The sequence below is a fragment of the Temnothorax nylanderi genome, unplaced genomic scaffold (assembly GCF_030848795.1).
Source record: "Temnothorax nylanderi isolate EJ_2023f unplaced genomic scaffold, tnyl_v1.0 TNYL_tig0751_pilon, whole genome shotgun sequence".
In the NCBI taxonomy this organism is placed as follows: Eukaryota; Metazoa; Arthropoda; class Insecta; order Hymenoptera; family Formicidae; genus Temnothorax; species Temnothorax nylanderi.
Window position 1 is genome coordinate 142 of NW_027249813.1, and position 72,089 is coordinate 72,230.

Below are 72,089 nucleotides of genomic sequence, written 5' to 3' on the forward strand. Positions count from 1 at the left end.
CGCATCCGACGGATAGAGAAATAGCGGAACGGAACAGTAACGGAATCACCTTGATGGGTAGCTCTCCAAATTATGGAGTCAGATCCTCAGTACGATCTACTTTTTTGGGCCTGTGTAATATATTGCATTTACGTCCGCCATATTGATCCGCCATTTTGAAATTTAAAAATTCGAGAACGGATTTTCATCATCGCCCCCCAAAAAACCCCGGATGCAAATTTCATAAAATTGGTTAAAGAAGAATAATTCGTTATTCAAGGGTTAATTTAAAAAATATTAATTAAAGTTTAAAAAACTGGAGTGTGATTGGCTTGAGCAATTCTGACTTCAATTCGTTTTCAGCGGCTCAAAATACGTAGGAATAGCATAGTCAGATCCCCAGCACAACCTACTTTTTTTTGTGGGCCTGTGTAATTAACGGTAGGCGGCAGAAAGATGACTATCCCTGATGTCCCGATAGCCGAAAGCAGTGTATGTAAAGCAGTGTCATAACCGGTATTGACTTTAATTTCATGAGCCTATATTGTTCAATCTAACTTTTACTATGTCTCACATGTGAAAAATATAGTAAAAAATTTTATAATTTCTTCATGGTCCGCGGCTAACTGCCGTACATAGTAATTTTTTAATATAAAATTTTATCCGTTACTGATATGGTATGATGTTTCTTTTGATCCAACAGATCAAACAGGTGATATTTTTTACGGTAGTGATACTTTGAATAGCAATTGGGATGAATATAAAGACAGTAGTAATGACGAGCAATAACAACAATTTTGAACGGTACAATTCAAGTGATGCGTGCCCGAATACTGAATTATTTTTATTATAAACTAACGTGTGCGTTGAAAACTAATGACTCACGTTCAGATAAATGTTATATTATCTGTTCTTAGACAACATGAGTGTTCCAGCAAATATTAAAAGATGCTCGATCTTTGTAAAGACTCTTCGCAAAATATAAAAGTTATTGATCCAGCCAATACCTTCATATCGTATTGAAACAAATATTACAACAAAAATTAAAAAACATCCATACAGAAATACCTCATGTATTAATCATGTATACTTATAGATTTTTCTACCGATAACGCGCTAACATTTATCTAACAATGTTCGATGTGATGTATGGCCTATTCAATTTCGAATTAGAAATATATCTGATAAACGCCCGATGATAGCATGGGTGGCGATCGTGGCGCAGAGAGATGTGCCAGGGTCTAGCAAACCGGCGGATTAGAGTTCAAATCCGACCAAAGAATTGCTAGAAAGTTTTATTCGAGCCACCTCTCGGAAGGTAGAGGCTACTGAATTTCGGCAGTTCTTATTGTATACTTCAACCACAACACTCTTAGATTTATTCGGAAATGACAACAAAATTACATTTTTTTTAATTACACTGCGCTATTCGCTATCCTCTTAACTAAGCCAAAAGTGAACGACGTTAAGATTAACAAAGCACAAAAATTGTTAGAATCATTTTTTCCTACTGCATAAATATATACAGAAGAAATTCTTTGTCATATAACATTCATTGTTTAATTCATCTCCCAGAAAATGTTTGAAAATTTGGATCTTGGATCATTTTTTTGTTTTTTCTTTTGAAAACAACATGACATTTTTCCGTAAGATAATAAAATTTAAGTCACACACGAAAGAACTGATTATCTTTTGTATGCATTTTTTAATAATATAAAATATTTATAAATCTTTCACTGTTATTGTAAAAAAGTAACGTGCAACGCAGTGAGGCACAATCTACATTAATGTATAAGTATTATGTGTGTCAAATAGAACAAAGAAATGGAAAAAAGGATACAACGTAAGGAAGTTCTTCCACCTACTTTGAGTGGAAGAGACTGGTCTATAGCGGATGAATTTAATGAAAAATGGAATCTTCCTCACTGCATAGGTGCTATTGATGGAAAACACGTAGTAATACAAGTAAAATCAGTAAAGCAATATTTTTATTTACGTTGACGGACCAAAATGACCATCAAATTGAGTGGTAACCTTCATGAAGCACCTACATTTGAACGTTACACTCAAATAATAGTATAATAGTATTTTTTCGTGAGGGTTATTCGTCTCTGAATTTTCTTGGTTATACACACTTAAAATGTAAACATAGAAAAAATTCTTTCCCAATTCCGGCCGAGCATGAAAACATGGTGTTTCGAAAAAATATACTAATAAAAATTCTATTTGGCATTATTTGCGGCCGACAAATGCCAAGTCTGGCCGGAAAAACCGAAGTTCTTCATTCAAGCGTGCCAAGGCAATGAATCCAATCCCGGTTTTAATGTCAATGAGTGTACAGAAATAGATGGATTAGACTCAATTCCGCACCTCAAAAATTCCGTATACCAATTCATGCGGATTTTCTTATTGCTTTCTCAGCAGTCCAGGGAAAGTTTAAGTTAGAATATATAGAACAAAACAAAATTCTTTTTACAGGAGCAGAACAGTTTCCAATGGACCAACACAAGCACGTACTCAGAGTTCATGTATTATAATTTAATCATCCTAAGCGTGGTATAGCATTAATTTTCAATCACGAACACTTCATTATCCCGGATGTTGGTCGTCGCCCGGTACAAAAGTGGTTGTGATAGATAACCAACACTTTAAAAAGTCTTGGCTTTCAATGGAGAAGTTCCAAGATTTGACCCACGAACAAATAAAAGAAAAAATGAAATAGGTAAGATGCACTTTATCATGGAATAACTGAAATATGTGTCACCGTCACTCGATGTATTACAAAATGAACCATCGTAAGCGAGATATGGCACTTATTTTAATCACAAAAATTTCATTTCGGGTGCTGGGCCTCCCCGGTACAGATGTTGATAGTGATAAATTGACCCGGCCGTACGCGAAGGGATTCGACAGCATATCAATACCATTCCTAAGATTGAAAGCTACTACACCCGAGGCAAATAATCACGAACATTCATAAACGGCAGTCGCTCATTGGCAGACATCCACGGAGATTATGTGGCGAACTGCAAACAGAAAAACAAACTCTATGGAAGCTACGCAATATTCTACGGCTTTCAACGAAAATTTAATATTTCTTTCTTTGTACCTATAAGAAGGATTGTGTGAAACTTGTGAGGCATATGAAAATGCCGCTATGAAGAAAAAAAAGAATTTAAAAGAGAAATACGATCAATATCTGTTTGAGAAGAATTTGTCAAAACAAGAAAAGAAACGCGATAAGGAAAATAATAACTTTAACGGCATTGTGGCAACGTACGACCTCCAAGCAGTCTGCAAATACGAAAGGATATGTTTCGGTGTTTTATTATAAATCAAAACTAAACGTATTCAATTTTACCATTTATGACTTGCAAACAAAAAACTGTGAATGCTACGTTTGAGACGAGTCCAACGGCCATCGAGGTGTAAATGAATTAGGTACTTGCGTGTTGAAATATTACAGAAGAAAGCTACCTGACTGATGCTGAAGTATTTTTATACCGATAATTGCGTAAGCCAACAAAAAAATAAGTTTATGTTTGCCCTTATTTATACGCCGTACGCCGTCTCGGTATAAATCAATCACCCATAAATACCTGATTAAGGGACACACAGAAGAGGGTGACTCGGCCATTCATCATTGAAAGACAGGTTAAACTCAATTAAGAGTGTGGGCCAATTTACACACCTGAGGTTCATTGCTGCCATTCAAACTGCAAAAAAGCAGGAAGAAACTTTTTAGTGTAAATGAGCTGTGCTACAAAGATTTTTACGACCTCAAGGAGCTCGCTTCCAACTTTGGACCCATGAAAATAAAGAATTTCAAGCTTCATGATGTAAAAGTAATTAAAATTGTGCGAGAATCTCCAACCTCGGTGTATTACAAATATTCTTACAATGACGAATTTCAGGAGGCCAAGATTACAAATAGAAAAAAAACAAGTAAATGACTCAAACATAATTTTGAAGCCTGCATTTCTATCTCAGCGAGTTAGAGGAGAGGACGAAAGTATACCCGTGTGTACCTGGGTGACGTTTCCGAACGCAGCCATTATGTGTGATATGACTCGTGTGATATGACTCACACATTACTGTTTCTCTTTTATATGTGATTTTAAGCTTAACGTTACATATGCCATATATATTTGGCTCATAATCTTAACATTAGATCTAGAATTATCTAACCTTCCGACCGCGCACGCTTTTGTACGTTTTACCCCATAAAAACGTAGTAGCCACCATGAAAAAAATTGCATAGCTATTTGGCAAATTTTTTTTTTTAATGCAAGGTACTTAAAGGTACAAAAAAAACGTAAAGAATATGTTGTTGTTCTGCACAATTGTTTTCTAGGTCAAAATAAAGAAAGGAAAACTTGCTAATTTTTACATTATTTTTATCCTTGTATCATGTCTACACATTATTTTTAAAAAAATTGGCAATTATACCATTCGATAGAGCAAAGTTTCAGCTTTAAGAATGTTTTTTGAATTGCGATGATTTTAACGGAGTTATGAGCAATCAAAGTCAAAATGCGGGATCCACTCGGAAAAAAGGAAAGCTGGACCGGTGTACGCAGAAGCTCAAACATGTCACTATAGATGTAAGTATACATTAATCTCGAGTACTCGCAACTCGTCGCGTCGCGTAAAAATATTGGAACGCATTTATTTTATAGGGAGATGGAGCACTATCTAAAAAAGATGTTGAAATGGCGAATAGAGATTTTAAAATGGCGCGACTGGAAGGCGGAAAACGCGGGATTACGACGGAAACTCGCCGTAATTCAACTACCGCCACTATCACCATCACTATCATGTCCGTGGTGTCCGCACAGCCGGCACCGGCACCACCAGCAACGCCGGCAACAACAACTCCGCAACAGATAAAGTAAGTACAATTAATCTTTAAAAATACAGTTAACTTTCGATAACATCGTATTCAATCTTTTAGCGTTTTTGACTGAGCCGGGTTTGCTCGCTCCGAGAGCGATTATTGACGTCACTTCGGCAAATCAACCAATATATGCTCGATTTCTAAACTAAATTCTGTTTGTTTTAGCAAAAAGATGGCAGAGAGCCGGGCGAAATCAGGAAGAGGTCGAGGTTTCGTGGGAGAAAAGAAGGAAACAGAAGAGGAATATTGGATAATAAAATATCCATATTATAATGGATATTATATAATATATATATATATATATATACTAGGTGCGCAACTAAGTTTCCGGGTTTCACACATAGATGGCACCAATAACACATGTACTCGACTTACATGTCTGAAGTTGTCTGAAGTTATAGCTTGGACATCTGTTACCATAACAGTCGTTATATAAACACATATCGCAACGCAAAAATATTTTTTCTAACAACGGAGATGTCGAGTTTTTGGCCAAATAAACAGCATTTGCGGGAAGCTTTGCTTTTCTGCTTTAACTTGAAAAAAAATGCAGCTGAAGCACGTCGTTTGCTTGAGGAGGCCTACGGCGAACATGCACCATCGAAAACTACCTGTGAAGATTGGTTTAAACGCTTCAGAAGTGGCGATTTCGACACTGAGGACAAGGAGCGCTCCGGAAGACCAAAAACAATTGAGGACGCCGATCTGCAAGCGTTATTGGATGAAGATGATACGCAAACACAAGATCAACTGCGGAGGCATTAAACATGACTCACCAAGGTATTCCAAACGTTTACATGCCATGGGAAAATTCAAAAGGAAGGAAAATGGGTGCCGCATGAGTTGACTGAGAGACAGATGGAAAATCGAAGAGCCACTCCGAAATTTTGCTTTTGCGGCATGAAAGAAAGAGTTTTCTTCATCGAATTGTTACTGGCAATGAGAAGTGGATATATTTAGAGAATCCCAAACGCAAAAAATCGGGCTTTCACCTGGTGAAGAATCAACATCGACGGCACGGCCAAATGCTCTGCGTTTGGTGGGACCAGAAAGGAATCGTGTACTATGAGCTGCTGAAACCGGGCGAAACTGTCAAGGGCATCGCTACCGACAACAACTGATCAATTTAAACCATACATTGCTCGAAAAACGGCCAGAATGGGACACGAGACACGAACGAGTGATATTGCAGCACGACAACGCTCCGTGCCATCGCAGTTCCATCGTCCAGGACACCATCAAAACGCTGAAATAGGATCTGCTACCGCACCCGCCGTATTCGCCAGACCTGACGCCTTCCGATTATCACTTTCCGGTCGATGGCGCATGGCTTGGCTGGGCTACACTTGACCCATTTCGAAGAAGTGCAAAATTGGTTGGATGAATGGTTTCGGTCCAAAGACGCGTCGTTTTATTGTCGCGGTATTCATGTATTGCCAGAGAGATGGCGAAAATGTATAGCTAGCGAGGGAGGGACGCTTTGAAATAAACCAATTTTGTATTTCTCTTGAAATTTTCCATTTTTTATTGATCAAAAAACCCGGAAACTTAGTTGCGCACCTAGTATATTATATATATATATAAAGAAAAAAGAAAAGGACATAGCACTCCGAGCTTTTGAAACGTTCATTACGTCGAAAACTTATCCCCCAATAGCCATGATAAAGAAGTAAGAAACGCTAATCTAGAAGTTTTGAATAGGAGAACTGAAGGAGCAATTAATGCATGGCTCTGGGCGTAAAATTCAAAAAAACGAATAGGAATAGAGAAAATATGACAAGGGCCAAATTACTGTGATTATGAACAAAGTGGGGGCCGCCGAAGATCGCCGAAAGGCATACACAGTGCATTATAGCGCTACGATCTCGTGCGGGTGACAAAATATTGGCGAAATATATTGAATTTGTGACAAAATAAAGAGACAACCTACCCACAATTCTTTCTGCGTTAATGCGATTTATATGATGTGTTATGTTATATCTCGTTTAATCACCTTCTTTCAGGCTTTGTGTAAAATTATTATTTGAGTTGCTTGTATTCGGGTGGGTTAATCGGAAAATTCGCGAAAGTATTCGGGACCGCGTAAGGCAGCGGAATTCGGTGAAAGCGCGATCGCGATAACATCGGATTCGATGTTTACCTCGCGCGGCCGATCACGTCGGAAAAAACTGTTTGCTTATTTCGAGTTGACTTCACCTTCCTTCCGCGTGTATTATTGTTCGCGTGTTATTCTCTATTTGGATCCCCGATTAAGAACGGAAAGTTTTGGTGAATAAATTTCCTGATTTAGCAAGTGATTCGGTCTAACGGTTTAGCGACATCTTCTCTTCCTTCGGAAACACGGTAGGATTTTACGCGTCTGGCGCCCAATAATCACTTTCGCGTTAACTTATCGGACCGTGTGAGAGAATCGTCAGAGAGATCTAATACCATCCCTCTCTCCCTACCCCTTTTGATCCGTCCTGCGCCTCGGGCGTAAAAGACGTGACAAAAATTGGCCTTATATTAACCAAATGATTTCTCTCGTGATGATAAATCCACATATAAAAAATTACACAAGGATCCGAACAAAAAGTTAATGTTAAACTCACCAATTAGTTAAGACTTGGCACGAAAGTGAGATCATCGATGATCCCACTTTCCACCGCTTAAGGTGCACTAATGGCATCTCCCACATTGTTATGGATTGCCAAAAGTTCCAAAAAATAGTTCCCTTTACGCATTATCGTGTCGACACTGAGCAGCCCGTTGTATAACGTACACTGAGAAAAAAAAATGGTAGAAACGGATTAAATTTGTATGGTTAGTCGATCCATGGGTAATTCAACAATTATAATGTTGCACTAAAAGAGATATAATTCATTCATGTCAACCATAATCAAGAATTAACTAAACCAATTCAATCAATTATTTTGTTCAAAATACTATTAGCATTTATTGGTTTTTGCATGACATTTAGTTACCTAGGTAATATATGTGTTTAATGCCAGTATCGAACTGACTAAACGATACCGTGAGGATTGATAAATATTGTGTATTTCAACGGAACGGTTGAGTTTGACACGACAAAATTTTTGTGTTAATTTTAATTTGTCAAAGTAACAAAAAGTTTTGTACATTTTCAATTTTTAAAATATTTTAGTCGGATGGAAAACACATTTTGCGTTTTTTTAACCATTTTTTTTTCTCAGATGTTTTCTCCTTTGTATAAAATATTTATACGTATGTCAAAAAATATGTATGAAAAAATACGTTTAAATACATAGTATGACGTATAGTGCAAGCACCACTTTCTTGTCAGATCGAGATATCAAATATATCGATAAAGTACATAAACTGATGCCGGTACGAACGTGCGTATATAAGTCTCGCGATGGTTTATAGCGACTTTAAGTTTGTGTTTTAAGTCGTAGAAAGAATCGAACCTTATTACCTTTACTATTTAATTAGAAAAATATGAATAAATACTTTTATCTTCCATTGTTGTAGTAAACGTCGCGCGAGCATTGCAGTAAAATATATTTTCGACATTATGATTCTCTCTGTGCGTATCCTCAGACAATTTGTTGAAGTGAAAAGTTGAAGATTAAAATATTTGTCAACAATAAAAAAACTTACTTATCTTAACGAAACTATCTTGCAATCAAATAAACATTTGATTCTGTCAACTAAATTTTTATTTCGTTTATTGTACCATTAAAAAAATTGTTTCATCCAACTAAATATTTAGTCCGATACGTTCAACTAAATATATTACTTATTATTTCCAAACCGCATTTGCTTACAATAATAACAAATTATGAGGTTTGGAAACAATATTATGTTTGATCGTAGTAATATGTTTAGTTGAACGTTCGGACTAAATATTTAGTTGGATGAAACAATTTTTTTTTCTCAGTGTAGTATTCTTTAAATCTTTGAGGCGATGGAATTACATACGTTTCAAATTTTTAGAAAATGCAATTACTGACGCTTTACCTGAACTTACCCCAGAACTTATCAAAGAAATGATACCTCAAATTGGATTAAGAATGGAATTCTTGAAGAAATGGACGACGGAATTTAAGACAGAGAAAATGCCTCATGTTAATGCGCATATTATACATATACATTGTGTGCCAAAAAGAAAAACAATTTTTATCTTGGTATTCTTGGAAAAGACAAATAATTTTTTTTGCTTTTACCACATATGGAAAGTCTTTTAAAAATTTCATCTCTCTATCTCAATTTCTTAAGTATTACATTAGCGGGATGGGAGTGGGTCCTGTTCTCTACTTTAATTTCATCAAATTTAACTATGACAGGCGTTCTTTAAGGTGTTTTTCTTAAAAAAAAAGAACTTTGATTTTTGCTTGTGCAAATTTTGCAATTGTTAAATTTATTGATATGACTTGTAGAAATACCAGGATCGCCCTATGTACCGGCGATCCTGGCAGAAGTGAGCGGCCTGTGGGCCGTAACGGTTGCTGTTCGTTTCCGGAGTCGATATTGGGCAGACGTTCTTAGTTTGTGTGCGTGGAATCTCCACCAAAGTGCGCGGTGTCATACATGAAAATTGTTTTTCTCGTGTTAATTAAATAAAAGATGGGACTCCTAAATGTGCTATTTGAAAAATCGAGATAGAAGGATACAATTTTAGGAGGATTTTTTGATGCCTAAAACTAACTTCTTCCATGATAAGAATAAGAAAAAATAACTTTTTTTTGACACATCCTAATATACATAGGTATCGAGAATCAAATCCTTCCGATTTTGAGGAATTACTTTTATTCTTGAGCAATATTTATCTTGTACTATATTGACCAGGTTTCGGATTCGAGTGCAGAAGTATCTGAAGCAAGATCTGAAATGTCAGAAAATCTATCACAAAGTTCATCTGAGGATGCTTATAACTTTAAAGAGACAGAACACTTTTGCGGGAAGTTTGGCATATGCCTTAAGAACAAAAACTATCGATGTCAAAGAAATTCTATGTACGAACATCCAAGAAAAGGCGATTGTAAAATCTTATCAAAAACACAAGTCTTTGTCGCGACAATCTAGAATGCTAATTGTCGACATCATTCTGACAGAATTACTAAATGAAACCATTCAGTAATTTTATTTTACATTTTTTTATAACATGTATTTCCGTAATATATCAACATATGTTCATATATAATGTATGCACGGAGAAAATTGCTACGGTTGTTACAACAACATTCTCTATGATTGAAAAAGAAATGTATGTGAATTCAAGTTAATTGATATTACATTGAATGTAGCTGTTAAGATATGCTCATTTATACAGTTTTCATAACCGTAGTTCTTACGATACGTGACTTCGGTTACAATATCCTCGTATATGGTTGCCTCAACCAAAGAATTATTGCTATCTCTCTTATGTGGTCTGCAGCACAAATATTAGGGTTGAGAGATCCATAAGATATAGCTGCACGATACAGCACTGAATCACTGCATGATTGAGAGGTTAGTTCCATTGCGCGCGCAAAAGAATTTTTGCATAGAATAAAGTGGATTTGATAAGGATGTTTTAACTTTATAAATATACTTTTTTTCATAAATTATTTACGAAAACAAAATTTCGTAATGAGCCGACACTGGTTTCTGACATTTCACCCGACATTAAGAAATATTATATTATATATCCAATTCAAAATTTTATTACTCTTTTTAACTGAATTTGTTTCTTAAGATGATTTTTGAAAATTATATATTTGCGCTGGTTATGCCATATGTAGACTATATATAACACTTACATTAAATTAAGAAATAGTCTACCACGTAAGGCAGTTGGCTCACGATCCAGAGGTCCCGAGTTCGAATCCCACCAAGGTAAGTGTTTTTTTCAAATACGAGAAAATATTTATAATCATAGACTGCATCTTAAGAAACAAATTTAGTTAAAAAATAGTAATAAAATTTCGAAATAAATAATTTTTTTGTCGGGTGAATATTTGTTCATTATGGTTGTAACATCCATATATTATGGTTGCAACATCCATATAGTAGCTACCCTCACTAAGGTTAGGGCAACCATATAGGTCACTTCCAGAGTACTATGGTTTCCATAACCTTTGTATGGATGGGCGAAATTAACATTCCCATGTGCGAATTTCATAAAGGCTCAGTGCTGGCTTGGTACTGGTGCCAGAGTTACCAGTACTGGCTGACGATTCTGGGCCAGTACAAGCTAAGATCGGGGTCATTACCCGGGGCAATGTCGGAATGATAACACGGGTCCCAGTCTTGGCGCCAACTTTGGCCCGACACAGAGTACTAATACGGGGACAACACTGATTGCCAGTATGGGCCAACTCTTGGCGCCAACTTTGGCCCGACACAGAGTACTAGTACGGGGATAACACTGATTGCCATATCATACTCGCGGCGTGTTGCTTTCGTGCCGCGGTCGTTACTTCCGGCGCCGCTCGAGCAAAAAGCTTTCTAAATCCCCTCGCGGCGTGTTGCTTTCGTGCGGTTGTTATCTCCGGGCGCCGCTCGAGCGAGAATTTCTCCAAGTCCAATTCGGTCTTTCGATACTCGTGGCAATGCTGTGTTCGTATAAGTTACACGACGGTGCGATTGACTACGAGCGCGAGCGAACGGGAAACGATGCTCCCCGCATCGACTTCGTCGTATGTGCCCCTTTCGTGTACGTATTCCATAGAATGCGTTGTGCACAAACGTTTTTACACATTTGTACGGACCAAGCGAAACGCGTTTGCACGTCCGTACGTATCGCTCGTGTCGCTCGGCTCGCCGAGCGCACCGCACCTCTTATAGTACCCAACCGGCCGGCCGAGCGATCGGCGACGCACGGTCTTACGCACGGTCGCTTACGGGCGCTGGAGGCGAAATATCGAGACCATCGGGACTTGACCGCTGAGAGCGACGACGACGGCATGAACGCGGTCGTTACCCTCCGGCGTGGGCTCTAGCGAAAACTCCCATCGCGGCGTGTTGCTTTCGCGCGGTTGTTACCTCCGGCGCCACCCGAGCGAAAATTTTCTAAGTCGACCCAATACATGCCCAGTACTGAGCCGACTCTCGGCCGTAGATCAATATTATTTCTGGCCTTATACACGGTCAGTACTGAGACGAGACTCGGCTCAGAACAGAATATGGTTGCATGGGGGTACTGGCACAATACTGATCTAGCGGTTTATCCGTACTGGGGACAGCACCACCCATCAAGTCTTGGCAGCCAATATTGTGCCACTTCTGGGCCATGCGGACAACTCTGGCAGAAGTCCGACATTCGCACATGGGTTATTATTCTGTTGTAGCAACCGTAACTTTTCTCCGTGTGCATAATATATAGGTATTTTCATTTTGTTATTTTATATTTTTAGTTTGAAAATGATGATTTCCTATACAATAGCAGAGGAAATAGTAAAACTTTTTCCTACCGAAGATACAAGCACATACTACATTCCACCAGTTTCGAAAAAATTATCGCGAATTGGAAAATCTCTAATTTCACGATGTCTGTTAAGTTGGCCCCCCTTTTTCAAAATTCCGAAATTTTTATTAGAGTTCTGGATTCCCCAGCAAGAGTTCTAGAGTTCTCTATAGTTTTTTAAAAGAGTTCCGTCATTTAAAGTGATGAAAACACCATTTTAAAAATGGGGGGGCTACTTCACGGCGCCCCCCATTTTAAAAAAATGAATGTTTTATGGTAGTTCCGGATAGATTTCGATGAGTTCTAGAGTTCCCTATAGGTTTTAGAAAGAGTTCCGTTTAAATAAGCCTAAAAATCGATGTCAAAGTTGAACAAAAAATTTCCACATTTTTTTAAAAAATCAATTTTTTATGGTAGATCAGAAAGATTTCGATGAGTTCTAGAGTTCCCTATAGGTTTTATAGCGATCCGACCAATATTTCAAAAGTTACAGCCCTTCGAAGTGCCACACCTCGAAAATTTTTTCAGTCCCGACGGTAATTTTTTTCCGGAAAACGGCAGTTCTCGCGGGAGTTCTGGTCGCCCCCCCGAACAGTTCTATCGAAAACTATTAAGGTCCGAAGCGATCAGACCAATATTTCAAAAGTTACAGCCCTTCAAAGTGCCACCCCCTAAAATTAAAAAATGATTTTACCGGAGTTCTGACAGGAGTTCTGGTCGCCCCCCGAAGAGTTCTATCGAAAACTATCAAGGTCCGAAACGATCCGACCAATATTTCAAAATAATTCTTATGATGAAAAGCGCTACGATCAATATTTAAAGAGATACATCTACTCTAAGTACGCACTTTAAAAAATTTCTGCTTATCTTTATATAGAGGAGCAAAAACGGTAATTAAATCGAGCTTGATATTGCTCCGCTAGTGAAGATACAAGCACATGTATGATAAATCCAATCTAAGTAGTAGCTTTATTTCTTCTTCACAAAATTATATTACCTAACTTAACTCAAGTGACATGTATTTCAAAAAAAGATGTGAAATTATTAATTTCTTCTTCACAAAATTATATTACCTAACATAACTCAAGTGACATGTATTTCAAAAAAATATATAAAATCTTTAAATTGAATTGCGCGAATTGCAAAGAGAATATGTATATTGCTTTGAAAGGTAATTGTTGTGCAACTATTTAAAAAAAGTAAAACCCAAGTGGTACTTTTGTGTTCCTATTCAAGGGTCTTTTTATTCCAACCTAAGTGGTAATAGCTTCTTATTTCTCTTTAACAAATTTTTAATATTACAAAGAATCATTTTAATTATAAAGAATTAAGAAAGTAACAGTACAAAATAATAATATTTAATTAAAACAAAATAAATAAATTTTTCTTGTAAAACTTGGCGCTGCTACACTTTGAAATTTAAACATTAAAATTTAAACATTAGTACTAAGATTTTTGATTGAATAAAGAAACAATGAACATAATTTAGGGAAGAATGGGAGTAAAAAGCAGCGCCATGTATTTTTACAAGAAAAATTTATTTATTTGTTTTAATTAAATATTTTTATTTGGTATTGTTACTTTTTTAATTCTTTATAATTAAACTGATTCTTGTAATATTAAAAATTTGTTAAAGAGAATTAAGAAGCTATTACCACTTGGGTTGGAATAGGAAGACCCTTGAATAGGAACACAAAGCTACCACTTGAGTTTTATTTTTTAAAAGTATTTGCACAACAATTGTCTTTTAAAGCAATATACATATTCTCTTTGCAATTGGCGCAATTTATGTAATTTAAAGATTTCATCTTTTTTTAAAATACATGTTACTTGAGTTAAGGACGTTCTCCGGCAAAATCGTTTTCTTAGAAATTTTCTTAAACTTTCAGTATATGTTTAATTAAACGCGTTTTATACGTAGGCGTTTTATTCAATGCCCCTTGCGGTACTAAAATTTGAGATATTCAGCTTCAAAGTTCCGATTTTTAACACGGGATCCCTATGTCGAGCTCTCTCGACACGGACATTTTAATGTATAATAAGTACAGTTTTCTTAGAATTTTTTTGAAAAAATAGTATAAGATGCCTCATATTATTAGTAACGTGTGACATTAAAGTTCGATATAGCAAGCGGTATTTATTTTTGAGAAATAGTCGTCTAAAGAACACTATCGGACATAATTTTCGTCTGCTCGGAGGCAGGGAGAGGGAGAGATCACTGCGAGACTTGGCAACGTTGCTACCGCTGCGACATATAGGTTAAGTAGAGAACGTCAAGATCTTATGGGCAACGTTATTTAAATCAAGCGTAATCTTTTTTCTTTATGATTCATTATTATTTACTTTTAGAATGCTCAATAAACAAGTAGGACGTACTCATTTATGATTGGTATTGGAGAAAGAAGTAGTTGTAAAAGTAGTTGTAACCATATCATTTCTCCGTGCGTATGCGAACACACTTGGGGGGAGTAACTCTGAGTTGAGCACAACTGCCACCGGAGAACGTCCTTAAGTTAGGTAATATAATTTTGTGAAGAAGAAATATAGCTACCACTTAGGTTGGATTTTTGAATTTACAAAATACATTGCGTGTACTTGGCGCCTTTTTTTTACCTTTTTTGAAAAAGGTAATTTTATACTGATATCACCCATTTTGTAGTGTTAAGCAAGGATCTGTAAAAAATTATTTTTTATTTTTTAATTATTCACGAAATTAGCAATAACAACAAATTGAATTTTTATTGAATTAGCAAATTAGTAATTAGTTACAAAAAATTACTATTTACATAAAAATTAATAATATTTAAGTAAAAGTATTATACACTTCTTACAAAAATTAAAGGAACACTAAATTTATCTTTAAAAATAGGCTAAATTCAAGCAGCTGTAACTTTGTTAACCCTTAAATGCCACCCGGGGTCCAGCGGACCCCAGACCCTTTAGAATGATATATTTTCAAATGTTCCCGCCAAATATGGAGCTCATATTTATTTATTTATTTTTTTTTTATTTTTTTGATTTTGGAGCCAACATTTTAACTGTTGGCGATCTTAATTTTTTATACTATGTTGAAATTGAAATTTTAACAATATAAGCATTTTATTCTCTTTTCTAAGCCTTGAACAACATTGAAAATAATTTTCATAACTAAATATCAAAAAATCAATAAGTAAGGAGACATTTTCATGCTGGGGTCTTTTAGACCCCATGTGTCATTTACGAGATTCTTGAGGTGTGGCATTTAAGGGTAAAAATGAACAAAATTTAAATTTAAAACTTAAAACCTCTACTTTCGAAAGGTTACTATTATTTTTTAGTTTCTGTAAGTTTGGTAACTTTTGCATATAGAAAACTGCAAGCTGTACACAAAATAGAAAATTTTTCTTTTACTTTGTGGGCCTGTCATGTGCACAAAAAGAAATCTGCGAAAATTTTTAACTTCCTAATGTAAAAGCTTGAAGTTTTCCTTGCAAAATCTTCTTTAAAAAATGTTTCTACGTTTCTGCGTTGTTCTGTACAACTGTTTTCTGGGTCAAAATGAAAATTAGAAAAATCGCTAATGTTTACATTATATTCATCAATTTGTATCATATCTACATGTCATCATATCTTATTTAAAAAATTTGGCAATTATACCGTTTAATAGAGCAAAGTTTCAGCTTTAAGAATCTGTTTTTTCAATTGCGATACGATGATTTCTAAGGGAGTTATGAGCAATCAAAGTCAAAATGCTCATTTCTTATTCAATCCGCAATAAATTAGTATCAATAAATCGTAGAAACATTGTTAAAAAAGATTTTGCAAGGAAAACTTCAAGCTTTTACGTTAAAAAGTTGAAAATTTTTACAGATTTTTTTTGTGAACGTGACAGGCTCACAAAGTGAGAGGAAAATTTTCTATTTTGTCCAGTTTGTAGTTTTCTATATGTAAAATTTACCAAACTCACAGAAACTAAAAAATAATAGTAACCTTTTGAAAGTAGAAATTTCAAGCTTTAAAATCCTTTTTTAAAATTTAAATTTCGTTCATTTTTAACAAAGTTACAGCTGCTTGAATTTTGCCTATTTTTAAAGATAAATTTAGTGTTCCTTTATATGATAAATGTATAGAAGTAAAATATTGAAAATAAAATGCAATTATTATATAATTGTATGCGATAAGTATATAAAGAAATAAAAAAGTTAAAAAGAAACTATTCTTTATATAATTTTAAAGAGGAAAAGGAGTTTGAGGAAATATATTGCACTGATTATTTTTTAATTCTATTTTTATTAGTATGAATTATTAGTTAAAAAATTGATATATGGGACCTCCGTAGCCACCCCCGTAGCCACCCCCGTAGCCACCCCCGTAGCCACCCCCGTAGCCACCCCTGTGACCACCCCTGTGGCCACCCCTGTAGCCACGTCCTCGACGTCCTCGCCATGCTCCTCCTCTTCTCCCTCTCCAGCCTCCTCTCTGCCCTCCTCTGCCCCTCGCCCGAGACGCTCTTGAAAGATGATAACTATACGAAAATGTAACAATCAAAGCAATAGATTAATTAACTAAATAGCAATGACTTTAAAAGAAAAGGGTGTAAAAATCGCCATTTTGTGCCCTTAACGGGAACCTGTAAAACACGCTTTGCTACAGGTGAAGTTGAAAAAGTAGGAAATAATAATCTTTTCACCAGGAAACTGCGGGAATTATTTTAGAAGCGATAATGAGAGAGAGAGAGAGAGAGAGAGAGAGAGAGAGAGAGAGAGAGAGAGAGAATGTCTTTAAAATATATGGTCAAACCATAGCTGTGTTTGAGCGGTTTAACAAGCATTACATTTCCATTTAATGAATTCTACACCATTCAAAAAGTACTAGGCAAATAAAAAAATATAGACAAAAGTTGTTCAAATTATTTAGTAGAGAAAGATGATACACTACAAAATAGGAATTTCCATTTAAAAAATTTACTTGAGCTCTACTGGGCCCAACATGGTCCCCGAATCTATAATTTAATAAGATCCTTTAAATCCTCCAAGTTTTTCTTATTTTTCCCAAACATTTTTCCCATAAAAGAAATACTTTCTGAGATAATTGGCCGTTTCCGAATTTTTATACACACGGTATGACAAGTGTATATGAGCAATGGGGTGCATGCGCTCGTGTTTTATGTACAGACATTTCTATACAATTTCGTGGTGTAGAATTCATTAAATGGAAATGTAGTTAAACCGCTCAAACACAGCTATTTTGACACACATTTTAAAGACATTTATTGTCGCTTCTAAAATATTTCCTTAAATTTCCTGGTGAAAAATTATTATTTCCTTCTTCTTTCAACCTCAAAAAAGATAGTAAAGCGTGTTGTACAGGTTCCTATTAAAGGTACAAAATGGTGACTTTTACATCCCTTTCTTTAAGTAATTGTAATGTGACAAATGTAATTTACATCTCGTTTCTTTCCTGCAGTCTCTGTCCTCCTCTTTCTCCTCTTTTTTTTCTTTCTTTCCTTTATTCTCTTTATTTTCCTCTCCTTCTGTCTCATCCTCATCCTCATCCTCATCCTCTTCAACCTCGCCTACATTCATTTCTTCGTGTCTCTTTCTTTCTCGTTCCTCTCTCCGTTTCCTAAATCATTTATATTTATTACTAAAGTAAACCAATAATAAACAAAATACATAAATTGTGTTGCCACAACTATACAGATTGATTCAGGACCTGTGCAACAAACTCTGAGAAACAATAGATCTCGCAGAAAGGATCATTTTTTGTCAAACAACCCCTATACGCGTCGTTTAGGAGTTACAACTGCGCAGACAAGACTTAGGTGACATTTATTACAATTGTGAGATGTATTATTTATTTATTGTTTCAAGTACATTTGAGACAGTTTACAAGTTTTCAAAGTGTCCACCCTAAACCTGATTGTATACTGCGCTACAGTTGGTCGCAACATGATCTCAAATGTTCGATAGAGTCCGACAATCAATGTTACGATGGTGTCATGAATGCAATCAGGATAGATACTTTAAACGTAAACTTCTGTAAATTGTCTGCAAGTGTACTTGAAACAATAAATAAATAATTACTCATAATTTAATAAATGTTACTTAAGACCTGTCTGCGCGGAGTTCCTAAACGACGCGTCAGAGAACATGGGTTTCTTGACAAAAAAAATTATCCTTTCTGCGCGACTTATCGTTCCTCAGAGTTGGTTGCAGAGGTCACCCTGCATATGTAATTTAATAATCTAAAAATAAAGCAATATACTAACTTTTCTTTTTCTTTCGCTTCCTTTTCTTCCTGCTTCTTTCTCTCTCTTTTCCTATCTAATTGTTTCCTCATGTCGTCTCCGTCTCGCGAGAGACTCAGCTGACTTAGCTTGTCTCTCGACCTTGATAGGGATCGAGCCCTTCTATCATCCATTTCTATCTCATTCATTTCTCTTCTCTATCTTCGTTTTCTTCTTCGCTCTGTTTAATACACAATATATACATTAATAAAGAAACGGTGAAAGATTTTATAAATGTTTTATAGTATTAAAAAAAATACAAAGGATAGTAAAGGCTTAAAGTCGATTCAGACATAACTGTGTCGTGCCCGTACCGTGACTGTACCGTGCACGGACAGAAAGATTAGTTAATAAAGACGATAAGATTTACATAGAAATGTTTATATGTAACCGTGACCGTACCAATGCCGGCTCGTCCGTATTCATGGCTCACGGTCACCATAATCAGCGACGTTATTTTTACAAATACGGCTCGCACGGTACGACGGTGTTTGAACACGTTTCTGATGAAAACACTGAACGATTGGTAAAATAGTATTGATATTATCAATAGTATTTTACCAATCGTTCAGTGTTTTCATCGGAAACGTGTTCAAACGTCGTACTGTGCGAGCCGTATTTGTAAAAATAACGTCGCTGATCATGGTGACCGTGAGCCATGAATACGGACGAGCCGGCATTGGTACGGTCACGGTTACATATAAACATTTCTATGTAAATCTTATCGTCTTTATTAACTAATCTTTCTGTCCGTGCACGGTACCCGTACGGGCACGACACAGGTTATGTCTGAATCGACCATTATACTCACATGTCTCACGCAGCGCAACAATGGATCATCTCGATTGTGACATATAGTGTATCGCGCTCTGGCGGCGTTTTCTAGACACACATGACGGACACACATGTCGGACACACAGGTGGCGCGCCTCAACCAATCACGTTCTTTTGTCTCTGCGCGACGGCCATTTTCTTCGTCTGTGCGATACGGCCATTTTCTTCGTCTCTGCGGTACGGCCATTTTCTCTAGGACTGTCATTGGCGGTTATCACCGACCAATCAGAAAGGTCGCGAGTGCGAGGAATCTATTATGCGTTTATGGATTGATTGATCGCCATCTTCGAGTGAAGCGAAAGTGTTTCAGTGAATATTCTTAGATTGTGATTAATTTCAAGGATAGGCGAGAAGAGGAAAAGTTCAGAGAAAGTATTCAAGGAGTAAGTTGTATTATTTTTTACTTAAAATACTGAAATAAATATTATTTTATTGTACATTTATAATGAATGTGGCATACATTTTTAGGTTAACTTTCTTTGTCTGTTATACGAGTACCCAAAATTACCGATTGTCCTTTCAGATTGTGTAGAATGGATAAAAACGTTTGTACGAAAACGTCGAGTAATGCTTATTAAAGGAAAAGCATTCAAAGTCGACCAAACAATTTCAGATTCGCACGCTCAGGCATGGTATATCGCACAGCAGTGAACGTATCATTACGTACTACACACATTTTTAAGTGGTCAGATTAGTTGCACATTCGAGACGATTTTGGAGAGATACGCCTACTTCTCTCCCCTCTGCTCGGCCGGCCGGCCCCTACAAGTGGCCGAGCGGAGAGGCAAGGGGAGAGAAGTAGGCGTAGCTCTCGAAAATCGCCTTGAATGTGCAACTAATTGCGACCACTTTAAAGTTTCAAGGTTTTTATCCGTTATTTATCTGTAATGTACTATACATACAGATTAATGTCAGCATAATTACGGATTATTACTTGCATATTGACGAACTTCTTAGATATTTCTGCATACAAGATGATAAGAAAATTACTTTGAAGCTTTATCTTATTTATCTGAGATTGTTTGCTATACATAAAGATTAATGTCAGTATAGTTATGATATATACGTATTGATTGATATTCCATAAATATGCTGACATTAACCTTTATGTATAGCAAACAATTACAGATAAATAAGATACAGCTTCAAATTAATTTTTTCATTATTGTATGAGAAATTATGTGAATGTCCAAAAACTGTGTCAATATACAAGTATTGATTAATATTACGTCATTGTGCTGATATTAATCCTTATGTATAGTAAATTATGGATAAATAACACAAAACTTCAAAATATTTTTCTTATTATTGTATGCAGAATTATGTAAATATCTAAAAAGTGTCAATATACACCTCCACTACTGTGCGATGTACCATGCCTGAGCGTGTCGCTGATTAATCAACTTTAAGGGTTCATTCTACCTTGATGGGTCAAAAGGAGGCACTTTTCTGCGAATTTTTCTTAGGCAAGGTAAAACAGATATCAAAATCATCTTGTTTGCATAATATTTATCTATCTTTTGTCAACATTTTTCAAAGATTTTCATAAAAAATTGGTTAGTTGAAATAAAATATTAACGCCGTAGAAATGAAACGTGTAGTGATTGATTGATACGGCCTAGCTGCGGAAGTTCTCCCGGGCCTTACAATAGTCTGAAACAGATAAAATTAGTGTTTTTACGTTTAAAATTGTTGTCCGCGGGAAGTAAACTACAATCAAGTCGACATCAACAATATTTTTTTTTAATTGCCAAAAGAATTTGAAAATTTTAGGTCAAAAATAGATCTTGTTTAGAAGGCTGCCATTTCGTCAATTTTTTTACAATTTTTTTCATTGTAGTCTATTTCCTGCGAACAACAATTTTCGAATGTAAAAACACTACTTTTATCTGTTTCCGACTATCGTAAGGCACGGGGAGCACTTTTGCAGCTAGGCCATATTAATCGCTGCATGCTTCACTTCTATGGCGTGAATATTTTACAAGTAACCAATTTTAATAGAAAAAACCTTTATCCGCCAGCGATTAAAAAAACGAATAGGATCATTTATTGCTCGACTACCTGGCTACAGGAATCTATTCCTATTTGCAGGAATCTATTCCTAAACCTCGATCTCACATTAAGGATAGTTGGTCCTTCGTGAGGAGAATCGCGAATTCGAATATTGATACCGACGAAATCCTTATATCTCTTGATGTCACGGCTTTATTCACGAACATACCGAAAGATCTAGTATGCGAAGGCGTGAGAAAGCGGTGGCACCACATCTCTCAATATACTAAACTTAATTTGGCACAGTTTCTCCACGCTATCGAGTTAATTTTGCAATCCACCAGTTTCGGTTTTGATGGTGAATTTTATGAACAAATATTTGGTAGCCCCATGGGATCTCCTCTCTCGCCGATTTTGGCGGACATAGTTATGGATGATTTGGAGACGCATTGCATCAGCCGTCTGAATTTTGAAATCCGGGTTTTCCTTCGTTATGTTGATGACATTTTTGCCATAGTGCCGAGGAATGCAGTCAAGACATTGCTTGACGTCTTTAATAATTACCACCCCCGTTTACGGTTCACCTTCGAAGCTGAAGTTGATGGCTCGATACCGTTTCTAGATACATTAGTCATAAGAGATGGCGATAGATTAATTACTAACTGGTACAGAAAACCGACCTTTTCGGGAAGGTACATCAACTACTTCTCCAACCATCCACATAAATACAAAATTAACACCATAACTAGCTTGGTTGATCGTGCAGTTTTATTATCGGACGATCGGTTCCATCATGCAAATATCAAAATTGTCAAAGATATTCTTACAAATAATTGCTTCCCGACTAAGTTAATGAACAAATTTATATACAATAGATTATTGCAACTGAAAAATAGAAAAGACAGTGGAGATGGTAGTCTGGATGTTTCCTTTGACACGCGTAAGCATATAGTTATTCCGTATATCAAGGACTTAAGCGAGGGTTTATGTCGTGCCTTAAAAAATGTCGGATTGAAAGCATTATATACGATACCGAAGAAGCTTAACTCGGTTATCAAAAGAGGCAAGGATAGATTGACAACGAGCAAAGAAACTAACATTGTTTATCAAATTGACTGTGGAAATTGTGAGGCTTCGTATATAGGGCAAACCAAGAGGCATCTTGAGACTCGAATCAAGGAGCATTTTAATGATATTAAGAGGCATTGCAGCAATCACTCTGTTGTAAGCAAACATAGGTTACAAAACAACCATGACTTTAAGTGGTCAGAGCCTAAAATTTTACACAAGGAGTGTATCACGAGAAAAAGAGAGATTGCTGAAATGTTTTTTATAAAGAGGCATAATAACGTTATTAATCTTCAGAGAGACACAGAGAATTTAAACTCTGTATACGATGGCATCATTTCGTCGGTTTAATGTTTATATTATTGGTTCTTGTGTCAACCTTTGACTCCTTGATTCTTTTTCTTTGTTAACGTTCAGTCTCCTGAGTGCTTCCACTCATGTAACATCACGCACTGGGGAGTTTAACCGGAGATGCTTAATTGTGGAATCTCAATGTTCAAGACATGTAAGAATCTTTTGTTCGCATTTCTCTCTCAGTGGTATTGGTTTTATATGAGTGTTCTCTCACAGTTGTGTTTCGTGATAATGCGGGGACATTCCCATGAATGCAAGGAGGTCTTATATTGATTATGACGAGTCATCTTGACGATTAGGTAATGCTCTTTATTTAATGACTAATTTTTAATTTATTAAGTTGATACATCGTGACGTTTCATGCATTTCAGACGGCACTTGATAAGGGCTCTAACCGTGAGCCGAAACGTTGTGCACCGAATTATATTTGTAGCCAGGTAGTCGAGCAATAAATGATCCTATTCGTAACCAATTTTATCTAAAAATATTTGAAAAATGTTGACAAAAGCTAGATAAATATGCAAAAAGAATGGTTTTGACCACTGTTTAACTTTGCCTAACAAAAATTCGCAAAAAAGTGCCTCTTTTTTTGAGTCAACAAGATAGAATGGACCCTTAAGAAGGAAAAGCAAGCTGGAAGGTTAAAACAGTATTTTTCGGGGAATAATCACAAAGGAATTAATAAAGATACTAAAACAAGTTTTTAATCTTATTCTATGTATTTTCTAGTATTTAAAAATAAATGTTAACGCAGATGTGATTATAAGTTTAAGTGCAGCAGCTGCCAACACGGTCTTTGCTTTTTTTAGCGGTGGTCAACAGAACGTCTCATAGGCCGGTATTCATAATCGGACCTTATATTTAAGACCGCTTAAGTACAATCTTAAGATGGGGGGACTGCGAAGCCGGTCGCACTCCCGTAACAATTGGAGAAGTTATGTATGCTATTAAGGCTAAGAAAAACACAAGCACGGCGCCTGGTCCGGATGGATTCAAGTCGATGACCATTAAACGGTTTCCTCCCTCGATGCAGTACAGACTAGTGCGGGTTTTTGATCTTCTTTTAAAAAATGGTATCTTCCCGACCGCGTGGAAGACTGCCGATCTTGTTTTAATCCCCAAGGGGAATACCGTTCCTGGGGAACCTCCTAAGGCACGTCCCATCTGCCTTCTAAATGAGATCGGCAAGACTTTCGAGCGGGTTATTGCCGAGCGTCTCTTGCGATACATGGAGGAGAACCCGGCTTCGGATCTGTCGCCTAATCAATTTGGTTTTAGGAAGAGGAGGTCAACAATCGACGCCCTTTCGTTATTTAAAAGGACTGTACTGGGGGCTCGCGCCGATGGTAGGGTGGTCCTTGCCATTTCTCTGGACATCAAGAACGCATTTAATTCCATTAAGCTTAAGGTAATCAGACGTGCCCTTCGTGTAAAAGGTTTTCCTCCGTATCTGTGCCGTATCATTGAGGCTTACCTTACAGATCGAAAAATCAGGTACGTTGCGCCTGATGGCACGCGTCGTACCAGGAGGGTCAACAGGGGTGTCCCACAGGGCTCTGTGTTGGGCCCCCTGTTGTGGAATTTGGCATTTGACTATGTTTTAAGAACCCGGCTTTTTGATGGATGTAGTCTGATTTGTTATGCGGACGACACCCTCCTTATCGTGGAAGATGACGACTACGACTCTGCGTGCGCTCTTGCCATCGAGTGTCTCGAGCGACTAATCATAAACATCGAATATCTGGGCCTGGAAATCTCTTGGGGGAAGACGGAGGCCGTTTTCTTCGGTGGACGCCCGAGGAATGCCAACTTTGAATTTGATGGAAACACCATCAACATCAGCAATCAGATGAAATATCTGGGTGTCATAATCGACAGCAGATTTAATTTCTGCGCGCATTTTAGATACGTGGCAGCTAAAGCCACGAAGATTTGTAGAGCGCTATGTGGCATCCTTCCCAATCTGCGCGGACCGATTGAGAGTAAGCGTCGTCTATATTATACCGTCGTGCTTTCCGTGATGCTGTACGCGGCTCCGGTTTGGAGCGAGGAACTTCAGGCTTCTCATACACAACAGAGATTACTGCACCGCGTTCTGCGCGTCGTCGCCTCCAGAACGGTTATGTCGTACCGTACAGTGTCCTACGAGGCGGCGACGCTTTTAGCCAGGATTCCGCCCTTACACTTATATGCAGCTTTTCTTCGACGGGTCTATCTACGCCTTTGCGAGATGAAGGAGTTGGGCACCTATACCGATGATTCCCCGAAGGAGGAGCGTGCTACCGAGCGTCTGGAGATGCATAGACAGTGGGCCGAGCATATTCAGGATCCTCGTTTACCGGGAAGGCGAACGAGGGACGCCATTGCACCTAATTTTGGCAGATGGCTCAATAGACGTACCGGATTCTTAACTTACAGAATGACTCAACTGCTAACAGGCCATGGGTGTTTCTCCACCTTTCTTTATCGTATCGAGAAGGAGGATAGCCCGGCTTGTAGGTACTGCTGCTGTGCGGAGGATTCTGCTGAACACACGCTCGCGGTATGCCCCTTTTGGGGTGTTGAGAGGGGCGAGCTGGTGGCGGCTCTTGGACCGGATTTGACCCTATCTGCGGTCATAGCCAAGATTTGCGATGCGAAGGAGGCCTGGAAGGCATTCGCTGTTTTCGCGGAGCGCGTGATGACGAAGAAGGAGGAGGACGGACGGAGGAGGCAGATGGACGTCCCTGACCGCGGTGCGGACGCGGGTGGGGCGTGAGGATGATTTGCGTATTTTCCGATTAGGTTTAATTTGCGGTTTGCGTCACCGTTATGGTGGATTTACGTTTAAGGCTTCTCTCTGTTAGACATCTTCTTCTGCGACTTTTAGTAGAGTTTAAGTTGCGGTGTGCGTCACCATATGGTGAATCTGCGATTTTGGTTGGTTGTTCTGGATGTCCCTCTTCTTGGGGAGGGCGGGCGCTGGTCGGTCGCGGGCTTTCCTCCCCTGGGGTCCGGTGCGTCGCTGTGTGCGTGACTGGAGTCGGAGTCTACCATGCATCGTGGGAGAAGCGGAAGTGCGTCCCGCCACCGCTTCGCGCCGGCTCTGGGATACGTTGGCGACGTTCCCGGATCCCTGGGGGGTGGTGGCTTGGGGGCGGTCGGTGCCTGTCCCTCTTCCTCCTTGGGGGCCGTCGGGGACTTATTCGCTATCTTGTTGGCAATGTGCTTGCTTTCCTGCCCTTTTGTTTATTGGGGAGGCGGTCGTCTTTCTGCCGCGGGGTCCTCCGGGGGTTGGCCGGCCGTGGCTCGCTACTTTTTCGGGCTCTTGCCCCACTGGAAACAGTGGGTGCTGGAAGCCTTTTGTGGCGGCGGACCTCGGTGAGTCGTCCCCTGGCGGATCTCCGTGGTTTGGCGGCTCTTCTCCCTATTTATGTTTTCCGCGCTCTCCCCCCTGGACTCTCTCCTTCGGGGGGGAGTCTGGGGGAAGGGCGCGGTTGTACTCCTGCCGTGTGCCTTCTGCCTCGGCTAGAGTCTGTTGGATCCGTTGTGCCGGGTCCTTTTTTGCTTTGGTGATGGGATGTGTGTTTTTTTTCCCCGAATGTTAACGGGCTCGCTATTGACTTAGCGAGTCCGTGTCTTGTTTTCGCGTGAGACCTCTCTACCCGGGTAGGAGGTCTCTGTTTGTCAAATCCGTGCAAGTCCTGGGACCATGTACGACTCCTGGGGGTGTGAATTCCCTGGGGAAGCGGTCCCCGCGGTCAATGAAGAACTCCTCAAATGATGTGTCTGACAGATACTATCATGGGGATTTCCAAGACGGCTGCGTAGCTTGGCTTGCCAAATACTAAGCTGGGGGACTGTCTCTTTCCCCTTGGAATGAGCACCCCATTTCGACCTCCGTGTGTCTTTGTATGAGGCTTACGGTGCTTTCTGTCGCTTCGTGCGAGGGGCTCTATTGCGGCATGTGATGAAATACCTCGTGTGTCCCGTGTGTCGTAATCCTAGTCCTTTGTCCTGGGTTTTGGGAGAGGTTTTTTAGTGGGTGCAAGCCCCACATACCCTGACAGCCGGGGTCAGGGATGCGCCGAGGCATTTTTCCTTCTCCCACCGAAACAAAAAAAAAAAAAAAAAATCTTAAGATGGTCATAAACCAAATCACAGAGCCGTATTAGCATCTGAAGGAGGTTGGTTGCCGTCACGTTGCAAGACAGGTGGCGCATAGTGAGGCCAAATGAGACTTTGTGTTTCTGAAACTTAAACCGATTTTGATGCTTTTTTTAAATGAAAGGTAATGAAATTTATAACTTTGTCGAATTAGATTTTTTATTTTTTACTTCCCTTTATTAAATCAAACATAAAGAAGTTAGATTTAGAAAATTTTCAATCAAACTGTAATCTCATTTAACATCAGAGACAGATATTGATATTGAATTTAAATGTTTAAACCCTGATTAGGCTTGAAAATACCTTAGACTAACAAAGTGTCACTAAATCTTACCTTATCTTAACAAACGAAATTAATTAAAATTAATTGAAATTAATTAATTAAAATAGCACTTGATTTTAGTTAATAAAAACTGCTGAATAAAGTAAGCCTGAAGTATTTCTATTACGTAATCAATTTTTTTAATAATTAATGAATTTTAAGTTATTAACCAGTTTTGAGCGTCCGCATCTATTGGAATTGGACAGAATGCAGTACGAAGACTACTTATATAAGGATCTGAAGATCAATAGCTTATTTATAATGTCTTCGTTTGTTACCAATCTGTTATGTTTTCGTGTATTACATTCTGTAAAATGTTTAAAATCTATACTGCTACAGTTAAACGGCTGATCACGTGTAATGACTCAAACGTATTAACATATGGTTGGACGTAGTATTTGAAAACAAGAATTAGCTTTATCAACTCTTGAATGAGAATAGCGTTATCGACTCTTGATCAGCTACATCCTATATAAATAGATCTTTATATAAGTAGTCTTCATATTGAGTGGAAGCATTCTGCCCATCTCCGATAGATGCGAAGGCTCAAAACTTATTGATAACTTAAAGTTTATTAATAATTAATAAAAAAATTGATTACATAATAGAAATACTTCAATCTTACTTTATTCAGCAGTTTTTATTAACTAACATCAGGTGCTATTTCAATGAATTTCGTTTGTTAAGGTAAGATTTAGTGAGACTTTGTTAGTCTAAGATTTTTTCAAGCCTAATCAGGGTTTAATCATTTAAGTTCAATATCAATATCTGCCCTCAACGTTAAATTAAATGAAATATCTAGTTTTTGATTAAAAATTTTCTAAATCTAACTTCTTTATGTTTGATTTAACAAACAAGGGAAGTAAAAAATCAAAAATCTAACTCGACAAAGTTGTAAATTTTATTAGGTTATTTCATTAGGTAAATTTCATTATACACGTTGAAATGTGGCAATATGCTATTTTATTTTTATAATTTTTTTATAACTATGTACATTAATCATTTCAGTCTTCGTAAAAGACTTTTCTAAATATTTAAAGAATTATTTGTACCTATTTTCATCAAATTCTTATCATTTTTAACAGAGCTCGGCAAGAAGCAGTTGGCTCCGCCTATAGAAACCCTATAAGAGACTGGTCATAAGACAGCCAGTTTTGATTGGTCCGCCAGTTTTGTCAAAGGCAAGAGAAATAGAAAAAGAAAGGTAGAAAAGAGATAGAGAGAAAGAGAAAGCGATAGTGAATATATATCTTTCTCTCACAGGATTTTGACAAAATCGCCTTATGGTCTTTTATTATAGGGTCTCTAGCTCCGCCTATTCTCCTTACTTCGTCGTCCCGCGCGCAGAGATCCCACTTCAAAAAAGACGCGTCAACAATAGTATCTCATGGGTGACATGGAAAACTATTGTTTACAAATGATACGCACCTGAGCCTCGAGCTCGTAGACTGTGCGCTGGTCGACGATATAAGGGGGATAGCGCTAGGCGGAGCCAACTGAAATCGGCCGAGAAGTGCATTTCTTGCTGAGTTCTGATTTTTAATATGCTTTCGAGAGTTACTCGTACATTACAGGTGTCGTAACGTTTTTTCTATGTTGCCCCTGTATAAGAAAGAGATAAGAGTAATTTCAATAATTAATTACTCGACAACCATGCAGACAATTTGTCTTCAACTTTGGCATAATTGACAGATTCACATAGACGAATATTTTTCATAAATTTCAACTAATTCTTATTGTATTGATTTGAGAAACCAACCTCTTTAAGACATTACTTAGGACGGTCTTGAAATAAGAACCGGCTATGAATACCGGCCATATGATCTGAAAGCAAAAATGATGTGATCATCTTAAAGAAAAAACTTAAATCTTCTGTAGCGGATTTTCGATTTGTGCTATTTTAAGAAAATAGCGGCTCACTGTGGGCTAAAACGGCAATCTAGCTAGACAAATATAGTAATTTTGGTTTTATCTTTAATCAAATGTTCTCAAGTGTTTTAAAATAGAAAGTAAACTTGTACAATGTATATCAACTTAATTTGATCTTTAAACAAATGTTCTCAAGTATTCTAAAATAGAAAGTTCAACTTGTACAATGTATATCAGCCTAATTTTATAACATTTAATATACAGTGTTTCTAAAAGACCGTTTATTAACTACATAGCGCTATTCCTTATAAAAAAATTGAGTTTTGAGCTATTTTTTTAATGCTTAATAAAGCAGTAGTAATTACTGAAAAGTGCACAGAGCCATAACAAGATGTTAGTATCGTAAACTTTAATTAAATAAAAACTTAAACATTTTGGTCTATTATTAGACTATTTTCAGTGTGATAAATTCATGATAAATTCGATAAAAATCAAGAAACTATGAAAAACCAAGATAGATGTCAATATCTGAAAAACGCTATATGTAAGAAATAGGCACTTGGCGGTAGCTAATTTTAAAGGATAAAAATCAGAAATGTGTAAGGAATAATGCTAGTAGTAAAATAACGGCGGCATCCCGCAGCACATTTGTAGACCTTAAGTTTCATACTTAATAAATTTCATAATTAAAAATTGGCAATGTTTGACTTAAAATACCGCTGTTATTAACAAACTATTCTAAGATTTGTTAATGGAATTAAAAAATATTTACTTTTTTCCATATTTATCTAATTTAAAGTTTCACTGTTCTTGTTTCGAGCGCTACAAAAGTAATGATTTAATGTTTTGCGGGATGACATTTATATGACTTATTTAAATGATATAACATAACTGCAAGTATATATAGTAGAAAATATATTGTAGAAAATAAACTATCAGATATCTTTCTTAAAAATTAATCATTTATTTTAAAAAAATATTAATCTTTAAAAATGACTTTTTTTGACCAGCTAGATTTAGCCCGAGAGCTGGCGTTAAAAAACTGCAAGAGTTTTGTAATGGCTGATTTTTTCACATAACATTATATTGCGGGTGTACATGAGTCAGCACCCACTCGCAAGGTCAGGTACTGGGACACCTGGCGCCGGCGCGCTTTGAAATAGGTCAAATTATTAAGTGCGATAAAAGTGTTTTGTAATGGCTCAAATTTTGTGAGAAACTAATAAATAATATAAAAAACCGTTAGAAAGTGGTCAGACCGCACAGTTATGGGACGCAGCGAGTCAGCACCTCGCATAAGTGGTCGCAATAATTAGGTCAGTAAAACTGTTTCGAAATAGCTGAAAATTTAGAAACTATTAAATTATTGCGTATAATGAAGGAAGAAAACGGTCAGACTTCAGTTTAATGGGACTGACGCAGTCAGCAGTCGTTTGAAGTGCGAAGATCAAGCGCGCGCGGCTGCTCCAAGCGCGTAGTGATTTGCTTATAATTAAATTCCATTTGTATTTAATAAAATGATTGAAAGATTTTTAACTAAATCACGATTAAAATTGTTATTTTTTACGTTATTTAATTAATTAATTAAAAATTTTATTATAATATAAATAAACTTAAGATCAAATTGTAAATTACAAAACTACAAATGAAGAAACAAAAAATTAAAAAAAAATTTTTATAAAAAGTATAATTAAAGTATGACATAATACACTTTTTTCAAATAAACAATTAATAATCAATGTCGCTGTTATTTTCTTCATCTGATTGCTCATCACTCTCGAAATCAGCTTCTTCAGTGTCGTCTACCTGCTCAGACTCAGTATCTGTAAATAAATAATTATGCCTCATCTATAGTATTTTATACATAATAATTTATTGTTAAAAACTAGATTCGCGAATTAACGCGCCGTGAGAACAATCAAGGTTTGAAATAAGACAAATTGACGAGCTTGTGCGAGCTGCGCGAGGCTCGCCGAGTCACGCGTCGTTTATTTTCGCCTTAAGACGGACGCCGAATACCGACGCTCTGTTCAAACCATCTAACCGTCCTTTTCAAAGCAGAAAAGGAAAACAACGTAAAAAATAACAATTTCAATCATGATTTAGTTGAAAATCTTTCAATCATTTTATTAAATACAAATGGAATTTAATTATAAGCAAATCACTACGCGCTTGGAGCAGCCGCGCGCGCTTGATCTTCGCACTTCAAACGACTGCTGACTGCGTCAGTCCCATTAAACTGAAGTCTGACCGTTTTCTTCCTTCATTATACGCAATAATTTAATAGTTTCTAAATTTTCAGCTATTTCGAAACAGTTTTACTGACCTAATTATTGCGACCACTTATGCGAGGTGCTGACTCGCTGCGTCCCATAACTGTGCGGTCTGACCACTTTCTAACGGTTTTTTATATTATTTATTAGTTTCTCACAAAATTTGAGCCATTACAAAACACTTTTATCGCACTTAATAATTTGACCTATTTCAAAGCGCGCCGGCGCCAGGTGTCCCAGTACCTGACCTTGCGAGTGGATGCTGACTCATGTACACCCGCAATATAACGTTATGTGAAAAAATCAGCCATTACAAAACTCTTGCAGTTTTTTAACGCCAGCTCTCGGGCTAATTGTTATTTTGGCCCACTGTGTGGCTGTTTGAAAATAATTTCTCTCTTATTAACGAAAATATTAGATATGCATTTGATGCACATCTTTGATTATATGTAATAATGAGTAATAAAAATATTAATCCTCAGTTGTCACACGGAGTCAAAGTGATTCCAGACTTTTTTTTTTATTAAAATAACATCTTAAGAGTATTATGCAAAATTTTGAACAAAAAACATAGAAAAATAAAAGTTATGTTTTTTTCAAGAATTTACATTTTTGTAACATAATGCTCAAAAATTTATTTTTTATAACAAAAACATTCTACAATGTTTAAACTTAATTCTGGAATTTTTTACGATCCACTTAAACTGTTAGTTTTTTAACAGCAGCTGCTTAAAAATTGGCTGGGGTCAAATTGACCCCGTGTGACAAACGTATTCGAAAAAAGAGGTGTGATAACCGAAGGTTCAATGTAATGAATCGAAATCCAATATAATACTTTTCTGCTTTTTTATAGAAATTTTAAAAATTACTTAAAATGTTTGCAATTTTTATATGTTATGTTGTATTATAACGGATTTTGCATCGTTACATTAAATTATTCTTTAAATTATATTTATTATTTTTTTCAGGTTTTCCTCTCCTTATTTCAGGATATATATATATCCTTATATATATATCCTTACATATTCTTATTTCAAGATATATATTGAAATTGTGGTAATACATATAATATATAATATAATTGTGGTAATATTATTGATATTGGTGGTAATACATATCTATTGGTATTGGTGGCATAATATATATCATATATATAAATATATAAAAATTCGTGTGTAAATAAATAATCAGAAATATAATAAAAGTATAATAAAATATAATAAAATCAACATGTACGATAAGGAACAGTTGCTTAATATTTTAAGTGATAAAAAATACAGAACTATAGACAATGATGGTAAAGTTTTTCCACCATCTCATGCCGTTTATCGCTCTATATCTGAGACGATTATAAATAGTGGGTCCCACATGACGCCAAAACACATTTATACAATTTTGAAAAATGACAGAAGTGGCATGTACAGTGCTGTATTGAAAGTATTTGGAATTGATAAAAGAGATACATACGATGACACGAAAGACAGTTCTTATAATATAACTGAATTGAATAACAGTTCTGCTTGCGAGAAAAGCGCAGTGAAAAAGTTTCAGTTATTGATTTCAGAAGAAAAGCCCACAAATAAAGCCTACTAGTACAAAAAGCAAATCTCGTGTTAAACGGAATTATATATCATTGCAAGCAGGAAAATGGACCCACATTATTGCAGATAAAATATGGCAACAGAGTAAAATACCATGCGCATTCACATTTAAGCGTGGAAAAATATATAAAAATAGCGATGCTAAATGCTATGCAACATTTAGAGGTAGTTGCAACGAATGTGGTGCAAAACTTGTGGGCACTTTATTTAGTAAGCCCGTGAAAGGAAATGATGTAATTTTTGAGTGCACGCTTAGAGGTTTTTCTGCACAAGTTATTCATAAAAAGAAAAGACAATTGAGAGGTGAATTGCGAGAAAGAATTGCAACTGAGTTGGTAAGTGGCAATAAAAATGCCAACGTATGGCGTAATGAACAAGCCAATAAAATAATGACATTTGGCGATGATATCCCACCAACTTTATATAATACGACAGTTTTGCTCAAAGCTAAACAAAAGGAAATGGATAAACGTTTACAGCTGGAAAATACAGATCCATTAAAAAATTTACAAATCGCAAAACACATTAGATGTGCTGGTATTATCCATAGTATAGGAATGGATCCTTTTTATTGTATGTACTGGACTCAAAAGCAACAGCTTATGTACAAAACAGCCCATAAAGATAAGAACAGTCTTATGGCAATAGATGCTACAGGAAGTATAGGAAAGAAATTACGTCTTCCTAATGACAAGAAATCTCAACATTTATTCCTATATGAATGCGTTTGCGCTTCTAAACTTGGCAACTTTCCAGTTTTCCAAATGGTATCCGCAAAGCATGATGCAGCCATAATAAGCAATTTCTTTTCGGAAATTATAAGAAATGGTGCTCCGAAACCTCGAATTGTCGCAACGGATTTTGGAAAGGCAATTTTAGTTGCTGTTGCTCGCATATTTGCAAATTGTAATGATTTAAGTCATTATTTGCAAGTATGTTATAACATTGTTAAAGATAATAATACAGATATTCCATCATGTTACATGAGACTAGATGTGAGCCATTTTATAGCTCAGATTGCTAAATGGAATTGTCTAAGAGGCAGGGCGATTAAAATACGCCAATTTTTCCTAAGATGCTTAGGAAAATTATATCAGATGAATGACTTTAACCTTTAGACCGCCGGAAAATCTAAATATAGACGCTCTGGAGCAACCTATCTAAACACTCACAAACTTTCATAGGAAGTTAAATACAATAATAATAAGAAAAAGAGTTCAAGTTTTCAGTTTCTCTCACTAGGTGGCTACCCGCCAAATCTTACTCGTAATCAGATAGTGCGCAGGCACTTATATATAGAGGATGCCAAAGCTCGCCCGAGTAATCCTGTGACAGATATACGTGTCAATTCCCATTGCTCCTTATTTTCGCAGCTCTTGATATTTTTCTCTTCTTTTGAATTTTTCTCTTTTGATTTTCTCAACTAGCCTGCGTGCCGAAGTTTTTGCTCTAGAGTATCTCGATTGCTCATTTATACCGTAAACCGCCCGTAATAATAATGGATGCTGAATCTGTAGCCTGGAGTAGTGGCGAATCAGAACCAGATGATTCCGATGGTGTACGAGATGTGACTGATGCATCTAAAGCTGTAAATGACATAGACATTGATATTGAAAATAATTCTGATATTCGCTACGACAGCTCATTTTATCCTTCCGTAAAAGATTTTACAGGTCTATCCGGTATTCGCGATACTATTGTTGTTCCAAATGATACTCCATTGGACTATTTCGAAATTTTTTTCAATTCGAATCTTTTAGAAATGATAATTACGCAAACAAATCTTTATCAAGAACAAAATCCTGAACCTTTGCGAATAAATATGAAGCCTTGGAAACTACTTACAGTAGATGAATTACGAATTTTTCTTGGACTCACAATCAATATGGGACATGTTCGAAAAGGTAGTCTTGAGAGCTACTGGAGCACAGATCCTTTGCTGGCCACTCCGCTTTTTGGAAATATCATGCCTCGAAATAGATATTTACAAATCTTGCGATTTTTGCATTTCGCAAACAACGAAGAAATAGAGAATCATTCTCTGAAAAAAAGTGAAACCTGTAATTGACGATCTGAGAAAAAAGTTTTCAAGTACTATATTACCAGGACAGAATCTTTGCATTGATGAAAGTTTAGTTTTATGGAAAGGGAGGCTGAAATTCAAACAGTATCTACCATTGAAACGAAATCGTTTTGGTATCAAACTGTTCGAACTAGTTGATTGAGACTGGATTTTTGATAGATTTCATTGTATATACAGGCTCAGATACCGATTATGAAAAGTTTGGTTTGGGTATTTCTGGCGATATTGTAGCTCATTTTCTAAAGCCTTATTTCAACAAAGGTCATGTCATTTATGTGGATAATTGGTATTCATCTCCACAGCTGGCTGAATTTCTACACGACCACAATACAGGAATGTGTGGAACTGTGAGAAAAAATAGGAAATGTATGCCAAATCTAGGAAATAAATTGAATAGAGGTGAGATTCAGGTTGCACACAATGACGTCTGGTTAGTCATGAAATGGATGGATAAAAAAGAAGTGTACATGATTACAACAGTCCATAAAGTCGGATTTTGTCTTACTGGAAAAAAACATTGGAGAACTGGAGAAAATATCATGAAACCAGTTTGTGTCCATGAGTATAATCAAAATATGGGAGGAATCGATAATATAGATAGGCAGTTATCTCTGACAGAGACCATAAGAAAGTCAATGAAATGGTATAAAAAAATTTTTTTTCACTTAGTGGATTTGTCATTGACAAATGCCCATGTACTGTACAATCAAAGTACAGAAAGAAAACTTTCCTTTCCTGAATTTCGTTTAGCAGTGGTCAGAGAATTGCTCAAACTTGGAGTTGATGAACATTCATATTCAGTTGAGTCAAGTAATTTACGACTAACAGGACGTCATTTTCCTATTCAAATCCAGATCGAAGATTCGTCTAAATTTCTTCAGCGTCAGTGTAAACTCTGCGCAATGAGCAAAATAAAACGACGCTCTACATATAAATGCAATGTCTGTTGTGAAGCTCTATGTATTACACCATGTTTTGAGACTTATCATACAAAACCCAAACTACCATAGAACTCAGAAAAAATTCCTCAAAAGTGAATCCAAAGACGAATAGGAAGAAGTAAAAAAAATATATTAGAAAAAAAATAAAATTTTATAAATTATAAAAATTTTAAAAATAACAAAAAAATAAAAATAACAAAAATAACAAAAAAAATAACAAAAAAAGAACAAATGGAGCCACACTGTCTCTCTACGTCCCCGCCGTTGGCTCTGGGTAATGCTGAAGGAGAGTCATATGATGACATGCTTGTAAGCCTCATCTCGGCGCATGGGTATGAGAATTGAATATTCTCAAAAACCGACCTAAGTATCGTATTCAGCGACCATGAAAACCTATAGAAACAGACTTTTGGGCGAAACTACGACTTTTGAATTTTTTCCTACCGTTAACTGCCGGAAAGACTAAATATAGTCTCTACGTGTGATCGGAACTTTGTATCGGTTATATGTAAGATATAAGCACAACAATTTGAGGACTTTCTAAGAGAATTAAAGCTCATCAAATGCCGGCGGTCTAAAGGTTAAAGAAACATACAAATTTCTAAAATCTATATTAATCGTAGCGTTAAGCGAAGAAACAGGCTGTGACAATGATACGTCATTAACATTACCTTCCGAGAAACATCTGCAAAAAATTAATAATATGATTAAAGGATATACGATTGCAGATCCGGAAGAAGATAAAAATACAGAACGCGAGGATAAAAAACGCGTAGAAGATGATGAAATTGATGCAGAAAGTAGCTGGATTACGTGGGCAGAAAATATATTCCGTAAAGCTGAAAGATCTGCCACACTTTCAAGGAACGGAACTGTCGTAAACGCATTTTATAATATCAAAGCCGCAAAAAAAATAAAATACCTTATACGTTACCTTCCTTTGTGGACGGGCATAATGAGATCGCATTTCAAGCGTGGTTCACAAATCGCTACGTCAGCTTTTGTTGAGGCTGAATTTGCCGAATTAAAGACCAGAGTCTTTAAAAATCAATTACCCATGCGAATAGATAAATTTATTTTACGGCATATCGAATACTTAGACGGTAGACTGAAAATAACGTGTGGATCATCTAAAAAAACCGATATAAATGAGACAGAATCGAGTCCAGCAGAAACGTCTCAAAAAGACGACATAATAGAGTCACCTTCAAAAGATAATACTAATTTGAGTGAACAAGATTTTTACTGGAGTCCAGTAAAAATGCCTGATGAAGACAATCCCATAAAATCACCTTCGAAAAATGATAATGCTGATTTGATTACGAATGACGAAGAACCGAGCTTAATTAAATCAGACCAAAGCAATGTAATAGAATCACCTGTTAAACAAAATGACGAAGAATCGATTTTAATCAAATCAGACCAAAGCAATGTAACAGAATCACCTGTTAAACAAAATTACGAAGAATCGATTTTAATTAAATCAGACCAAAGCAATGTAACAGAATCACCTGTTAAACAAAATGACGAAGAATCGATTTTAATCAAATCAGACCAAAGCAATCAAAATGATAATGCGAATGAGTCGGTTTCATATACGGATAAAGATGATCCGGAGGAAGACTCATTAAACGAAATGGAAAATTGGCGAGGTAAAATAAAGAGGAAGACATCCGAAAATTCTGAACCACGCGGTTCAAAACGATTGAAACCAAATTATTTAACGCCATGCCCCGAGTGGGATTTCAGCAATACAAACAAAGCTATAGGTCTGCCAGTTTTAAAAAATGGCTGCATGTGCAAAGCGACCAGAATTGATAAACGACCAATACTGCTGATTGAAACTTGTGCATTTGACTCTACATTTCAAGTAGTTGCAAATGGTATGGGTATACATAATACCTACAAGACAAATATGGCTGCATTAATTCCATTGAATAGGTTTGTAAAATTTACAACAGACATTTTAGAACGCGGAAAAATTATTGCGAACGATTACAGCACAAGAGCATCAATTTTATGGAACCTTCCACTTTTCGCAGACAGAAGAAAACGCACGCGTGCTAATCTATCACTTAATGCAAATTGTAATGTTGCGCATTTGATAGACTATTTATTTAAAAGCATCCCAAGTTATACAACTGAGTACAATTGTAACAATTGTGGTTACAGACATAAAAGAACATCACCAACGTACAACATAAATGTTGACGAAATTTTAAAGAACGGCTTTAATAATATGCAAAGAGCGATCGACGACACAATTATTACTGCAAAAGAAACAAGATGTTATGAATGTAAAAAGACTACTACTCGTACCATAACATGTGGACCTCATATATTTATTGACACAAGTGTCACAACTGATACAAACTATATAGAAAATAACAAAATACAACAACGGAAACATACGTTAAATGATGTAGCCAAAACTATTAAAATTAACAATAATAACTATTCTTTGGCAGGCCTTTCATCATACATACAATGTGGCCGCGAAGACCATGAGGGACATTATGTAGCATTTACATATACAGGTTTTCATTGGTACAAGTTCGACGATATGCCTGCAAAGCGATATACTGCAGATGAAAGTGAAGAAATATATCCACACATAGTACTTTATGTTAAAACATAAAGATGTAAATAAGATGAACATAATTAATCAATTTATGAGTTTTACATTATATATAACAAAAGACGAAAAACGATAAAAGAAGAAAAGACGAATGAATAAATATATATGGAGATAAAAGACAAGCATTAAGTAAGATTAAAATAATAGAAAACAAATTAAAATTAAAACACGAAAAAAGTAATTTATTGGTTTGAGTCATATTAAAATGCACAGTAATTACTGTGAAAACCTATTCTGCGTTGTGCGCAGTGATTACCACGAAAATTTGTTCTGCGCTATGCGCAGTGATTACCACGAAAATTTATTCTGCGCCGTGCGCAGTGATTACCACGAAAATTTGTTCTGCGCCGTGCGCAGTGATTATCACAAAATTTGTTCTGCGCTATGCGCAGTAATTACCACGAAAATTTGTTCTGCGCCGTGCGCAGTGATTACCACGAAAATTCATTCTGCGCCGTGCGCAGTGATTACCACGAAAATTTATTCTGCGCCGTGCGCAGTGATTATCATAAAATTTATTCTGCGCCGTGCGCAGTGATTATCATAAAATTGATTCTGCGCCGTGCGCAGTGATTACCACGAAAATTTGTTCTGCGCCGTGCGCAGTGATTATCATAAAATTGATTCTGCGCCGTGCGCAGTGATTACCACGAAAATTTGTTCTGTGCCATGCGCAGTGATTATCATAAAATTGATTCTGCGCGGTGCGCAGTGATTACCACGAAAATTTGTTCTGCGCCGTGCGCAGTGATTTCATAAAATTTATTCTGCGCCGTGCGCAGTAATTACCACGAAAATTCATTCTGCGCCGTGCGCAGTAAGTCTTATTATAATAAAAAAAATACGTTTTTTAAATATTAAGTTAATGAGATTGAAATTGCCCAACTGGAGTAATTATCAACACATACGTACGCATGGGTGGCATTTATATCTTACCTGTTAGAGTAGAAATCGATATTTTCTAATAGGGAGACATGATTGCAACCCGTGTGTAATACAACAGCATATCTATTATATAGGTAAATGAATTTTCATTCTTCAACATTCTAAAATATTTTTTTAACCTGACGTTTTAGGGAGCTGTAATTTAGATGGCTGACTTTTTAGTGGATACACCCTGTTTCGCATTACTCCGTGGAGGAGTCCCACACTACCCTACTAGTAAGGTGTAATGCATTTCCTCCAGCCTTCTAATAAAAATAAAAAATAAGAAAACACTTTGTGATTTAAAAATTTTTTAGACCTGACATTTAAGGTAACTTTGTCATTTTTTATTTCAGCGCTTCGGATCCTAATTCATCGATAGAACTCTGGGAGAAGCTATCAGAAGCGTAAACTATAGATTTTCAGTACTGAATGATTATAGGAACGCAGCTAAAGTTTACAACAGTTTGTATAATTTTTTTATTATGGGTGTTCTTTAATAATAATGATTGTGTATGAATTAGGATAGTCTTTTCGGAAAACGACATGAGACAATAAAGAAGAGAGGAGAACAAAAGAAGAAAAAGCGAGACTGCCATTGAGGCCATTAAGAGTTTTACTACGAACAGAAATGAAAAGAGAGCAACAAAAAAAGGAGGAAGAGAATAGAAAAGTTGAAAGCGAAAAAATGAAGAACGAATGGCATAGAGAAGGATAGCATAGATGAAGCCTGCCCACTTCCGAATGAAGAAAAAGACGAGGAAGAACTTCAAAAGAAACAACAGGTATGTTACTTTGTCAATGCAAAGTTGTAAAATTAATTTTATTTTATAAATGATTGCATTAATTGCTTTAATTAAATGCTGCGTTATCTGTGTTTACAGGTACTATTCCTTAAGAGCGCGACGAGCAAGGATCAGAGGACGAGAATGGAGTAACAGAACGGAGAGAAGAACGGACAGAATGGAGAGAGAACGGAGGATAAAAAAAAAGGAAGAGGAAGAGGCAGAGAAAAAGGATGGAGAGAATAGAAATAGCCCGGATTGTCACAACGCGGGTGTACGCTTAAACTTTTATATATATATATATATATATATATATATAGATTTTTCTTTCTACAAATTTTACATACAATGTGCAAATTTATTCTTTCATCATTTTCTTCTAGTATATATTATATTACTCATGTATTACTTATACATTTTATATATTTCTTTGTATTTTGTTCTTAACATATAACATTAAAACAGAATTTATGTTTTGCTAAAATTTGTCTTATTATTTCTTTTGCCAATAAATTCCTTTTCCCAATTGAATGATTCCTGATTCTTATACTTCCATATTAAAATTCGTGATAATAACGCTTCTTTTTCATCATCAATTTCATTCCACTAAACAAATTGATGATAAAAACAATTATTTTTGTAATATAAAGTTTGAAATAATAAATAATCGGGAATTAATGATGTAGAATTAATTTCTGATAAATCAAACGCCTTCATTTTGATAACAAAAGAATTAATACTAAGTTATGACAGTAATAACGTAAACGTCAGTACGTAAATTATAAATCATAAATTAAATTTTAAAGGTATTCTGGAGAATTAGTCAAAATATAACAAAGTTCATGAAAATTTATTATCATATTCTGTATTCTGTTTCAAAGATCAGGGCCAAATTTCAAATCGATTAACAATTTAGATAAAAAGTTACAAATCCTTGAATATCCGTCTTAAAAGGGTTTTACAGAAAAATGTGAACATTAAAAAATGTTACCAATATAATAATATTTTACACACAAGCAGATCATCAACAAACAAAAATATAGCAACAAAATTTGAAACAATTTACAATTAAAAAAAAATTTTTTTTAAATAATAACAGTTATTTACAGTCACTACATCTACGTTTTTCACACTCTATTAGATGTGCCGTAACTATTTATATATATATTTTTGTCTTTGGATCCTTGGAGAATCCATTAATATTAATGTTTTTAATATTTTCTGCATAATTTTGGTTGGGACGGTATCTCCAGAACATCCTTAATTACCAAACATTAGTATTATATTATTTAAAAATATATAGATTAATCAATCCATAGTTGTCTTCTAATAGAAAGTTGGTTTAAAATTGACTACATGTTTATAATCATATAATCAAGAAAACAGAAAGATGCACATTAAAGACGTAAAAAAATTACGAAGAATGGTAAGTTTTTAATAACAGATGGTGCAACATTACATTGTCGACTTGTAATAGTCGTAAATAAAGTTGATGTCAGTTATTCGTATTATACAGTCTTTTTAATTTTGTGACAAATCGACAATGAAATTATAGATATGTTCGAAGTGCACATTTTGGGTGGCTGTAACTTTTGAAATATTAATCGTAGCGCTTTGGACCATAATAGTCTTCGATAGAACGCGACCAGAACTCCTCCGAGAACTGCCGATTTCCAAAAAAAAATTTACCCCTCGAGACTTAAAAAATGTTCGAGGTGTGGCACTTCGAAGGGCTGTAACTTTTGAAATATTGATGTCTGTGAAGTTGGCCCCCCTTTTTCAAAATTCGGAAAATTTTATTAGAGTTCTGGATTCCCCAGAAAGAGTTCTAGAGTTCTCTGTAGTTTTTAGAAAGAGTTCCGTCATTTAAAGTGGTGAAAACACCATTTTAAAAATGGGGGGGCTAACTTCACGGCGCCCCCCATTTTTGAAAAAATGAATTTTTTATGGTAGTTCCGGATAGATTTCGATGAGTTCTAGAGTTCCCTATAGGTTTTAAAAAGAGTTCCGTTCAAATAAGCCCAAAAATCGATGTGAAAGTTGAACAAAAAATTTCCACTTTTTTTTTTAAATTAATTTTTTATGGTAGATTCAGAAAGATTTCGACGAGTTCTAGAGTTCTCTATAGGTTTTATAACGCTACGACCAATATTTCAAAAGTTACAGCCCCTCAAAGTACCGCACATCGAAAAAATTCTAAGTCCCGAGGGGTAATTTTTTTTTTTCGGAAATCGGCCGTTCTCGCGGGAGTTCTGGTGGCCCCCCGAGGAGTTCTATCGAAAACTATCAGGTTCCTAAGCGCTCCGACAGATATTTCAAAAGTTACAGCCCCTCAAAGTACCGCACCTAAAATTAAAAAATTATTTTACCGGAATTCTGGCGGGAGTTCTGGTGGCCCCCCGAGGAGTTCTATCGAAAACTATCAGGGTCCCAAGCGCTCCGACAGATATTTCAAAAGTTACAGTCCCTCAAAGTACCGCACCTCGAAAAAATTCTAAGTCCCGAGGGGTAATTTTTTTTTTCGGAAATCGGCAGTTCTCGCGGGAGTTCTGGTGGCCCCCCGAGGAGTTCTATCGAAAACTATCAGGGTCCTAAGCGCTCCGACAGATATTTCAAAAGTTACAGCCCCTCAAAGTACCGCACCTAAAATTAAAAAATTATTTTAACGAAGTTCTGGCGGGAGTTCTGGTGGCCCCCCGAGGAGTTCTATCGAAAACTATCAGGGTCCGAAGCGCTCCGACAGATATTTCAAAAGTTACAGCCCCTCAAAGTACCGCACCTAAAATTAAAAAATTATTTTACCGGAGTTCTGGCGGGAGTTCTGGTGGCCCTCCGAGGAGTTCTATCGAAAACTATCAGCTTAGGACCCTGATAGTTTTCGATAGAACTCCTCGGGGGCCACCAGAACTCCCGCCAGAACTCCGGTAAAATAATTTTTTAATTTTAGGTGCGGTACTTTGAGGGGCTGTAACTTTTAAAATATTGGTCGGAGCGCTTGGGACCCTGATAGTTTTCGATAGAACTCCTCGGGGGGCCACCAGAACTCCCGCCAGAACTCCGGTAAAATAATTTTTTAATTTTAGGTGCGGTACTTTGAGGGGCTGTAACTTTTGAAATATTGGTCGGAGCGCTTGGGACCCTGATAGTTTTCGATAGAACTCCTCGGGGGGCCACCAGAACTCCCGCCAGAACTCCGGTAAAATAATTTTTTAATTTTAGGTGCGGTACTTTGAGGGGCTGTAACTTTTAAAATATTGGTCGGAGCGCTTGGGACCCTGATAGTTTTCGATAGAACTCCTCGGGGGGCCACCAGAACTCCCGCCAGAACTCCGGTAAAATAATTTTTTAATTTTAGGTGCGGTACTTTGAGGGGCTGTAACTTTTGAAATATCTGTCGGAGCGCTTAGGACCCTGATAGTTTTCGATAGAACTCCTCGGGGGGCCACCAGAACTCCCGCGAGAACTGCCGAATTCCGAAAAAAAAAATGAACCCTCGGGACTTAGAATTTTTTCGAGGTGCGGTACTTTGAGGGGCTGTAACTTTTGAAATATTGGTCGGAGCGCTTGGGACCCTGATAGTTTTCGATAGAACTCCTCGGGGGGCCACCAGAACTCCCGCCAGAACTCCGGTAAAATAATTTTTTAATTTTAGGTGCGGTACTTTGAGGGGCTGTAACTTTTGAAATATCTGTCGGAGCGCTTAGGACCCTGATAGTTTTCGATAGAACTCCTCGGGGGGCCACCAGAACTCCCGCGAGAACTGCCGATTTCCGAAAAAAAAAAATTACCCCTCGGGACTTAGAATTTTTTCGAGGTGCGGTACTTTGAGGGGCTGTAACTTTTGAAATATCTGTCGGAGCGCTTCGGACCCTGATAGTTTTCGATAGAACTCCTCGGGGGGCCACCAGAACTCCCGCCAGAACTCCGGTAAAATAATTTTTTAATTTTAGGTGCGGTACTTTGAGGGGCTGTAACTTTTGAAATATCTGTCGGAGCGCTTAGGAACCTGATAGTTTTCGATAGAACTCCTCGGGGGGCCACCAGAACTCCCGCGAGAACTGCCGATTTCCGAAAAAAAAAATTACCCCTCGGGACTTAGAATTTTTTCGAGGTGCGGTACTTTGAGGGGCTGTAACTTTTGAAATATCTGTCGGAGCGCTTCGGACCCTGATAGTTTTCGATAGAACTCCTCGGGGGGCCACCAGAACTCCCGCCAGAACTCCGGTAAAATAATTTTTTAATTTTAGGTGCGGTACTTTGAGGGGCTGTAACTTTTAAAATATTGGTCGGAGCGCTTGGGACCCTGATAGTTTTCGATAGACCTCCTCGGGGGGCCACCAGAACTCCCGCCAGAACTCCGGTAAAATAATTTTTTAATTTTAGGTGCGGTACTTTGAGGGGCTGTAACTTTTAAAATATTGGTCGGAGCGCTTGGGACCCTGATAGTTTTCGATAGAACTCCTCGGGGGGCCACCAGAACTCCCGCCAGAACTCCGGTAAAATAATTTTTTAATTTTAGGTGCGGTACTTTGAGGGGCTGTAACTTTTGAAATATCTGTCGGAGCGCTTCGGACCCTGATAGTTTTCGATAGAACTCCTCGGGGGGCCACCAGAACTCCCGCGAGAACTGCCGATTTCCGAAAAAAAAAATTACCCTCGGGACTTAGAATTTTTCGAGGTGCGGTACTTTGAGGGGCTGTAACTTTTGAAATATTGGTCGTAGCGTTATAAAACCTATAGAGAACTCTAGAACTCGTCGAAATCTTTCTGAATCTACCATAAAAAATTAATTTAAAAAAAAAGTGGAAATTTTTTGTTCAACTTTGACATCGATTTTTGGGCTTATTTGAACGGAACTCTTTTTAAAACCTATAGGGAACTCTAGAACTCATCGAAATCTATCCGGAACTACCATAAAACATTCTTTTTTTTTTAAATGGGGGGCGCCGTAAAGTTAGCCCCCCCATTTTTAAAATGGTGTTTTCATCACTTTAAATGACGGAACTCTTTTTAAAAACTATAGAGAACTCTAGAACTCTTGCTGGGGAATCCAGAACTCTAATAAAAATTTCGGAATTTTGAAAAAGGGGGGCCAACTTCACAGACATAATTTCACGTGGAAAATTAGTGGACAAATATCGGAACAAAACACGTGCCTTGAATCTCATTCATGAGTGGAAATCACCAGACGACCGTAGAACCGATAGTCCGGACTCATCCTCCGATGAAGGTAGCCTGTAGTTATATATTTTTTAAATATACATATGTATAAACTCAAAATTACATTCTACTTATTAAATTAATCGAATGTTTACACTGAAAAAAAAATAGTTAGATCCAAGAAAATATTTTTTCACATAGTACCAATGGCCTTATTTACTTAATATAATCACATATTTATTTAGAATTAGATATCTTTACTTAATTTAAGTAAAAATTAAGTAGAATTAGATATCTTTACTTAATTTAAGTAAAAATTAAGTAAAGATATCTAATTCTAAATAAATATGTGATTATATTAAGTAAATAAGACCATTGGTACTATGTGAAAAAATATTTTCTTGGATCTAACTTTTTTTTTCAGTGTACATCCTATTTTCTTTATCATCTTACAGACGCTATTCTAGAAGCTAAAGCATGGCTGCAAAGTCATTCAATGCCATGGGAAATTGTTGTTACAAATTGGAAGTTGACGGCTGAATATCGACGAAAAAGTATAAAGTCAAACAATTGGAAATTGTCTCAAATTTATGAAAGCTGGCCTATTCTTAAACATCCAAATGCATATACATTAATTGATGAGGATTACTCTTGTCTAAAATTATCAACGCGAGAATTAACATTGGAAAGTTGGATAACTTTTTTTACAAAAAGTTTTAGCTGTTCGGCCACCAAAAAAAGACGATGATGCTGCGAAAGCTTTTGTAGAGTTGATTCAATACGACGAGAAATTGACCGACAGTAAGTATATTTGCCTCTAAATAAATATACAACGTATTCACCTTGTGTAATTAATGTCATTTCATCAAACAGATGCAAAAGTTGTTGCGCAACTGAGACTTCTCCCACATCTACTTCCACCTAAAAACCGATTCCGTGTGAGAAAAAATCAGTGAAAACCATCGATACCTGAATGTAAAGATAACCTAATTATTTCAACTACTGTAAGTATCATGATAATTAATATTCATCACATTCAAGTATACAATTACTGGCCTCTATATAGTACAATTTTTTGCAGTTAATAGCAGACATCACGAAAATACAAGAAGAAAAGAGAAAAGCAGCCGCAAATCTAGGGATTACATTGCAGCCTTTCATCATCGCTGTCGGCCCATCTAACACGGATATTTCTGATATTTTTATATCAGTTGATGACATCTTGTACAAGGTATCGTCAGTCCTAAAAGCTATAGATTTGTGTTTTAAAATTTTTCAAGTCTTTGACATTGAATACCCGATAGAAAGCGCTCACATATGGTTATTATTTCAAAGAATTTTATATGGCTATGAAAATAATTTGGATAAAATGACTCCGAATATAATGGAATCAATAAGCGATATAATGTCATTTAAAGATAAGAACACGTAATCACAAATGCAAACAATTTTTCCATTGTTTTATTCATTTTTTAATCAAAACAAATTGTTTATTGTTTCGTTCTAATTTTTAGTTTTTAAAGAGAATAATATTTTAATAAAAGAGAGAAACCTCCGTGTGATAAAATATTTTTTTTCTTATTGTTTCGTTACAATTTTGAGTTTATTAGAATAATGCTAGAAAGATCTTGCGGAAAAAAATTTGGTTTCTTATTGTTTGGATTTATCATAGTTGGTAAAATAATTCTCGAAAGAGTCTGCGACAAAAAATTTTGATTTTGTGTGGTTTTGTTTCAATGTTTAGTTTTTTTTAAAGATACTGTAAAAGAAGCCTCCGTGCAAAAAAATGTGTCTTTCTTATTGTTCCGTTACAACCTTTTCGTTCAAAAAGATAGTACCAAAAATGATTCCGTGCCCATTTTGCGAAACGAAACTCTTTTTCAAAACTTGTCTTACTAAACACGTCAAACTGCGCCATAAAACTTTAATATTATCAGCCTGCTACTGTCGCCATGAAAAATGTACAAGAAGTTTTAACAGTTTTTATTCGTATTATAAAAGACACTTTTTTTCAAAGCATTTTAGGTCGTTTGGCAATAAAGCACGAATCGGTCTAAATAGAAATCCTGAAAATGAATTTTCAGACCTTGCAGAATTGGAAAGTTTGAGTTGTCCTAACCTTGTGTCCTCGAATACAATTATTCAATCTCAACAACCGGAATGTTCATTTCACGAGCCTGCAATTTTCAATATCGAAGCTTTTGAATATATAGTACTAACAGAAATCTTATCATTCGTTTCACAACTTTACTCGGAGTTAAGTCTCACACGATCGTTTGTTTCTACTTTGATTGATAAATTGAAGAATTTGTATGATTTAACTCTTATACCGATTTTGAAGCAAAAGTGTAATTCTGAAGATTATAGACAGGCCCTTTCAGATCTCACCAAGATGTTAACAATATTGCAACACGGTTTTGATAATTTTAAATCCGAACATCACAGTTTAAAATATTTTGAAAACGCAAATACTCTGATAAAACCACAGTCGCTCAAAATTCATGCATCGATAAGTTCCCGCTTTATCGGGGGAAAACGCAAAGCTGTTGTTTCAAACATAGAAATCCAAGTGATATCGAAGGTCCTAACAAAATTTTTAGAAATACCAAACGTTTTATCTTCAATTTTACAACATATTGAAGAATGCAAATCTAGTGAATCATTAATTTCAAATGTTCAAGGTGAATTATGGCAGAACATTGAATCTCAATTTGAGGAAAAAACCGTACTTCCATTGATATTTTATTTTGACGATGTTGAGATCAATAATCCTCTCGGTTCACATGCTAATATACGAAAACTCGATGCCGTTTATTTTTCATTAGGATGTATCCCATATGAATTTAGTAGTATGTTGGAAAATATATTTCTTGCTCAACTTCACTATACGAAAGATCACAAGACCGCCGGTAACATGAAAATATTTCGTAATATTATCGATCAAATAACAGATCTCGAGAAACATGGGTTAATTGTAAATGTGGATGGTCAGCAACGAACGATTTATTTTTCTCTGTTAGCGATTATTGGTGACAACAAGCTTTAACGCACAAAATGTGTGTAGAATATGTACAGCGAACAAAATTGAGAGCCGAAAACAAGTGAAAGAAAATACTCAAATGCTACGGACCGAACAAAATTATCTGAAAGACTGTGAAAACTGCTCCACGGGAGTGAAAAGTAAATGCGTTTTTAATGAAATCCCGAAATTTCATGTCATACTAAATGCAAGTCTTGATCCTATGCATGATTTTTTCGAAGGAATATGTAGATATGAAATGGGTAAAACCTTGAATATTTTTATAAATAGAGAACATTTTTTTCCCTTGAAATGTTTAATGCCCGCTTGCAGCATTTTGATTGTGGTCGAAACTTTGGAAAAAACATACCAATCTCAATATCTAGCAACGCTCTTACTGCAGAAAATCTAATCATTTCAGCGTCAGAAATGGTTTTTTTAGTTGAACATCTTGGTATTCTGATCGGCGATCTGGTGCCCGTAAATAATAGCGTTTGGGAAATTTTCCTCGTATTGCGACAAATTATAAATATCATAATGAGTTCATCATTTACCTCTGCAACAATTCAACTCCTTGAAACTTTAATATCGGAACATTATTCGCTATATATGGAAGTTTTTGCGGAGCCACTAAAACCTAAACATCATTTCATCGTACATTATCCCCGATTATTGAGAAGATTAGGACCACTCAAACATTTATCTTGCTTTCGTTTCGAAGCAAAGCACAAGCAATTCAAGGAGAATGCGAAGGCCATAAGATCCCGCAGAAATTGCCCGTACACTTTGGCACTAAAACATCAACTTATTCTGTCACACAGATTTCTTAGTAAAAAAGGATTTTCTGACCGATTAAGTTTAGGACCTACACTACGTCAAGAATTAACTGATCTGCCTGATTATCTTGATTTCAAAAATACACTTCCATGTAACATCCAATACGAATATGTACTCGACACTTGGTTAAAAGTGAATGGCATTACTTATTACAAATATATGGCTATAGCTATGTATATGAAAGATAATACTATTGTTTATGGCGAAATTCATTACATGACTATTAATAATATGCGCCAAATATCATTTATATGTACAGAATTTCATACCAAAACTGTTAACAGGCATTACTGCGCATTTGAAGTAATTAAGAAATCTGTTTGGAGATTTATTAGGCTACAAGATTTATTCTCTTATGTTCCGCAAAATGTTCACATGATGAGCGATGGGTAATTTATATATTTCATGCGAATAGGTATAAATGTACCTTAATTTAGAAAAATACACTTTAATTTATACGAATTTGTGTTCAAAATTTTTGTCTTTAAAACTGTTCAATATATTATATAATTAATAAATAAAAATATTTTTATGTATAAATCGTTTACATTTTTATACTAGACTTTTTAGTTCTTCCAACACATAGTTTTAAGGCTCCTGAATACTCGTCTCTTCTATCCTTGTTTGATGACGTCATTCAACTGATGACGTTCTACACTTATGTTATACACTGGAGATGCGGATCACACGGGCGGAGAACGTGCTGGCGATGCTGATACGGATCGTGTTCGAACAGCGGCTGCAATTTATAACACAGCAGCAGCAGCCGTTTATGTATACGATTGCCGAGGGGCTGGTCACTTCGGAAATCATTGAACCACTTGGTTCGAAATCGCATAAGAAATCGCGGAGAATCACTGAAAATCAATGGAAGTCGAGTGATTTCTCTTTGCATTGAGGAATCATGTGAAATCATAGGAAATTGTTACGAAATCACACGATGTTCGGAAATCGCTTGAAATCACAAATGTTTTCAAGCTATTATAATATGTATACTATAAGAGTATCTACGATTTCATTGGTCGAAATCTAGTAAATCTAATCACTTTTCGCATTTTCGCCTCGTGAAAAGATACGTAATAGGCCCCCAGGTTTCATCCTCTCTATGCCACGGTACTGAGTTGAGCGTCATGTTTTTCCCCTATGCGCAGAGGCGGGACGTTCTTTCGTTGAATATATATTATAGTACAAGATCCCGACTCAGATATATAAGATATATAAGTATTGATCTCACCCATACCATACGAACGAGAAGAAATTCTGCAAAAACATCAAGAATTGCAGGAAAAGGCGGTACAAGCAATTGCAATGACCGAGAAAGCGAGAGGAAGACATGTGTTCAGACCGAGCAAATTAACAGTTTTTAACGAAAATAAAGAACACGTCGCTACAATAAATATAGTAGTTACTATAGACGATAAAAGACCAATGGAAAGAAGAGACACCTTAAATTTTGACTTCACAGGCCAAATCCGAGAAGGTCAAATTAGAGTGGAATTTGGTGAACCAAAAGAAATACCATCACTGATACTAAGACCTAAAGCTATCACGGTAGGCGAAAGAATTAGCGAAGCAGGACCGAGTACTGTCAAGGATGCAGACCGACGTGACACGACAGCGGTAGATTCAAGAAAAGAAAACCAGCGTCAAAACAAAACCTCAAATAATTGAGGATATAACGCTTTTGACACCATTGCCGAAGAGAAAAGCCTTCGAGCAAGCAACCAAGCATCTGAAAGAAAGGAGAGAGACGGATACCGAGGAAGACAGCAGCTGTACATCGAAGGATGCCGTTCTTCCTAAATCTGCGTCAAGGAAAGCCCTAGCCCCAGATTTGCCGGGGGTGATGCAACCGTCATCGCAGGCTCAGATGATGGCATCGTCATCCTCCGAAATACGAGTGAGAGGCAGGACGATCTCAGAGGCGACGACTGAACGAGAGGCAACGCCAGCCAAGGAGCCGATCAAAACCAAGGCTCAAATTAAAATTATTGACCCAAAATCCCGTCCTTCTACTCCTCTTACAGAAAGTCCCGAGTTAGATACGAGTCTGGAGACAGACATCACTATCCCGCTGGACGACAGTGACAACGAGGTGCCAGTAGAGCAGTTGATCGAAAGCAGCCAAAGGATCTGTCCAGAGGAGGCAGCGCAGGCCGAATCCCAAAAGCAGTAAAGGTTGGTCGAGTGCTGTAAACGAAACGAACATTTTCAAAGACGTTAAAATAATAGCGATTAAAAGCGTGATAAAATACGTTATGCGTGATGTACAAATAAACTGCCTATTATTTCCTTCATGATTCCTAATATTTTATGCGATAGATATATAAATAAAGTCTAAGAAACGTTAAGAGCGCGATTGCTCAAAAATATATTAAATCTTTTAATTTCATTTAATAGCGATATTTGACGGTAGATTACTCTTAATAGAGTCAAAACAAATCCAGATATATCATTTTTGTGATAATTTAACGGTTGAATCGATATTCAACATATTTCATGATTTTGTTAAATAACGATAAATCTGAAGTATTGATCTGAAGTATGTTCGTATGGTATGATCTGAGCGCGACCGAGCAAAGCCGAAATAAAAAACAATCGACACCGTAGAGACATCAAATGTAAACAAATTCGTTATAAGTCAGTCTGTAGCCTGAGTTCGTAGCGTAATAGAGAGCGTACAATCAATCGTTTTAACTCGTAAGAACAGTGCAATATTCTCGAGCTCATCTCGTTGCTAGTAAGTAATTGAATGTTTACTATTCCATTATCTAAAATATTAAGAAGTAACAGTTCATCAGGAGATCTATCTTAAAATAGAAAAATTATTCTGATCTGTTCAACTGTTTATTTAACTGTCTATTTAAACATATTTTTAACTCTTAAATTAACAATTATTACAGGTCTTCTGGCGATAGCCGTTGTAAGCAAGGCAAGCCCTACTTGCAATAAAAAACTATTAAGCAAATGAAAAATAATAAATTTAATAATTTTAATTTAATAATATTAATAATATTAATTTAATAAATAATAATAATAATTAATTAATTTTCTGTTTGTTATAATCTAGAAATCATTGATTTTGCAATGTCAAATTCATTAGAATTCATTAAGAATCATGCGAATTCATGAGATAGCGCAGGTAATCGTATACATTTTGAAATCGCGGAAATCCTATAGGCAATCGTTAGAAATCGATTTCTTTTGGAAATCATTGTCCATTGAAATCGGGAGTGACCAGCCCCTCGACGATTGCTGTAATAAAAAATTCAGTTGCTTCAACTCAATGTAGGATTTTTTCAATAAATTGTTTCTATCGACGAAATAAAATCTCGGTTTGCTCTATAAAAGTTTTTTATCAAACAACAAAACGTACGAATGCATCGATCACTTTTAACTTGTTCGTTAAATTACATCAGGGCCAATTTCACCAACCACGGTTAGCTTAACCGACGGTTAAAGTTAGCAGGATTGAATAATAGAAAGCAGGGTGGATTCATTTCTATTGGTCAATCCTGCTAACTTTAACCGTCGGTTAAGCTAACCGTGATTGGTGAATTGGCTCTAAATATACGAACTGTGTATTGAAGTCACTCAACAAAGCTTTTATTTATATCAAATGTATATTTTGTTATCTCGATTTCATCTTTCGATACAGACTTCATGTGTTTAATGATATTTAGAGACTCAGAATATAAAAATATTTGAATTAAATTAGGCAATAAGAGCCGAACTTAATGTGCAGTCGATAAAATTTATTGTACAAAATAGTCAAAAGATATATACGTCGCGTACGTTTCGACCCTTTCTGGGGTACGCGACTAACGAGAAAAAGGAAATTACACAAAAATTCGAAAAGATAACTAAAGAACAAAATAAAATTATACAAGAGATAACTAACGAGAAAAATGAAAATACACAAAAATTCGAAAAGATAATACAAAATTTGGAAGAGCTAAATCTAGAAAAAGATCGTGTTTGTAAAATTTATACGTCGGCGAATTAGCTAAAAATGTCAAACTATTTCTTCGATTGAAGATCTTCAATAACAAGATTAAGAAAATTACTTCGCTAGTTGAATTGGAAGAGATGGTCGAAGACGGATGTGAAGTTTGACGGAAGAAGAAATTGAAAACTGGAAAAACTTCCGGAAGAAACTGAAAACAGGGAAAATCGAACTCGAAACAGTAGACAATGCTTTAATGTTAGCATCACAGTGGAGAAACACGCTTGCACATCCTAAATGTTTGGAACCTCAGACTATGACCCCAGAAAAGGGTCATGCATTAATTTATGTCAAGTAAGATTTATCTTTTCGTTGATTTAATATCAAATCAAATATATCATTCCATGTATGTTAGGATACTTGTATATTATACGTTTCTTTTATTGATTTATTGGATAATTATTCTCATATTTAATGTCAGTTGTTTCAGATAATCCTTTCTGTGAAAACAAAAAAAACGTAAAGAAATACACTTGTAGAAAGTTTTAATCTTCACATACTGAGATTGATTTTCTTGCAAAGTTAATTATTCTTTAAAAATTTAAATGCATAATAAGAAAGATTTACGACTTCACAAAGAGATAGACTTTCTACACAGAGGGATTAACTAGATTCAAAAGTATTTATATTGTGATGTTTTTATGGCTAATGCTTTATACCCACATGATTGAACGTAACATTTCTTGTCTACACGATTAAAGATACATATTCTCTGAGTAAGCTGATATAGTGTCTCCTTCACGACCATAATTCAGCCCATGTCCATTCGGGCGTGTACAGAATTAGAAATAACACCGCATAACTAAAAATCGTAATTAGCTATTCTATTTCAAAGATTTTTAACTTATACTAGTCAATTCTCTCAATTAGTTCTGTTGATATTCAGTTACGTAAGAAGTAAGAGATTGTTGTTGTTGAGAACAGAAAAAATGCCAGCGTTTTGGTAATTGATGCCATCCTAGAAGAAGAGCCTTCAAGACTGATTAAATCCGCCTTGTTCTAACGCCTGGCCAACGAGTTGTGCGAGATATTCCCATCAGGAACATCTCCTGCGCCTTTCTTCCTGACCTTTTTGCCGAAGACGCTCTTTCAAAGCAGAGAAACTTATCGGGGCCTCTCTACAAAGCCTACGTGAAAGAGATAAATTTCGAAAGAGTGGCGTGCTGCCGCCTTTAAGCAAGATCGGCGTCTAGCCGGTCTTCTAGCAAGTCAACACCCACGTCGGTGAGGAGTTGGTTCTTTGAAGAGAGCAGAAGCTCCGGACCCTACATCATGTGAGTATACATAACTTATGACATCAGTCCTGCCAGGCTAGAGGTACTAGTTAATTAACTTGGAATTGTCCTAATTTTTAGACTTATAATTCTCCCATCCTTTTCAGACACGAAAGAGACCAGGACAGCCCTAAACTTTCTGGAAACAATGTCCACCTCTAGAAACCGGATTTTTGGCGAGCCACGGAAAAAGAGCAAAAGGGTATCCTTGCCGATAAGGAATATTTAGCTATTTCCAGAAGTTTTCAGCCAAACGAATCAGGAAGGATACAGACTGGTAAGTATTTGTGTACAGACATTAATATTGCGGTAGAAGCACGGTAGAATTTTGTTGACTTAAGACAGAATTTAGTAAACACAAGCATAATATTCATATCACTGACTCCAATCTTATAGGAATTGGACTTCACATGATGTGAACATAGCGCTTGTGTTTATTTAACGAAGTTAACACAATAGTTTTTACATTTTTTTCTTTTTACAGCTCCTAGACGATTTCACGAGAGAATTTCCCGAAAAGGAGAACAATCTCTTCGCAGTATTGCCTTGGCGAAAGAGAAAATAATCAAATTGGCCAAACTAAAGTTAGCTAAACTCTCTGATAGAAATCTGAAGGAAAGCTACGAGCTTGTTCTGGAAAGTGCAAAAGGTGAGTCACATGATTCTGATGTGCTCAATTAAGAGGCATTTTTACCACCCTAAATCAACCTTGATTTTTTGGAATATTAATAATTTTTAAAACGATACCTTTCCATATTTTTTCTAATGCTTGTTGGTTACACTTTGCCTTAAAGTCCATTTTACTTTGTGTTTTTTAACATTTTTGTGCAGTTTTCACTTCAGTCATATTTCTGCTACTACACTACTACTTTGAAACTTGCGTTACTTATTTTGTTTGTGTTTCTTTTCAAGGGAGGACCCGAAAATTCGAAACAACGCACTTATCCTCCTGCTGCCCCTCATTACCCCGTCGCCCGGGAACGTAGGCGGGAAGAGCGGCGCTAAGAGACACAACAAAGTCGACAAACGTCGAAATCAGGGATCACTTCGTGACACTGCTACATGACGACGCGCACATCCAGGAAGTAGTGCTCCTAAGGAAGGAGGCTCTCCAATCTGCAGATGAAACTTTTTAGCCGTGTGTGTTTGCCACGGGGGAATGGAAGGTAGTTAAATCTGCATGGGTTGTCAAGAACGTTCTACAAAAAGATATCCTTTGTATTTGATTTATATAATAAATGTATCAATTTGCGTAATAAACATATCATTAATAAATGGATTGGATGAAAGATGCAAGTTTTAAATTTTGATTTCCTGCTACCTATAAAGGAGGAAAGATGTTAGGTCTTAAGAAATTTAGCTCGGATATTATGTATTGTTTTTATTATATGTATGTTGCTCTTGAATGTGGGTGGATATTCAATGTAACATTAAAAAGGAATGGCTCTTGACTGAAATTCCAACTTGTATAATTTACATCTTCTGTTTCAGTTTCTCACTTTACTAAATCATCTTAATAGCTCTGAAGCCTATTAATTGGAGTAAAAAATTGTTCTAATCTGGAATTACTTAGACAATTTCTTTACACCAGTTGATAAGCTTCAGAACTATTAAGATGGTTTAGTAAAGTGAGAAACTGAAATAGAAGATGTAAATTATACAAGTTCGAATCTCAATCAGGAATTATTCCTCTTTTTGGGTTTCATTGGAAACAACCCACGGTTACAGACTACCTACATTTGATTAAGCTTAGGACTGAATTTTAGTTAAGGAAACCGAAAATGGAAAGAGTAAACTAGAATTACAGTTATTTGTAACTCAAATCTCTGCTAACTGTACCCGACATCTTTACCTAAATATTCTTAAAATGAGTTCAGCCGTAACTCAAATTTTTGCTTACATTACCTGATTTTTTAGTTAGGTATTTCAAATAGTAGGTAAGTTTCAACTCAAATTTCTTATAAGACTAGTCAATGTTTTCATTTACATATTCCTCAAATGAGGTTACTGGATGCGCTCATCGTCGTTGTCTAATTGAGATGTGCAATTACTGCAACAGCAATGTTCGATGATAAAACTGTGTTTTAAACTAGTTTAAAGGACTCGAGATGTCTTCTCATAACCAACATTCACACTTACTTAAGTCAATTTTAGGTTTTTTAACTGATCCTATTCGTCTGACGTCATCATTTTGATGATGTATTTCTAGTCCAAATACGAGGTTACGTAAAATTAGGGTTATTGAGCAATCCAAATAATTTGATTATATTAATCCTGGGCCCCAAAGTGGGCGACTTAACCGTCTTTATTTTTTCCCAGAGGAGTACGTACGTTCCGAGGTAGGTACCGCTCGCGATCGCGTTTCGAATTTCGAGGGTTAATGCAACGACACACGAAGCTCGAACATGAGTAGTGAGGGCTGTGTTCCAAAATTTCATTGTCAGCCCTGAAAATCTATAGTATACGTTACGTGTACTATACACAAAAAAAAGATTATTCTTAATTTGAAAATATCTTTAGTTTCAACAAGGAAATCTTGAAATAAGATTATATTGCGTTGGAAGAAGAAAATTTGCTTCAATAAAGTAATTTTTATATAGTTCAACGAAGAAAAATATATTCTTAATATTTAAGAATAATTTTCTTGAATAAAAAGAGAAAAAATATTGGATAGAGTGTAACGTATTTTCAAATCAAAAATTATAATTTTCTTAAAATAAGATCAAGTAATTTCTATTTAATTATTTCTTTTTCTTAAAAAGCGAAAAAATCTTGGATCAAAAATAACATTCTTAAATCAAAGATTGTGTGCATAGCGCACATGTTGATACAGGTCTGCACCGATCACTTGTCTATACGGGTCGACGGAAGACACAGCAAAGACCTCTGTGAAGTTAGCAACCTCATCTTTCAAAAAACCATTTTTTTTTTTTCAAGTTCTGAATGCACCCCGAAGAGTTCTAGAGTTCCTTATTAATTTTATAAATAGTTCTGGCGATAAAGCTAAAAAAAACGTTGATGAATCTTGGGGGTGCTAACTCACAAAATGAAATCACTAAATCAGCGATAACAATAAAGTATTAAAAATATTTAATTTTGCCATTAGGATTTCTTTTAGAACCTCTTGAGGTGCTACCCAGAACTCTTAAGAGAACTCCCAGAACTTAAAAAAAAAAATTTTTTACTTTACTCAAAATCGAATATATCGAGAATTTTTTGTATATAAGTCTCAGAGCTTCGGGCATTAACAGTTATTGACAGAACTCGAAGGTGCTACACAGAACTCATAGCAGAACTCCCAGAACTTTAAAAAAATTATTTGATCAAACGAAAAATCGCGAGAACTTTTTATATATCGGTCGTAGCGCTTCGAGCCTTAATAGTTTTTGGTAGAACTCGTGAGGTGCTACCCCAGAACTCTTATAAAATTGCCCGGTTTGCTAAACAAAAATTTTATCCCGCGGAACTTAAAATTTTTCGACCCGACATGTGAAAATCGCGAGAACTTTTTATATATCGGTCGTAGCGCTTCGAGCCTAATAGTTTTTGGTAGAACTCGTGAGGTGCTACCCAGAACTCTCATAAAATTGCCCGGTTTGCTAAACAAAAATTTTATCCCGCGGAACTTAGAAATTTTTCGACCCGACATGTGAAAAATCGCGAGAACTTTTTATATATCGGTCGTAGCGCTTCGAGCCTTAATAGTTTTTGGTAGAACTCGTGAGGTGCTACCCAGAACTCTCATAAAATTGCCCGGTTTGCTAAACAAAAATTTTATCCGCGGAACTTAGAAATTTTTCGACCCGACATGTGAAAAATCGCGAGAACTTTTTATATATCGGTCCGACATGTCGGGTCGAAAAATTTCTAAGTTCCGCGGAGTAAAATTTTTGTTAGCAAACCGGGCAATTTTATGAAAGTTCTGGGTAGCACCTCAGAGTTCTACCAACAACTAGTTAAGGCTCGAAGCGCTACGACCGATATATAAAAAAGTTCTCGCGATTTTTCACATGTCGGGTCTGAAAAATTTCTAAGTTCCGCGGGATAAAATTTTTGTTAGCAAACCGGGCAATTTTATGAGAGTTCTGGGTAGCACCTCACGGAGTTCTACCAAAAACTATTAAGGCTCGAAGCGCTACGACCGATATATAAAAAGTTCTCGCGATTTTTCACATGTCGGTCGAAAATTTCTAAGTTCCGCGGGATAAAATTTTTGTTTAGCAAACCGGGCAATTTTATAAGAGTTCTGGGTAGCACCTCACGAGTTCTACCAAAAACTATTAAGGCTCGAAGCGCTACGACCGATATATAAAAAGTTCTCGCAATTTTTCACATGTCGGGTCGAAACATTTCTAAGTTCCGCGGGATAAAATTTTGGTTTAGCAAACCGGGCAATTTTATAAGAGTTCTGGGTAGCACCTCACGAGTTCTACCAAAAACTATTAAGGCTCGAAGCGCTACGACCGATATATAAAAGTTCTCGCGATTTTTTTCGTTGATCAAATAATTTTTTAAAGTTCTGGGAGTTCTGCTATGAGTTCTGTGTAGCACCTTTCGAGTTCTGTCAATAACTGTTAATGCCCGAAGCTCTGAGACTTATATACAAACAATTATCGATATATTCGATTTTTGAGTAAAGTAAAAAAATTTTTTTTTTTAAGTTCTGGGAGTTCTGTTAAGAGTTCTGGGTAGCACCTCAAGAGTTCTAAAAGAAATCCTAATGGCAAAATTAATATTTTTAATACTTTTATTGTTATCGCTGATTTAGTGATTGTCATTTTGTGAAGTTAGCACCCCCAAGATTCATCAACGGTTTTTTTAGCTTTATTCGCCAGAACTATTTATAAAATTAATAAGAAACTCTAGAACTCTTCGGGGTGCATTCAGAACTTGAAAAAAAAAATGTTTTTTTGAAAGATGAGGTGCTAACTTCACAGAGGTACAGCAAAGTCGCGAGTCGCGAAAGTGATTGTGAGATTTCGACATTTCGTGAGATTGCAATGGAGAATTTGTTGCTACAATGGCGACTGGAAAGCTTAATTGCTACTTTTAAAGGAAAGTATTATACATGTAATATACAGTATATGCGTACAACGGTTTGTTTCCAGAAAACAATCCTACGCAATTCAACCTTACATACTTACTGAAGGGCCGTCTCTACACGAGATAAGAACAATTTATATATTGTAAATTGTAGGGAGACCGGGGCAAATCGTGACATTTCGCGTTTACCAATTTTTCCTGAGAACACTGTTATAGATAAAAAAATACTGACAGTAGTTTTTTAATGGTTCAACCCTCTAGTTTGAAAAAAAATTTTATTTGTGTCTTTTTATTACATAACTTTTAGAGTAGAACACAAAATGTCTCACCATGTCTCGTGTCACGAATTACCCCGATACCGGGGTAAATCGTGACAGAGTACGGGGCAAATCGTGACACTCCTGTTCTATCCTGTTTTAATGACTTTATTCAAAACTCATAACATTAATTTACTCTGAAACAAGATAAAAAAGACAAAAAATGATTAAGAAGTGCTTTAGTCATCATTAGAACTGCAACGAATGACTTTTCTCGGGCGTCCACGTTGTCTGCGAGCTGGTTGCTCTTTGGAAGGCTTCTTCCTCACATTCTTGTTGGTTTTTTTGGATTTATGTGTTTGCTCCTCTATCAGTGCGTCTACTTCGTTGGCGTCAGTCAGAATTGCAGTCTTCCTGCGTTTTCGTGCTCTTCTCGTGACCTTCCTTTCGCCCGCTTTGGGAAACGATCGAATGGATTGAAGGACCTCAGCGAGGGGAATGTCATCGTCGCTGATGTTTGGGCTTGAGGCCTTGGGCATACCATTTTCGGTTGACGATCCTGGCCGTGATTGGTCCTCTCCACTCCATGCTCTATCAGTGACATGACCGGGCAAGAAATCAATTTCCTGAAAAACGTCTGGATTGAGAGGAAAGATTCCTGCAGTTTGAAATCCGGATCTGATATTTGAACTTGTTGCGGCTAAAGGCAATGCTGAGGTGACGATTGAAGGGATGTCATAGATCGTCATCGTTCTTCCGGGATTATTCAACATCCAATAATCGCAATGCGTATTATAAGATTTTTTTAATGGACCAAAAACACTCCTATCCAGGGGTTGGAGTTTATGTGAACAGTGGGGCGGCAAAGATAAAACTGTGATATGATGCTGTGACAAAACTGGAGGGCATCAATTGAGATATGAGATTGATGATTGTCCAGAATTAAAAGCACAGGATTTGCCGCTGAAGCCTGACAGTGGTTTTGAAAATGTCTCAAAAACAACACAAAATCAGAAGCAATCATCCAGCCACTTTTGTTCGCACTTCGGCGCTTCCGATTGGTGCGTTGGACAAGAAATGAGGTTTGAAATTTTTTCGTGGAAAGACGAAAAACGGTGGTATAAAGTTTCTGATGGAACTCTAGTTAATTATTGGGTGCTTACGAAGAAGCGCTCGGGGCGGCTCGGAGTTAGATTTTGGTATAGCATATGTTACGTGCACTATACCAAAACCTAACCCCGAGCCGCCCCGAACGCTTCTTCGTAAGCACCGTGTCACGAAATACCCCGGAGTGCTCGTGTCACGAAATGCCCCAGCGTCACTTTTCATTTTTCGGTTTGCAAAAAATCCAGACAAGATGAAAGTGCATACAATCTGTGATTCACACACGTGTATAACAATCTAGAGAACAAGTAAAACTTACCGAATGATATTTCTAACGGATGAATTCGTAGTAAACACAAAAAATCCGAGATTTGAAAATTTTACTTCGACAACACAAAAGCACTTTTTCTGACACTGCCAACGTTACACGGTAAATACGCGTGTCAAACTTCGTTGTAACATAGAAGGCACTAGCGCCACTCACAGTAATTATTTCAGATTTAGCTGCGCATGGGTTCCGATGGCGCGCATTTCAAATTTTTCGCGTTGTCACGAATTGCCCCGGTCTCCCTACTATTAAGTATCAATTTGAAATAATACAAAATTTAATACAATTCTTCTCTTCGGTTTTATTAATGCATATCTCATATTCTTAAATAAAAAGTATATTCTGTAAATTAAATATTTGTATCAAATCAGACTTATTTACGATTATAAAACAAAGAAAAATTAAAATTTAAGTTAGTAATTTTTTATTTTAGTTGAAATGTACGTTTCTGTATGTATTGTTCAGCCATTTTTCTTGATAAACAATTATTGTTCTTTATATATTGAGTATTAAGAAAAATGGCTAACTAATATATGCAAAAACGTAAGTACCATTTCAAATTAAGTAAAAATTACTACTTGAATTTTAATTTTTCTTTGTTTTGTGTTAATCGTAAATAAGTCTGAATTTGATACAACATTTTAATTACAGAATTTCATTTTTAATTTAAGAATATAAAAATGTGCTATATGTGCCTTGGCATAAAAATAAAAAATCACTCACCGGCCGATGCGCAACAGCGAGTTGTAATACTACGTGATCAGATAATTATCTGAAACATACAAATATTTTTACATTAAAGCATTGCAGGCCCAAGGATAATCGATACGTGTATTGTACCGATTGTACGAGTAATGAATTAATGATTCGACTATAATGTAAGGGCAAATCACGTCGCGCTTGAGAAAGTGGTGGAATCCGCCACGGGACAGCAATACTCACCTTACGGTCGTTCCGCCGTTGGCCCGATGCTTCCAGGCCCGTCCTCCTCTCCGTGGTCCTTCACCAATGTCGCATCTCCGTCGACGCACTCACTCACGACATTCACGAGCGAAATCGACGATATGTCGCTCATGATCGCGCGACACTTTCACGGCACTCCCGGTATTAATCTCGCGACGCGGCGCGTACTTTATTACACGATGATGGAAGGATTGCCGGATGTTTCCTAGATGTTGCAAAAAACCATATGTTAAGTCATATTTAAGCACTTTTATTTATTGTTCAAGAAATTTGTAAAGTATTTAAATGCATTTAGCTAATTATATTGTAATGGAGACAATTAAATGAACAGTAACTTGTTACATAGCTTATCAAACAGCATTTTGGCAAACATATGGGTACTTTTCTTACCCACTGTGTGATGACGAAAAAACTGTAGAAAAAGTTAAAAAATCAAAGTAAATACAACACTCACAGCTGCAAAACCAGAGTGCAGAAAAAACATTGTGTTAATACAATTAGTCGTGATGCGTGACACTAATTTCTGGCGATACAATTAATTTCCAAAATGATAGCCCTTTCAATTGGTAATTAAACTTACGTGCTATATTATACTGTTTTCAAAGGAATTATTTTTACTTTAGATTAACCAGCTGGTCAAAGTGCATATTCTAACAAAGTACAAATTTAGAATTACAGAATTTATATTTATATTATAGGATTTATCTAGTATTTCACTAAAATAAACTTGATAACCCATTTTCATGGATCAATATCGTGCAGTCTTTTTCCAGCAGTTTTAAGTCTATGTTAAGTATTAAATTAAGTAAACCACAGAAACCTAGTTAAGGTTTGGAGATGGCTGTCATTATGCCAGTTAAAATTTCCTGGTTAGTGCAATAATTACCATAGCGAATTAAAAAAGTCTGTATTAAATTAATTAATCCTTAGTTAGCCGTAAGCCAAATTATTGCATAGTATTTCTGTTAACATCTTTAAATTTGAAGAATCAAGATATTTTTTTTTCCGAGAATGATCATACATATCGCAGAAAAGTTCCGACGTATTTAAGACACGTGTTTTTGCAATGCTCAGCATATATATGAATATCTTTCATCAATTGACAACTAATTAAGGATTAATTGAGAAATCCTAAAGCTAACCACAGCGGGTGGTTTATAAAAAGCATATCGTGTTTACCTCAAACGAAAAATCTTTTTGTTAAAAAAAAATAAATAAATAAACGGGAATTTTACGACTGCCGCTTCCGACTCGTACTTTCGACAGGCCCGGCACGCACACACACGCGGTCGAAACTTTTGATTAATTTAATATTTTATAATTCATTATTTATTTGAAACACATCAAATTTAATTCATTACTCCTTATTGCCTATCGATAATAAAATAATTACATACAATTATAATAATAGGTACGTATACTATTTGCTATGGGCATTATGTAAAATATTTACGTAATTATATGTACTTTCGATTATAACAAAGATAAATTTATTCTTTAATAAACTAGAATTTATTATAAGCTCTTTTAGAGGAATAACCGCAATCAGGAAAATTTTTTTTAAAGAAAGAAATAATAAATTGCGTGTAACAGGTCAAACTTTTTATTAGAAATGTATAAATGTCACAGGGATTTCGTGTAATTGTTTTTTTTAATAAAGAAGTTCAGACTACTTATAGGTAGAATCATATGTCGTATTTATTTATCGTCAGGTGGTCAGGTTATGGAACCCACTGCGCAACATCACGCATTATCTGATTCATATGATACATCTGATTTGTCCACTGAACCAGATAAACAAACGATAAAAAAAAGGGCATCTGACGAAAATGTTCCCGTTGCCCGAACAACAACAAAAATTACCTCATTTCGATGAAAAGTTGCTTGATCTTTAAATCGACTTGAAGAAAAGGATAAGGAGAGAAAAAAAGGAAGGGGAAAGAAAAGAAAAAAATTAGATTCGAGGAAAAAGAAAAAAGTCGTTTTTTTGGACTAGCCCTCTCCATTGGAGAGAAAGAGAGTTCTTAGTTCTTATTTCTACCGACGACGTCGCACCGTCATCGCGGAGTTGTCGACTCAGGGACCAGGAGCCATATTTCTTATTCCTTATTCTTAAAGCGAAAAATGTTGGATCAAATCACTCACCGGCTGATGCGCAACAGCGGAGTTGTAATACTACGTTTGATCAGATAAAGCATCTGAACTACAAATATTTTTACATTAAAGCATTGCAGTGCCCAAGATAATCGATACTTGTATTGTACGAGTAATGAATTATGATTCGAGTATAATGTAAGGGCGAATCACGTCGCGCTTGAGAAAGTGGCGGAATCCGCCACGGGACAGCAAAATAATAACGAATATTACTCACCTTACGGTCGTTCGCCGTTGCCCGATGCCTCCCAGCCCCTCCTCCTTCCGTGGTCCTTCACCGATGTCGCATCTCCGTCGACGCACTCACTCACGACATTCACGAGCGAAATCGATGATATCGTCGCTCTTTTCGTCGCCCAGCAGCTATGCTACTTGTGCCTTGTTATCCAGCTCTACCAGCTCTACCAACGACTGCAAAAAAAATAAAAACCAATAATTATATATGAATCCATATTATTAACTAATTCAATCAAATTTTAATTTCAATATTACTTTTTATTGTATATGTACATATTATATATATATATATATATACATATACAATAAAAATATATATATATACCATACGTACGCACGCGCGCGCGCTGTATGTAATATATATATACAGTATATTAGTATTTTAAATTTGCAAAGTTTGATTATATGGTTTTAAGTTTTTAAGTTTATTTGCAATTCTACACGCCGTATTATTTTAACAAAGAATAATACAACAAACGTTACCTACCTTATTATTTTAACAAAAGAATTAATACAACAACGTTATCTACCTCTCTTTGAGATCTCATGGCGCATCTTCGAGTGTCTTCATGGCCTCGCATTTACCTTGTCTTGATGAAGGCCGCCGAAGTTCTTTAAGTAGTAGTGATAGTAGAATCCATCTTTACGGCCTTGTGCCAACCACCATACTCGCCATATGGTATGTTCTCCTTGTTTCTGTGCTTATTCTCCTCCTCTCTTCAGCTACCTAAACAGAAATCAAGATTGATTTCAGAAACAAGCAGATTTTTTTTGTTTTCTTTTTGAAAACAACATGACATTTTTCCGTAAGATAATAAGAATTTAAGTCACACGAACCTGATTATCTTTTATATGCATGTTTTAATACTATAAAATATTTATAAATCTTTCACTGTTATTGTAAAAAAAAAGTAAACGTGCAACGCAGTGAGGCACAATCTACATTAATTTATATGTATTATGTGTGTCAAATAGAGCAAAGAAATGGAAAAAGGACACAACGTAAAGAAGTTCTTCCATCTACTTTGAGTGAAAAGACTGGTTGCGTATAGCGGATGAATTTAATGAAAAATGGAATCTGCATAGGTGCTATTGATGGAAAACACGTAGTAATACAAGTAAAATCAGTAAATACATTATTTTATTTACGTTGACGACCGAAATGACTGTCAAATGAGTGTAACCTTCATGAAACACCTACATTTGAACGTTTACACTCGATTAGTATTTTTTCGTAAGGGTTATTCGTCTTTGAATTTTCTTGTGTTAATACTACAACATTAAATTCATAGAAATTCTTTTCCAATCTCCGGCCGAGCACGAAACAATGGTGCTTCGAAAAACTATAACTGATAAAAAAAAACTTGTAAAAAATAACATTAATATTTGACGTAAAGTAATTTTTATGTATATTCCATATAAATGCGTATATATTTTTTACGAAACTTTATTTTAGAAAATTTTTATTTTATAAATATAAATAAATTAAATAATATCATTAATAGATAGAAATAAAATTAATTAAATTAGTGAAATTCTTTCTTCGAACAGTTATGAATGAAATATGTGAATAGCAACTACGTAAAATGGAATCACAGTAGCCTTTCCAATGTGTATTCCATATTACCAATTTTTATTCCTTACCTCAAAAATTTAGACCACGTTTTTTCTAACAGTTTGATATCTCTAGGAAACTATATCTGCTTGCACTTAAACTCGAGCTAGAGAATTACAAAGGAATGTTAGACATTATTTAAATATTAATTAGATTGTAAAATTCTACAATATACATCATAGCAATGTCAGCGGAGCGCGATTTATGCCAGCACCATTCAGGGCTGCATACGGATTCCCCACCCGAGTTGCTAAAAATCCAATAGTATATGCACTGTTAAAAAATCTGTATTAAAATAATATAAAAGTGTAGGAAATTTTTATGCAGACACCGGCGGCGCATATAAAATTTCAAATACAAGTTGAAAATTAAAGGAGTGGTATTTCGAAAATAAAATATCGAGCAGTAATATTACTATGCTCAACTATTTGAAAATGCATATATCTGTAAAGGAATTTGATTTTTAAGCATATTTAAATTAACAGGTTTTCTAATTTTCATGAACTGAACTTAATTTAAATATACTTAAAGATCAAGATTCCTTTACAAGTATCTGATTTTTCAAACAGATGCGCAATAGTAATTTACTACTCGTTACTTTTATTTTCGAAATACCACTCCTTTAATTTTCAACTTCGTATTTGAAATTTCATATACGTATCTGCATAAAAACTTCCTACATTTTATATATTTTTTAATACAGATTTTTTTAACATACTATAGGACATACTATAGTGCACATACTATAGGATTTTTAGCACTCGGATGGGGAATCCGAACGCACCCCAGAAAAGAGCGCGAAATGAGGGGAGTGTTGCGAATAAAGAACGACTTCCGTGGCCAGTAATGAATTGCATCGGGGCTCGATGTCGAACGACCGTTTCACGTACACTGTCAGAATTCGAATCGATCGAAAATCTTGATTCATCTGTTGTGTGCCGCAAACGCGATACGGAAATCTTGCAAGAGCATCAACTTGATGCCCTTGCGACGGAGATCTTGTCCACGAGCAGACGACGATCGCGAACGCGACGCGATGATAGTGATCGGAGGCGAGCTCACCTGATGAGCGGAAGGTCACCCTCGAAGATAGCAGTTGACCGCTCTTGGCGACTCGGAGTATGAGTCGTGCTTCTCCCCGGTTGAGCGGAGGGGCACGTGTTAAGAACGTCTCGGGTTCCTTGACAATCACGCACTTTTAACGACTTATTGGGCGGCAATGCCGCGCATGAATCGGCGGAGAAACCACGCACACAAAATTTGCCGTTGCCGTTTTGCCGAAATCACTGATTTGGAGACGTGCAAAACGAGCCTGCCACGAGGCCGTTCTCTTCCGCCAGGAGAGTTCTCGAGAGACGGAAACGGGGGAGAGATCCGGAACGCGGCGCTCTCTGATTAATCCGATGATTGACGGCGTTGCGCGAGGGGCGCAGTTATCACGAACAAAGACACTGCGCGTGTGCCGGAGTTGCGCCGTGCTCCAATTCTCGCCGGCATGCTCGCACCTGTGCGTGGGGCGGCATCGACGCGTGATCAACCACGCGGGGCGGCTGATCGACAACCCCGGATCGAATGCCACTGTGAAGTTGGCACCTCATTTTCAAAAATCGGAATTTTTTAAGAGTTCCATTTGCACCACATCAGTTCTACAGTTCCTGATAGATTTCAGAATAGTTCCGTCGATTTAGATAAAAATATAACGATTCAAAAAAATGAGGTGCTAACTTCCTGTGACACCTCAAGTTTCGAAAATATTTATTTTTGTCACGGAATTCTATAGTTCTTGAAGAGTTCTATAGCTCCTGATAGGTTTTAGCGATAGTTCTGGTCTTTAAGTATTTTAAAATAATTTTTAATCTGACGCTGGCACCTCAAGTTTCAAAAAATTGTTTTTATCATGGAATTCTATAGTTCTCGAAGAGTTCTACAGTTCCTGATAGGTTTTAGCAACAGTTCTGGACTCTAATATAGTTTTTAAACAATTTTTTACTGTTACCGCTGGCACCGCACACAAGTAAAGTCTGAATCGCAGGCAGTTTCGATCGACTTTTTGACATTCTCGATAGTTCTCGCATAGTTCCAACAGATTTTATAGATTTTAGCAACAGTTCCGGCCTCTAAATATTTTTAAAATAATTTTTTACTGTTACCGCTGGCACCGCACACAAGAGTAAAGTCATGAATCGCATCAGGCAGTTTCGATCGACTTCTTGACAGTTCTCGATAGTTCTCGCATAGTTCCAACAGTTTTTATAGATTTTAGCAACAGTTCCGATCTCTAAATATTTTTTTAACAATTTTTTACTGTAACCGCCGGCACCGCATACAAGAGTAAAGTCATGAATCGCAGGCAATTTCGATCGACTTTTTGACAGTTCTCGATAGTTCTCGCATAGTTCCAACAGTTTTTATAGGTTTTAGCAACAGTTCCGGCTTCGAAATATTTTTTTAACAATTTTTTACTGTTACCGCTGGCACCGCACACAAGAGTAAAGTCATGAATCGCAGGCAGTTTCGATCGACTTTTGACAGTTCTCGATAGTTCTCGCATAGTTCCAACAGTTTTTATAGGTTTTAGCAACAGTCCGGCCTCGAAATTTTTTTAACAATTTTTTACTGTTACCGCTGCACCGCACACAAGAGTAAAGTCATGAATCGCAGGCAGTTTTCGATCGACTTTTTAACAGTTCCCAACAGTTCTCGCATAGTTCCAACAGTTTTTATAGTTTTAGCAACAGTTCCCGGCCTCCAAATATTTTTAAAATAATTTTTTACTGTTACCGCTGGCACCGCACCAAAGAGTAAAGTCATGAATCGCAGGCAGTTTCGATCGACTTTTTAACAGTTCCAACAGTTCTCGCATAGTTCCAACAGTTTTTATAGTTTTTAGCAACAGTTCCGGCCTCCAAATATTTTTAAAATAATTTTTTACTGTTACCGCTGGCACCGCACACAAGAGTAAAGTCAATGCGAGAGCAAAAACTATGCGAGAACTATTGAGAACTGTCAAAAAGTCGATCGAAACTGCCTGCGATTCATTATTTTACTCTTGTGTGCGGTGCCAGCGGTAACGGTAAAAATTGTTTAAAAAATATTTAGAGGCCGGAACTTGCTAAACCGTAAAAACTGTTGGAACTATGCGAGAACTATTGGGAACTGTCAAAAAGTCGATCGGAACTGCTGCGATTCATGACTTTAACTCTTGTTTGCGGTGCCAGCGGTAACAGTAAAAAATTATTTTAAAAATATTAAAGGCCGAACTGTTGCTAAAATCTATAAAATCTGTTGGAACTATGCGAGAACTATCGAGAACTGTCAAAAAGTCGATCAAAACTGCCTGCGATTCATGACTTTACTCTTGTGCGGTGCCAGCGTAACAGTAAAAATTATTTTAAAAATATTTAAGGCCGGAACTGTTGCTAAATCTATAAATCTGTGGAACTATGCGAGAACTATCGAGAACTGTCAAAAGTCGATCGAAACTGCCTGCGATTCATGACTTTACTCTTGTGTGCGGTGCCAGCGCCAGTAAAAAATTGTTTAAAAACTATTTAGAGTCCAGAACTGTTGCTAAAACTATCAGGACTGTAGAACTCTTCGAGAACTATAGAATTCCATGATAAAAATCAATTTTTTTTTGAAACTGAGGTGCCAGCGGTCAGATTAAAAATATTAAAAATACTTAAAGACCAAAACTATCGCTAAAACTATCAGGACTATAGAACTCTTCAAGAACTATAAATTCCGTGATAAAAATAAATATTTTCGAAACTTGAGGTGTCACGAGAAGTTAGCACTTCATTTTTTTGAATCGTTATATTTTATTCTAATCGACGGGAACTATTCGAAATTCTAAGGAACTGTAGAACTATTGTGGGTGCAAATGAACTCTTAATAAAATTTCCGATTTTTTTGAAAATGAGGTGCCAACTTCACGTGACGGATCGAATACGTGCCATGCGACTGACGGCAGGCACGTAGCGGTCAGCCTCGCGGCCCGATGCTTACATCGAGATTGCATGTTCGATCCTTAACACCATTCATTGATATTATTTGACTAAATATTTAAATCCGATTATGTGTTTAAAATTTCTTTACACGAGGGATATTAAAATATAATTGACACTCAAGTTTCCAAATTATTTATACTAATATATATACATTTAATTTAAGTTTTACACATTTATATATATTTATTTTAATAGTTTTTATACTTTAAATAATTAAATATTAACATTTTACTAAAATGTTTAGAGAAATCTGTAGGTATTTCTTTTAAAATATATTTTTGATAATTTTCAGCTGCAAGTTTCAACAAAAATACGAAAATGTCCTTAAACAAGGATTCTAAACGAGGAAGAAGAAAAGTTAACGTACCAATATCGATTTGAAATCATATTATCTGAAGTAAGGTAATTTTTTTTATTTCAATATGTTAATCCCAGTCAAAATAGCCTAGTAAAATGATGTCAATATAACTTCAAAATTTTGAAATCTAAAAAGTAGTAGCACAGATGTCATATATGATTATTTAAATATGCCTCTTTTATACTTAAACTACAACTTTTTATATGTATTATTAAAGAAATTGATTCAAATGTTTAGAATATCAAAATAGACTCACATTAAATGCTCATTATAATCGAAAAAAGAAAAATTTTGGATTGATAGTACATAGTTATAAACCAGATTATAAGCCGCGTGTAATCGTAGTCATATTGTTCTGAATGTCACTGTCTTAAAATCTTGCTGTATGTTCACTATCACTAACGTGATGACGCGAACAGTTGAACTAATATATACCTATGATTAGACTAGTCCTACCGAGGTATTTTTGAAACTTTTAATTTTCCGAAAGCACCAACATAAAATATGTTTCAAAATATTTTAGAACTAAGCTTAAAATAAAGAGTAATCAACAGCAAAATAAAATTTAATTTTCGACTGCACAGAAGCACAGAAAGTGAACTGATCTACTCATACGAATTAGAGATGACAAAAATATAAAAAATGCACAGTAGCAACATTATATATGTCTCACCATAAAAAGAAAAGTTCACGAAAAAAAAATTTCACCGTTGCAGCTATCATGGTTTGCTGAAATTGTATTTGCTGCTGCAGCAAAAGAATTTGCCACTGTTGTTATTACATCGGTTTCTTAGCAAAGTAAACTTGTCTGCTATGATCATATCGATCACAAACTGTAAGTTCGCTATCTTAGCTAACAGCTGTAACTAACACAACCAAGTATGTACATTCAGTGGATTCATGGCTTTATGCAGTCTTCCCAGTTATACATTAGAATAGGTAAACTCAATTCCTTTTGAGACGCGGCTACGTATAGTTTTTCACTCTCCTCCAATAATTAATTAAGGCACGATTCCACGTAATGAGTGAATTATCGTAAGTTACTACAGTAGAAGTAACGCTCGCGTATAAAAAATTTTGTCCCGTCATCCGAAAAAATGACCGCGACGAGCGTCTTCAGGAACGGCACCGACGAAAACCGCGCGAGCTTCTCGACGGGACGACATGACATGGCGATCGCATTCGCGAGCGCAATTACTCGTGTCGAACAATATAGCGTTGGTACTTACAGGCGAGGCACGGTACTCGGATGCCTCCATGTGTACCTCGATGAAAATTGTCTCGACGCCGACCTCGATCGCGGGTCGATATTCCAGGCTTCCACCGTCATGCGCGAGACACGGCG

At 36.2% G+C, this 72,089-nt stretch overlaps 2 protein-coding genes across 2 annotated transcripts; one reads left to right on the top strand and one right to left on the bottom strand.

The window, feature by feature from the left end:
* Positions 1-12,552: 12,552 nt before the first annotated feature.
* Positions 12,553-18,899, bottom strand: LOC139785180 (uncharacterized). The gene is made up of 4 exons (XM_071724333.1): positions 18,532-18,899; positions 17,707-17,885; positions 16,592-16,785; positions 12,553-12,594 (listed from the first exon to the last, which is right to left on the bottom strand). Exons 1-4 carry the CDS (start codon positions 18,696-18,698, stop codon positions 12,553-12,555), a joined length of 582 nt encoding a protein of 193 aa, XP_071580434.1. The 5' UTR covers positions 18,699-18,899.
* Positions 18,900-20,809: 1,910 nt separating this feature from the next.
* LOC139785181 (uncharacterized) lies at positions 20,810-23,631 on the top strand. The gene is made up of 4 exons (XM_071724334.1): positions 20,810-20,854; positions 21,475-22,067; positions 22,251-22,599; positions 23,527-23,631. Exons 1-4 carry the CDS (start codon positions 20,810-20,812, stop codon positions 23,629-23,631), a joined length of 1,092 nt encoding a protein of 363 aa, XP_071580435.1.
* The last annotated feature ends 48,458 nt before the right edge of the window (positions 23,632-72,089 follow it).

Bases quoted from the DNA above. Each gene is read 5' to 3' on its own strand.
- LOC139785181 (XM_071724334.1), top strand. From the start codon at position 20,810: ATGGGTCAAAAGGAGGCACTTTTCTGCGAATTTTTCTTAGGCAAG. The intron at 22,068-22,250 runs GTACATCAACTA...TATATACAATAG, and splicing joins AAACCGACCTTTTCGGGAAG to ATTATTGCAACTGAAAAATA. The intron at 22,600-23,526 runs GTAAGCAAACAT...TGTATTTTCTAG, and splicing joins ATTGCAGCAATCACTCTGTT to TATTTAAAAATAAATGTTAA.
- LOC139785180 (XM_071724333.1), bottom strand. From the start codon at position 18,698: ATGAATGAGATAGAAATGGATGATAGAAGGGCTCGATCCCTATCAAGG. The intron at 17,886-18,531 runs GTTAGTATATTG...TAAATGATTTAG, and splicing joins GAAGCGAAAGAAAAAGAAAA to GAAACGGAGAGAGGAACGAG. The intron at 12,595-16,591 runs GTCCCATATATC...TAAAACCTATAG, and splicing joins CTACGGGGGTGGCTACGGAG to GGAACTCTAGAACTCATCGA.